The following is a 72,089-nucleotide window of genomic DNA, read 5'->3' on the forward strand; positions in this document are numbered from 1 at the left end:
TCCTGTGAACACGACATCAACGTCTCGGTATTTGCGCTAATGGCCTTCCATAAAAAAGTGAGGAGACGACCCAGTGCAAGCCAATGAGAACACGCATCAGGCAGGCAGTGTGACGCAGGACGTAAGGCACCGCCCCCGGGTGAAATACCAAGGCTGCGTCCGAATAGTCAAAGAAATTACGTCCTATGTCTTTTCCTAACCACTTTTCCTTGACCTCGAGGTCAAGGAAAGATGTGAAGGAGAATCCATAAGGATTTAGGAAAAGACAACCGCGGTGCTAAGATAATCCGACTGCACTTACACTCGGCTACGTAATTATGCGATGGCGGATGTTATTGATGTGAGTCTGCCGTGGTGAAACTACAATGTTCCGAAGATGGACTACTAAAAGCGCATCTCATTAGTGAAAGAGAGGCGGTCATTATTATTTTGACATTTGACTTGTAACATTAGATCAGTGAGTCTTCAGCAGCATTTTACTTTATACTAAAGTACAATTAGCAGCAAAGCTTCAGTCAACCAATTCGTAACTTTAGAATTGGGCCATCGACGGGTTTGTGGTACAATTAGATTGATCCAGGGGTCCGCGTATCGATGGAGTCGCATCTCTGACGTTAAAACCAGTTTCTGATTTGTATCGGTGAATCGTTACACCCCTAGTAAAATCACATTAGCAGCAGCTGCAGGGATAGCGCATTAGCAGCGGCAGCAGGGATAGCACATTAGCCTCAGCAGCAGGGATAGCACAATAGCAGCATTAGCAGGGATAGCACATTAGCAACAGCAGTAGGGATAGCACATTAGCAGCAGCAGCAGAGATAGCACATTAGCAGCAGCAGCAGGGATAGCCCATTAGCAGCAGGAGCAGGGATAGCCCATTAGCAGGAGCAGCAGGGATAGCACATTAGCAGCAGCAGCAGGGATAGCACATTAGCAGCAGCAGCAGGGATAGCCCATTAGCAGCAGGAGCAGGGATAGCCCATTAGCCTCAGCAGCAGTGATAGCACATTAGGCTCAGCAGCAGGGATAGCACATTAGCAGCTGCAGCAGGGATAGCGCATCAGCAGCAGTAGCATGGATAGCACATTAGCAGCAGTAGCAGCAGGGATAGCACATTAGTCTCAGCAGCAGGGATAGCACATTAGCCTCAGCAGCAGGGATAGCACATTAGCCTCAGCAGCAGGGATAGCACATTAGCAACAGCAGTAGGGATAGCACATTAGCCTCAGCAGCAGGGGCAGCACATTAGCAGCAGCAGGGATAGCACATTAGCAGCAGCAGCAGAGATAGCACATTAGGTGCAGCAGGGATAGCACATTAACAGCAGCAGCAGGGATAGCACATTAGCCTCACCAGCAGGGATAGCACATTAGTCTAAGCAGCAGGGATAGCACATTAGGTGCAGCAGCAGGGATAGCACATTAGCAACAGCAGCAGAGATAGCACATTAGGTGCAGCAGCAGGGATAGCACATTAGCAACAGCAGCAGAGATAGCACATTAGGTGCAGCAGCAGGGATAGCACATTAGCAGCAGCAGCAGGGATAGCACATCAGCAGCAGCAGCAGCAGGGGTAGCCCATTAGCCTCAGCAGCCAGGATAGCACATTAGCAGCAGCAGCAGGGATAGCACATTAGCTGCAGCAGCAGCAGGATGGCAGAATGAGTCATTTGCATGGACAGGTAAGGTTGGTGATTTAAAGAGCTCTCCCATTAAGGCATACGTGTCATTGTGGTATAGCTCCAATTAGGATAAAAATATCTGCACACCAAAGTTAATAGCTCCCCTAGAATTTATTCAGTTAATGCAATATATTTTGTTTGTTTTGGCTTTGAAGGTGTCTCCAAAAGATTTATTTATTTTATTGTGTTTTTTTTTCTTTACTGATGCTGGCTTCTTTAAGTTTAATCTGTATCTTTAAGGAAAAGGAATATGATTATATGATATATATTTTTTATAGATTTTTTTTAGATAAAAGACAATCTACTTTTAGTTTTGATGCTTAAGTACACATAATACTCAGATGCTTTCAGACTTTCAGAATTGTACATACATTGTACGTACCTCTGCATGTAACCCAGCTGCATTTTCTTTAAATTCACCTCAAACGCACTGAATTATTTCAGTGACTGAAATGAAAGTAAAAGTATTTTTTATGGAATATAGTTAGCCCCCTTATGGCTCTTGTTCAGTAGACGTGAAAGAATGCCAGTGATATTAATTCATTCTTTAAACTTGTAGGCAGTTGGTTAACAAAACACATCAGCATGTGTGATTGGCCAATTAAAACACATTTCCTAACACCAGGGCGGAAAAACATCCCACCCTGCTTAGACTATAAAAGCTAAGAGGCACAGGAAGATACACCTTTTAGGACTGACAAACACAGGTGAAAACATTGGTTTTGTATGATTTATCTTCATTCTAGAGTTTTATGCTGTTGGATCCTCATTTGTAATTATACTTTATGTCTATCTATGTCACTGATTGGATGCTTCACAATGTCAGTGAAGTTAACTTCAAGGCAACCTCATTTATACTCAGTTGTGAATTTCTATTTTGCATACATTTGTAGCTGGGTGGTTTCTGCGATAGTTGAGCTTTTTAGAACTGAATCCACGTTTAGGACACAGGTTTCTGAGAGACTACATTTGTACATCAGAACACTTCATTGTTCTTTGCCTTCTTGCCTTGCTTCCTTTCGCCAGAGAAGAAGATGGTGACTGGATATCCTGTCTGAGAGACTTGCACATAAGCAGACAAAGTTACCTTGTGCTTTGAACTTGTATTAGTGTGGCTTTACCACTGTCTTTTCAAACTAAATAAATATTTCTTGATCTCTTTTTCAGGTACAGAGAAGGTTCGTCTCGTGTACATGCATGTGTGTCTCCTGGTTGGGAAACATTCTGTGTTTGTTTTGTTCCTGTGCTTACAAGTGGACTGCTACCTGAGAACTCAACAATGGCACAATCTAGCTCAAGGTAAAGATATCTAAATCTAGGCGACACATACAGTTTGTATGCAGACGTTGGTTACTGTAATATTGGTATTTTTTGAAGTATTACAGGTGGTCTCTGGTCTGAATAATTTGTTTGAGGGTATGTGATGATGGCACAAATCTATGGCAAACTAGCATCTAAATTATGTGCCCTCAATTATTTATTTATTGTATTCTGTATTTTTTTCTTTAGTTTCAAGATAATTTATCAATTTATCAGTGAGTGTGTGTGTGTGTGTTGTGACACCATGAGAGGTTGGTTGTCAGGGTGTCAGGCATGGGTAGTGTAAATGATGTCAAGAAGTACACAAAACCAGGGTTTCAATCATTTCATCAAAGGGATTGGAAAAAGTTTAACTCAAAAAGCTTCTTCATAAAAAATGCACTAATGGTTAAATGGTCTCTTCAGCAATCAAGATGCAAAGTCCATAAACTCATAATAGGTTTTACCAGCTATTACCAGGGTGCACCAGGAGAGACCACACTTCCACCACTTCCCTCACTTTGTTTGTTCACAATGGTGAAGACATAGGCCTCCCTTGAGGCAATCACTGGAATTGATATCCCGCAGGTGTGCTGAACTGTACACATACTCCAGGGGGTTGTAGTTTTTTGAGGGTGGCCATTTATGTAGTCCTAACCGTTTCCACCAGATGGGGACATAGCAGTCATCAGCCAGTTAGTTTTGATATTGGCTGCAGCCACTTTGGGGGAATATATCTTCCCTCAAAAACTCTTGTGGTGTCATAGTATGTTTGTGTGAGTGTGTGTGTGTGGTAATAACTATGAATAACAAAATGTAAACACATACGTTGTTTTATTTCTCATAATCTTTTAGTTGCTCTACGACAAGAGAAGAAGGTACGTCTAAGTGGTCAGATGTAATTAAGAACAGTGAACAGATTACAACAGAACCCAAACAAACATACCTGGTGAACACAATCCAGGAACATCTGAATGAAGATGGAATAGTCAGGAGATACACATTTGGAACAAAGGACCCCCAAAAAAGGAACAGGACAATCCTGATGGTGGGAGAAACAGGAACAGGGAAGTCTTCACTCATCAATAGAATGGTCAACTACATGCTGGGTGTAGAGTGGGAAGACAAGATCAGGTTTAAAATCATTCCAGATGAAGGCACAGAAAAATCCCAATCTGGTACCGTTACGATTACTGTCTATAAGATTTTTGGACTGGAGGAACTGTCTCTTCCTTTTTCCCTCACAGTCATTGATACAGTAGGATATGACGACACTAAAGGGGTTGAGAGAGATGAAAGAATTGCTGAAGATCTGTACAGATTACTGGGATCTTTCGACATTGTTCTACAACTAGATGCAGTTTGCCTTATGGTGAAGGCAGCTACAAATCGCCTCACTCCTTTCCAGAAGAAAATCTTTGATTCCATCCTGTCCCTCTTTGGAAAGAACATGGAGAAAAACATCCTGACTCTCATCACCTTCTCTGACTGGATGCCACCTTCAGATGCTCTTAAAGCAGTTATCGAGTCTGGCGTACCTTTCCCCAAAGATAAAATTGATGAGCCTGTTCACTTCCTGTTCAACAACTATTCTCTTAATGATTATCAGAATAAATATGAAAAAACATTCAAACAACACTGGGATAACGGAACTCAGAGCATGAGGGAGTTCTTCCAGACTTTGGATCAAATGGAAAGTCGAAGCCTGAGGATGACTGAAGAAGTCTTGAGTGAACGTAAGAAACTGGAAGCTTGTGTCCAGAGCTGTGAGAGTCAGTTCAAGGTGGTGGAGATGAAGCACCAGGCACTTAAGGAAGTTAAGAAAACTCTGAAAAAGCACAAAGAGGACATGAGGAGGAATAACAACTTTCAGTATAAATCCCAAACTGTTGTCATGGAGAAGATCCCAGTTGGTGAAGCTGCAACTTCCTGTTCAAAGTGTGAGGTAACCTGCCACACTCCATGTACACGGGCGCCTAACCTGTGGTGGTGTCATGTAATGGACTGGAGTGGGAAATGTACGGCCTGTCCAGGAAAATGCAGCTACACGTTCCATAAAAGAGAATGCAAAATATATGCAAGAAAACATGTAGAGAAAACTGAAACTCGTGAGGACCTGAAAAAAACTTGTGAAACTATGATAGCCACACAAGAGAAAATGATGTCCACTCGTGAGCAAGAGTTGAGGGATGCAGAAGCTGAGAAAACCAGCCTCATTGAAAAGTGTTTCCGGAGCATTCTCCAGCTTAGAAAGCTTGCTCTGAAGTTCGATTCTAATTCTACTCGTCAGAGTATTCTCAGGCTGATAAAAGTGCTGAAGAAGAACAACGAGGCAGAGATGGTGGAAAAGCTGCAGAAGATTCTGGAGAACACTGCATGTGAAGAAATGTTTAGTTGCACATTCTTCTGATGTTGCATAGTCAAAATGATTTGTTTTAGAAAACCTTAACAGTCGATTTTATTTGCAGAGGAATCCCCCTGTATACCCTTCTGTGGGACAGACACAGTCAACAGCTACCAAAACAGCTATCAACAGCCAAAGGTGTATTCAGTCAGGATTGAAACTTTATTTATCTTTAACTCTAGATGTGGAACTTGTCATCTCCACAGAAACTAATGAAGAGATACTTCCAGGCTCAACAGAACAACAGACGAGGTGTTCTGAGAAGTAATCTCAGTTTAAGCCAGAAAGCAAGTCTTTGAGAAAGGGTAAAATATGACAACATGCTTGACTGGTTATTATATTGGATTTGTCTTGAGGTGGATTTTTATTTACTAACGGGTATGTTTTATCATTTAATTAAATATCCATGAATAGAAGTTTGTATTTTGTGTGTGGTGTAGCTTTGGATTTGTGAAATAGGGGAGAGTGCGGAAATAACTAATGGTTTTTGTATTTGGCTCAATTCTGAAAACATCACTAGAGATAGATTTATAATTTTTTAAAACAAACAACCTACATCCCTTGGCTATGATTATACACCACAATGAAATTTCTGGGACATACCATTCACTAGCAACCTGACCGAAAGTACTGAGAGTGGAATGTTACATTGATTACATTTATATGTTTTTCATGGCCTACCTAGATCTGTGAAAATCTATCACAAGACTGTACTTTATTCTCTGGTTCCCGTCTAAAAACCTGTTTGCTTAAAGGGAGGGGGGGGGGGGGGGTGGTGTATGCACCTTTGCCTGCCTAGCGATGCCAGCAAGCTAGCACTCTACATCAAATCTAAAGAAATCTATTTGTCACTAAAAGACATATGATGACATACATTTGGATTCCATACGCACACAATATAGTAGCCAAAAAACACTTCCGGTAAATAAAATTAACTTGCATACAGCCAAAACAAGACTTTTGGCGATAACTCCTGAAATAGTTATTAAACTCTCCTGCCATTCGTTGGAGACAGAGAGATGGTAATTCTGCATATTTAACCTGAAATATGTTGTTCAAGCTCGATGCATCTACCTAAAAAGTCTGTGTTACATTTTATCCTGTCTTAGATTTTGCCCCACTCTCCCCTACATGTAATGTCAAGCATGAATTTTGCTTGAAAAAAGTTGTTCTTGGGAGGAATGACTGCTGAGGTAGTACTTTACTGTTTCAAAATCTTGAGTACTGTCAGATTTCATTGTAGGTAGATAAACTGTTTTTATTTTGTTTGAAATGCTGCGCTCCTCCATTTACTGCTTTTAAGGCCAGTTCAGATCAAAGCAGACGAGACTAGATGAATTTTGTCTGCAGTTAAATTACATTACTGTTTCCATTACATTACATTTGTCATCATTAACTTGGGACTGAGGATCTGACATACTGAATTCATGGAAACCTCAGTGGCTGAGCACATATTCTAAAAAACTTGGTAGCATAAGACCAATAGCATCTATTCTGCAAACATTCTAAAACAGTCTCTCTGATGATTTTTTGATCTGAACTGGTTTCTGTAATGGTTTTTTTGCCTTCTAATGTACTATGAGGTGCTTAGTAGATTAGCGTTTCCCCAGGGCCTATAATCCTGATGGGTAGATTTTTAAAAAACCTTTTGACTTTAACTGCTCTGGTGGGAGAAGGAAAATATATATCCTCTTACTTAAAATTTTTCCTGCTATTTACTGTTGAATTTGTTTTCTGTGGACTGTCTAATTACAGGTTATATGTACATGTATATATATATGAAGTTGTATGTATTACATAACTTGTTTAACCTGTGCATACCTTTCTATTTATCTGCACCACAAATAACAACAAGACCAATGGACCATGCTTGCATTCATGGGATTACATCTGCAATTGAAAGATGTAATGTTCTTCTCATTCTGACTGATGTTCCAGTTAGTTCAGGGCTCCTACAAGAAGTATTGAACTTCACCATCTACTGTAACTGCCAAATGCACTGTGGTGAAATGTCTTGCATTTTGTGAAACCCATACGTTTGTGAAGATCTATGCATGAAATAAAAGGTTCAGACTGGATTTGTGTGAGTTTACTTTGAGTGCTGATGTGGTCTTAATCCTGAAGCCATTACTTCATTGTCTCCCACATTGATGGTTATTTATTGACTTCATGTCTTAAATATTTAACCTGCTTCCTCAAATATAATAAATTCAAGTTTCAAGTTTTATTTGTCATATGTGCAATAACCTCAGCAGAGCAGTGTTATGACAATTACAAGCAACAATCACAGTTTAAGGTGAGAGTAGACTATTTCTGTGTTAATATTTTGGGACCTAAAACCAACATTTCAGTCTTATCTGAATTTAGGAGCAGAAAATTTGAAAGCATCCAAACCTTGATAGCTACAATACAGGCCTCTAACCGTGAAAGCGGCAGTGCTTCGCCATGTTTAATTAAAATATAAATCTGGGTATCGTCCGCATAACAGTGGATCTCTACGCCATGTGCCCGGATAATATTGCAAAGTGGTAGCATATATAGCGAGAAGAGTACTGGTCCTAGTACTGATCCTTGTGGAATACCGTATTTCATTATTGAGGAGCTGGACTCTTCTTCTTTTAATTCGACAAACTGTTTCCTGTCACATAGGTATGATCCAAACCATGCGAGTGCCTGTCCATGAACTCCAACACAGGCCTGGAGTCTGTCCAGTAGAATTCCATGATCAATTGTGTCAAAAGCTGCACTCAGGTCGAGGAGCACAAGAACAGACAGAGTTACGGTCGGCTGACAGTAGTAAATCATTTGTAACCTTGATAAGTGCAGTTTCTGTGCTGTGGTGGGTTCTAAACCCTGATTGGAATACTTCAAGGATACCATTAGAGCTAAGGTATGCACTTAGTTGCTTAGCAACAGTTTTTTCCAATAATTTTGATAGAAATGGAAGGTTTGAAATAGGTCTATAATTTTGATAATTTATCAGGTTCTATGTTTGGTTTCTTCAATAATGGCTTAATAACTGCCAGTTTTAGTGACTCAGGTACGTATCCTGTGACTAGGGATGTGTTAACGAGTTTTAGTATATGCTGGCCTAGTACCGGGAATAGTTCTTTAATCCAATTTGAAGGAATAGAATCGAGTAGACAGGTCGTCGGTTTTGAGGACATAACTAATTTGGATAACTCAACCATGCTAATGGGCGTAAAACAGTTTAGTACTGCTGTCTTTAAATCTTCCTGTTGTAAGCAGGTGCGGGGCTGTTTATTAATATGAACAGGAATAGTGCATGATGGAGACAGTCTGGAAATCTGGGGCCGTATGTATCAAACATCTTAATAATTACACTTAAGAATCAGCTTACTTTGGAGTGAAATCATTCTTTGCTTAAAGTGGTCGGTAAAACATAGTTATCAAGCAGCTCACACTTTCTCATAGGTAAGTCTTGAGACATTCTCAAGAGTAACGCTTAAGTGTGTTTTTGTGACAATCACAGATGCTGCAAATAAAAGGATTAAGATGATGTCATCAATTGCCGAAATTGCTAAGAAAGAAGAACCAATCAGCTTTTGGGAAATATGTGTTCTATTGATGGGTCAACAGAAGTTTTCAATAAAGTTAAACACACCCTCATTATGAAAGCTCCCTTGTTGTCTAATGTTAGTCTAAGCAAAATGGATGTGAAAAGAAAGCCGAATTGGACTGTGGAAGAAATGGTGATGTTGGTAGAGGAGGTGGAGGCAAAGAAGGAAATAATTAAGGGAAAATTTAGCCCCACACTTACAAGTCGACACAAAAAAGAAGTTTGGATCGCAGACAGCATTAATGCAAGCTTCACCTCCACCATTCGGAGTCCACAGGAATGTGAAAAGAAATGGCACAATGTTTTATCCAAAGCGCATCAGGAAATCTCTGCTTTCAAGAAGGCACCATCTGGCACTGGTTCATAGTCTACGTTATTTATGTATCTGTCTATTTATTTATTTACTTACTTATTTATGAGACACATTAGTTACATATTGCTGATGAACATTAATGTAGTTATATTTTTTTATTCAGGTGGAGGTCCTGCGCCTAAACCTTTAAGCGCAGTGGCAGAAGTAGTTCTCCGCATCCTCGGAGAAAATAATGCCACAACCAGTGGAGTGGCTGACTGTCAGGATGCTGCACTACTCAAACTGCAGACTGTAGTAAGGCTGGCGTGCTATTATAAAAGAACTGTAGCTCAATACTCAATACTCAATACTTATTGGCCACTGCCACTCCACGGCTCAACCCGGACGAGGTGGAGGACATGGATGCACTGCGGAAAGAAGAGTTGCGGATGAGCATAAAAGTTTTAAGGATGAAGGAGCATTATTATGAATTAAAAATTAAAAAGATGAAACCTTGCCCATTGCTGTCTTTTAAAAAAAATCCACTCAGCACTTATAATCAATAGACTGGGGGCAGGAGTGCAACGGGAGCAAAATAAAAATGTATTTCTTACCCAAAATGAAAGTTGGCAAAGTGCTGCCTAAACACAGTGGCATCAGAGGCAAGTGGGATGCTAGGCGGGTGGTCGTCATCATCATCATCATTATTATGATCTCCCTCATCAGGGGGGAGAGGAATGTTGCACATTTTGCATATGTTATGCGAGACTGCACATGCCATTATAATATTGCTGGCCTTCTGTGGTGTTTGGCGGATTTCCCCATGAAGGACATGGAACCAGCATTTCCATTGGCCGATGCTCCTCTCCACAACGCTTCGGGTGCATTGGTGATCCCTGAAAAGTCCAATTATATTTAGATGACCGTCAAAAATAACTATAATGGTGAGATGATTCCCTATTATAATTCATAGGCTTGCGGGCCCCTGGTTGTGGTGCCAAGGAGATGGCACCCGGGTGGAACAATGTTCCTGTCAAACAGCTGTTGCAATCCACTTTCATTCAGGATGCGTGGGTCATGTGTAGATCCTGGCCACTTGGACACAACATCTAAAATGCTACCCTGCTGATGGTGGATTGTGATGGTCCCAAATCATCAGCACTGCATAACTGCATTTTTCCCGTGGCTAGGAGGCGCAGCGTTAAAATGACTTGCATCTCTGCCGTAATTGTGAAATCTGAAAGTTGATGGTGATATTACATCCCGCACAAGATCGGTGACAAGGATGATTCCCTGATGATCTAAGCCAGTGGTGTCAAACTCGTGCCATGGAGGGCCGTGTGTATGCAGGTTTTCATTCCAACCAATTAATGCTGCCTTAATTTAGTCCAATTACTCATTCAGCCATATGTGTTTAACTGCATTGAAGCACAGAATATAAGAAAATTTTTATTTAGACAATGCGGGTCACCATAGACGTCGGGTCACCATTGTGCACAAACCTGCATCCCTAATTCAGCAAATAATTTAACTAATTATATAATCAAGATCTGAGGCTGGAATGAAAACCTGCATACACACGGCCCTCCATGGCACGAATTTGACACCACTGATCTAAGCGATAACGTTTGATTAACTGTGCATCATCAAACATTTGTGAAACATTCTTCCTGTCTCGGAAGGTGCGTGCGCGTCTCCGTCTTCGCAGCTCTGCCATCTTACCTACTCCTAGCCAAATTAAGAGAGCCCCAGAGGTCTTTTAAATACCTGAGAGGTTAAGAGCATTCTTAAGTCTTAAAAGAAATGTGATAAATCACTTATATTCTTAAATGTGAGTGTAGGAGTGGAAGTCACCAATTCTTACACTTAAGTTCCACTTGAGACTTCCGGTTGCACCATGTGCTAGTAAGACGCATACTCGATAGCTCCTACAATTTATAACAGAATCTCGAAACAGAACAGAATAACTCTTACATTTTGAAACTCAAATCTGTGATTCAACAAAAGGTAAACCCGTATTAATCTCCGCGAATCATTAGCGACAACAAAAATGCCAACAACAAGGAATACTACGACCACTGGACAGGGCTCTGGAGAGTCTGTCGCTGGCGGCCATGACGAACACAGCCAAGATTGCACTAGCAAGGATATACTGGATGCGATAGCAACTCTTAGCGGCGAGGTACGCGCATCTAAGACTGAGATTGGTGAAATGATTGACAGAAGATTTGAACAGTTTGCGATCTCTCTGAGAAGAGAACTGTCTGCTGTAAAAAATGAGACTAATTCCACATTCGCTACCATGAAAGCCACAGTGGACAAGTTGACTGACAACATGGTCGTAGTAGAGCGCGGGGCGTCACACATCTCAGACACAGTTACCGAGCTACAACAAGAAGTACAACGGCTCAACAAAACGGTATCACAGCTCACAGAAAAATGCACAGATTTAGAGGGTCGGAGTAGAAGACAGAACCTACAGATACTGAATATCAAAGAGGGCGAGGAAAAGGATCGTAAGCCTAGGGACTTTATTGCACAACTGTTAAAAGACGCTCTGTCATTGATCTTCAGAAATGAGATTAAAAGCCAGTTTGTCAGCGACCGGTCGGTACCAGTTCATGAGGTCACGTCAGCCAATAAAGACACACAGATTTCAGAAAATTCCATTCACCCTCATGGCCTTTTACTAAGAAACACAGCTAATCTGATATTAAAATTGCTGCCAAAATAAAAAACAACAACAGGCTGATACAGTGTCTTGCAGGACTTACGTGGGCACCTCTGTTTGAAATATATGGTCTGCATCAGTGGTGTCCAATCTTATCAGAAAAGTGCCAGTCTCGGTGTAGGTTTCTGTTTTAGCCCAACCCTACAACACTTGATTCAACTGATTTATTTATCACGCTCTTCAATCTAGACTTTGATGAGTAGAACCATGCTGTCTTAATGCTCAGGTGAAACAAAAAAAAAGAAAAAACTGAAGTGAGAGGCCTCGCACGCAAGGGGAGAGACATCATGTGATCTACTCCACTGTGGCCTGAGGGCCAGGTTAGGCTCCAGTCTCAGGAGGACAACAAAACACCCTCAACACACTGGAGTAAACTATTCCTGAGACTGCACTGGTCATGTAGCTGAATGTTTAAAATCATTTAACTTCTTAGACAGCACAACGCCCTCACAAAACAAGACAAACTTACTGGAGTATGCTATTCCTCAGACTGCACTGGTCATGTGACTGACTGTTCAAAATGATTTAGCTTTAGATGATGGTAGAATTGTGTAACACTCCTGTAGGTTCTTGATATTTCTCAGTGAAGCACTTTCCCACCAGTGTTTCATAATAAGCATCTGACTGGAATGGAGAAGAAAGAACAGGTGATGGATCAATTGAATACATAGTTGAGGCCAAAGGTTTACATGCACCTAGACTAAAGATATTCAAACTCAGTTTTTCAACACTGCGCATTTCATGTTATCATACATTTATTTTGGATAGTCAACTTTGTTCACATCAGAGGTCATTTTAAAACAATCGATTAGAGACATTTATTTCAGCTTTAATTCACTATATCAGAATTCCAGTGGATCAAAAGTTTACATACACCAAGTTGTCTGTTTCTTTAAACAGTCTGGAAGATTCCAGAAATTGATGTAATGACTTTTTAGAAGCTTCTGGTTGACCAATTGTCATAATTAGGAGTTAATTGGGAGTTAATTGGCACCTGTGGCCATATTTAAGGACCTACCTTTAGGGCCACTTCCTTCTTGCCCTTGATACCATGAGAAAATTCAAGCAACTCACATGTCCAGTTCCTCCTTATAAGCAATTTCCAAACTGCTGAAGGTAACGCGAGCATCTGTACAAATTAACTCCCAGGGCTGGACGAACTTTGGTCCGAAAGGTTCAACTGAAACACAAGACAACAACAAAGAAATTGGTGAAGGAGTTAAAGGCATCAGGAACATCCACCATTACGAGAATCCTACATCGCCATGGCCTGAAAGGCTGTCATGCAAGGAAGAAGCCCCTACTCCAAGACCGGCATAAAAAAGCCAGGATAAAGTTTGCAGGTGATCACCAGGACAAAGATCTAGCCTTTTGGAGGAGTGTTCTCTGGTCAGATGAAACAAGACCTGGTCAAAATCTAGTATGATCCGTGATCCTGCCGAACAATGGTGTAACTTCATAACATGGCTGACCAATGGTGCAACTTCATCACTCACTCAGTCACTCAGTCAGTCACAGACATTCGCGTTTGTAGGGCTGGCCCCACTCTTGCGGTCCAGCCAAAAAAAACAGTTTCATCTGACCAGAACTGTTCAGCCATAATGATCAGCACTATGTATGGAGAAAAATGGGTGAGGCTTTCAATCTGAAGAACACCATCTGAACTCTGAAGCATGGGGGTGGCAGCATCATGTTGTGGGGGTGTTTTTTTAGAAAAAAAGATTTGTGCACTTCAGAAAATAGATGGCATCATGAGGAAGGAGGATTATCTAGAAATACTGAAGCAACGCCTCAAGACATCAGCTAGAAAGTTAAAACTTGGTTGCAACTGGGCCTTCCAGCAGGACAATGCTGTGAAAGTGAAAGCATTGGAGTGGGCATCACAAAGCCCTGACTTGAATCCCATAGAAAATTTGTGGATTGAACTGAAAAAGTGTGTCCAAGCAAGGAGGCCCACAAACCTGACTGAATTACACCAGTTCTGCCAGGAGGAATGGGCAAAAATTCCGGCAAAGTATTGTGAGAAGCTTGTGGAAGGCTACCTCGAGCGTTTGATTCAAGTTATGCAATTAAAAGGCAATTCCACAAAATACTAACAAAGTGCATGTAACTTTTGACCAACTGAAAGTGTGATGTAGTACATAAAAGCTGAAATAAATTTGTCTCTTAGCTATTATTTTGAAATTACCTCTTACAGAAATAAAGTAGATACCCTAATTGACTTAACACAGGAAATATATAGTAACATGAAATTTGTGGAGTTGTGAAAAATTGAGTCTGAATGTCTTTAGCCTAGGTGTATGTAAAAATTTGGCCTCAACTGTACTTGGCAGCCAGGCTCCAACTAATGCTTCACTGCAGTTTGTGTACTTGACATGCCATTGTGAACAGGAAAAGGAATGTGATTTATCTGTAATACACACGGTCATATGAAGAGTGGCTGCAGATTTACCAATCCCTCTCTCCTCCAGAATTCACCAGAAAAAATCAAGCGTTTCCTCCTCCCATGTTGCTGTTGACCAGAGTTTCATATTATGATCAAGGTGTTTTCGTCGGTGGGAAGAATGGCTGTTTCATGTACAAAGCAGTACTTCAGAGAATTGAGATTTGAGGTTTAAGTCTATTTGGCCATTTTGTACAGGAAAACTAGAAAGTCAAGTCAGTGTCAAGTAACGCTAAAATAATTTTTAAAAAGTCAGCAAACCAACTTGCATGAGACAGAGCACAAAACTAGAAAGCACTCCTATTAAAATAAACTAATGTTTACAATGGAATGTCTTGACATTACTAGAGAGGTAAATAAAAATATGTAACAGTGGGTTCTGGGGCATGTGTCATGGTTCTGTGTTTTCCTGTCTGTGTTTCCCTTGTTGGGCCGCCGGATGGCGGAACTTCTGTTTTGTGTCCTGCTCCCCCCTGTTAATTGTATTATTGTTGTCTCGTTATTCTATCATTGTTCCCACCTGTGTCTTGTTATCCCCTCCTTTTCTGGGTTGATTGTTTTTTGAGTTCACCTGTGTCTTGTTACCCCCTGTCTATTTAAGTTCTTTGTTCCCTTGACTCGGGTGCTGGTTCCTTGTGTTTGTTTCCGACTTGTGTTTCAGACCGTACGTACCTGCCTGTGTTTTTGACCTGTTTGTGTTTCTGACTTTGTTTCCGCCTGTGTGTTTCTGTGCGTTTCTGCCGTTTGTTTTCTGTACTGGTGTAGTTCTGTTTTCTTTTTCTTTTTTTTTTAGTTTTCGTTTTATGCCCCTCGTGGCTCTTTGTTTGTTCTGCTTTTTTTTAATAAAGTCTTGTTTGTATCAACTTTTTTGAGTTCCGGGTTTTTTTCCCATTCTGCGCCTGGGTCCCACCCCCCGTACCGTAACAGCATGGGGATGACAGTGACTCTCAATGAAACTGAGAGCAACATCGAAAACACAGATACAGATCTTCAGATATGAGATTAAAAGCCAGTTTGTCAGCGACCGGTTGGTACCAGTTCCTGAGGTCACGTCAGCCAATAAAGACACACAGATTTCAGAAAATTCCATTCACCCTCATGGCCTTTTACTAAGAAACACAGCTAATCTGATATTAAAATTGCTGCCAAAATAAAAAACAACAACAGGCTGATACAGTATCTTGCAGGACTTACGTGGGCACCTACACCAGTTTTCTTGTATTTTTTTTAGTTTTCGTTTTATGCCCCTCGTGGCTCTTTGTTTGTTCTGCTTTTTTTTAATAAAGTCTTGTTTGTATCAACTTTTTTGAGTTCCGGGTTTTTTCCCATTCTGCGCCTGGGTCCCACCCCCCGTACCATAACAGCATGGGGATGACAGTGACTCTCAATGAAACTGAGAGCAACATCGAAAACACAGATACAGATCTTCAGATATGAGATTAAAAGCCAGTTTGTCAGCGACCGGTTGGTACCAGTTCCTGAGGTCACGTCAGCCAATAAAGACACACAGATTTCAGAAAATTCCATTCACCCTCATGGCCTTTTACTAAGAAACACAGCTAATCTGATATTAAAATTGCTGCCAAAATAAAAAACAACAACAGGCTGATACAGTATCTTGCAGGACTTACGTGGGCACCTCTGTTTGAAATATATGGTCTGCATCAGCGGTGTCCAATCTTATCAGAAAAGTGCCAGTCTCGGTGTTGGTTTCTGTTTTAGCCCAACCCTACAACACTTGATTCAACTGATTTATTTATCACGCTCTTCAATCTAGACCTTGATGAGTAGAACCATGCTGTCTTAATGCTCAGGTGAAACAAAAAAAAAGAAAAACTGAAGTGAGAGGCCTCGCACGCAAGGGGAGAGACATCATGTGATCTACTCCACTGTGGCCTGAGGGCCAGGTTAGGCTCCAGTCTCAGGAGGACAACAAAACACCCTCAACACACTGGAGTAAACTATTCCTGAGACTGCACTGGTCATGTAGTTGAATGTTTAAAATCATTTAACTTCTTAGACAGCACAACGCCCTCACAAAACAAGACAAACTTACTGGAGTATGCTATTCCTCAGACTGCACTGGTCATGTGACTGACTGTTCAAAATGATTTAGCTTTAGATGATGGTAGAATTGTGTAACACACCTGTAGGTTCTTGATATTTCTCAGTGAAGCACTTTCCCACCAGTGTTTCATAATAAGCATCTGACTGGAATGGAGAAGAAAGAACAGGTGATGGATCAATTGAATACATAGTTGAGGCCAAAGGTTTACATTCACCTAGACTAAAGATATTCAAACTCAGTTTTTCAATACTCTGCACATTTCATGTTATCATACATTTATTTTGGATAGTCAACTTTGTTCACATCAGAGGTCATTTTAAAACAATCGATTAGAGACATTTATTTCAGCTTTAATTCACTATATCAGAATTCCAGTGGATCAAAAGTTTACATACACCAAGTTGTCTGTTTCTTTAAACAGTCTGGAGGATTCCAGAAATTGATGTAATGACTTTTTAGAAGCTTCTGGTTGACCAATTGTCATAATTATGAGTTAATTGGGAGTTAATTGGCACCTGTGGCCATATTTAAGGACCTACCTTTAGGGCCACTTCCTTCTTGCCCTTGATACCATGAGAAAATTCAAGCAACTCAGCCAAGACCTCAGGAAAAAAAATAGTGGACCTTCACATGTCCAGTTCCTCCTTATAAGCAATTTCCAAACTGCTGAAGGTAACGCGAGCATCTGTACAAATTAACTCCCACGGCTGGACGAACTTTGGTCTGAAAGGTTCAACTGAAACACAAGACAACAACAAAGGAATTGGTGAAGGAGTTAAAGGCATCAGGAACATCCACCATTACGAGAATCCTACATCGCCATAGCCTGAAAGGCTGTCATGCAAGGAAGAAGCCCCTACTCCAAGACCGGCATAAAAAAGCCAGGATAAAGTTTGCAGGTGATCACCAGGACAAAGATCTAGCCTTTTGGAGGAGTGTTCTCTGGTCAGATGAAACAAGACCTGGTCAAAATCTAGTATGATCCGTGATCCTGCCGAACAATGGTGTAACTTGGCTGACCAATGGTGCAACTTCATCACTCACTCAGTCACTCAGTCAGTCGCAGACATTCGCGTTTGTAGGGCTGGCCCCGCTCTTGCGGTCCAGCCAAAAAAAACAGTTTCATCTGACCAGAACTGTTCGGCCATAATGATCAGCACTATGTATGGAGAAAAAGGGTGATGCTTTTAATCTGAAGAACACCATCTGAACTCTGAAGCATGGGGGTGGCAGCATCATGTTGTGGGGGTGTTTTTTTTGGAAAAAAAGATTGGTGCACTTCAGAAAATAGATGGCATCATGAGGAAGGAGGATTATCTAGAAATACTGAAGCAACACCTCAAGACATCAGCTAGAAAGTTATAACTTGGTTGCAACTGGGCCTCCCAGCAGGACAATGCTGTGAAAGTGAAAACATTGGAGTGGGCATCACAAAGCCCTGACTTGAATCCTATAGAAAATTTGTGGATAGAACTGAAAAAGTGTGTCCAAGCAAGGAGGCCCACAAACCTGACTGAATTACACCAGTTCTGCCAGGAGGAATGGGCATAAATTCCGGAAAAGTATTGTGAGAAGCTTGTGGAAGGCTACCCCGAGCGTTTGATTCAAGTTATGCAAATAAAAGGCAATTCCACAAAATACTAACAAAGTGCATGTAAACTTTTGACCCACTGAAAATGTGATATAGTACACAAAAGCTGAAATAAATTTGTCTCTTAGCTATTATTTTGAAATTACCTCTTACGGAAATAAAGTAGATACCCTAATTGACTTAACACAGGACATGTATAGTAACATGAAATGTGTGGAGTTGTGAAAAATTGAGTCTGAATGTCTTTAGCCTAGGTGTATGTAAAAATTTGGCCTCAACTGTACTTGGCAGCCAGACTCCAACTGATGCTTCACTGTAGTTTGTGTACTTGACATGCCATTGTAAACAGGAAAAGGAATGTGATTTATCCGTAATATACACGGTCATATGAAGAGTGGCTGCAGATTTACCAATCCCTCTCTCCTCCAGAATTCACCAGAAAAAATCAAGCGTTTCCTCCTCCCATGTTGCTATTGACCAGAGCTTCATATTATGATCAAGGTGTTTTCGTCGCTGGGAAGATTGGCTGGTTCATGCACAAAGCAGTACTTCAGAGAATTGGGATTCACAGTTTCGGTCTATTTGGCCATTTTGTACCGGAAAACTAAAAAGTCAAAGTCAAGTAACACTAAGAACTTTATAATAGTCAGAAAATCAACTCACATGAGACAGAGCACAAAATAACTTCTATTTGTGGATATTTGTTCAAATGATAAAACATACCAGCGAGTAAATAAAGATCCACTTCAAGACAATTCAAAAATAATAATTCCAGTCACATTGTTCTGTTGAGCTTAAGAGTCTCTCTCTTCAGTAGTTTCTATGGCGATATGGACAGGTTCTGCCACTACAGGAAGAGATAGGTAAAGTTACAATCCTGACTGAATACACCTTTGACAGTCTATTTTGGTAGCTGTCGTCTACTGTTGCTATTGCCTGTTTCACATTAGGGACAACGGGAAGTCCTTGGTAAATAAGCGCAACTGTTTGCTCTATAATAATTTTGACCCTACAACATTTACATGGAAAGCAGAAGAGCGCGCAACTGAACACACATCTTCTCCACTTCTGTTAATCTCTTTGCACAGTGATATCCAGAATATCCTGCAGTGTTTCCGCTTTCTCTGCCTCGTTGTTCCTCTCCAGCACTTCTATCAGCCTGAGAATACTCTGACGAGTAGAATCAGAATCAAACTTCAGAGCAAGCTCTCCAAGCTGGAGAATACACTGGAAACACCTTTCAATGAGGCTGGTTTTCTCAGCTTCTGCATTCCTCAACTCTTGCTCACGTGTGGACATCACTTCCTCTTGTGCGGCTATCATCCCTTCAGAAGTTTTTTTCAGGTCCTCTTAAGTTCCTGTTTTTTCTTCGTTTTCTGGCTTATATATTCTGTATCCTTTTTCATGGACCTTGTAGCTGCATCTTCCGGGACAGACCGTACAGTTCCAATTCCAGTCCATTACATGACACCACCACAAGTTAGGCACCCGCGTACATGGAGTGTGGCAGGTTACCTCACACTTTGGACAGAGGAGTGCAGCTTCAAGAACAGTGAGCTTCTTCATGACAACAGTTGGAAGAACTCCCTCATGCTCTCAATTCCGTTATCCCAGTGCGATTTTAATAATTTTTCATATTTCTTCTGATAATTCTTAAGAGAAAGGTTGTTGAACAGGAAGTGAACAGGCTCATCATTTTCATCTTTGGGGAAAGGTACGCCAGACTTGGTAACTGCCTCAAGAGCTTCTGAAGGTGGCCCCTCATGCAATGGCGTAGGGGATGGGCACGCAAGCCACGCACTGCGGGTAGGCCCCCAGTGTCTCGGGGCCCCTAATGTTGCATACAAACAAGTACATGTTGGCTAGATTTTGGTATTTCGTTAAAAAAAAAAAATAAAGTTAGGAAGCGACCCTTCATTGTGCTATCAACCTTACAATTTGTTAAAATAAATGTAAGTTAAAAAGACGGTAGCCTGTATTATCCAATCCTCACATGATTTTGAACTTTTACCTGACGCTAGCAGTCACGTAAATATTGCTGAAGCAATTCAAAATTAGCAAGTGAAAATACCCAGTGGTGCGCAAAAACTGCAAGAACAGCAACAAAAAAAACAAAATATAGCAAAACTACCGAAAATTTCATTGATATTTCTCCAAAATCGACCAGATGCAGCTGCGATTACCAACGTGGGGGTGCAGTTAGCACTGGGACGAACGTCGTGGATGCTCCTGTTAGCGCTGGGACAAACATAGAGGCTAACGTTAGGCCTACTGCAGCAGGCATGGTGCAGGTTGACCCTGCAAGACAACTCAGAGGACCCACCTGACCAGTCTACAAGCTGTACTCCCCCTGAACAACAGGTAGACGAGGAGACTGAACCTGATTAATCAAGAGGCAACACATACAGAAAAGTATGAACCCTACGTGTTTGCCTGCTCATTTCTTTATACCTGTGTCCCAGACATATGGCCCTACGCCTCTGTCTGCAAGGTGCGTTTCACAGCTAGCCAACAGAAATAGTATTTCAAAAGCCCCTTTAACTAATAGTTTTAAACTAGAATCTAATATCTGTTATATTGAGACTGTGTCTGTTCCACGCATCTATGCCAAATGTAAAGCTAACCGTGGTATTGATGTGGATAACATAATTGTCATAAAAACACGGCACGTTGCTACTAATCATAGTGAACCATCCTTAAAAATTGAACTATTAAATGTTAGAACACTCGCTCCAAAAGCAGATCTTGTCAACAAATTGATAATAGACCATAATCTCAATGTATTATGTCTGACTGAAACTTGGCTAAGACCTGATGAATATGTTGTGATTAATGAAGCGTCTCCTGTGGGTTTCATAGGTACTTAGGTGTCACGTCCATCAGGCAGAGGGGGAGGCGTTGCAGCTATTTATCAGTCCTTACTGAGTCTAGCGCCTAAGCACGGATATATGTTCTCCTCTTTTGAAGTTCTTATTACTAACTGTGTACAGCCCGATCTAGCTAATAAAAGTGCTAGCGGGCAGTTCTTTTTTCTTGTGTCTGTTTACAGGCCACCTGGGGCCTTATTCTGATTTCTTAAGGGAATTTGCTGAGTTTTTATCATACCTTGCAATTTCAGCAGATAAGGTCATAATTGTTGGTGATTTCAACATACATGTGGATAAAAACGGTGACCCCCTAGGAACAGCTTTTGCCTCTATTATTGATTCCATTGGTTGAATGTTTGTGAGCCTACTCACTACCATGACCATACGTTAGACTTAGTTCTGTCCCATGGTATTAGTGTGGTAAATCTTACCATCGCACCTCATAACCCTATACTATCAGATCATTTCCTCATTACGTTTAATATTAAGGCATCCAGTCCTCCTGTATCAGAGCCTAGACATTACTACAGCCGATCAGTAAACCCTGAAGTTATTCCAAAGTTTATAAATATGCTTCCGGAGTCATTCCTCTCCACAGAAGAAAAGGCTGATGAAAATGCTGATGAAGCTGCACTGGACCAATTGACTAACCAGCTAACCCTTACCCTCAGGAACACTCTTGATGTTGTTGCCCCCCTTAAAAGAAGAAACCCTAGTCGGAAAAAGCACACTCCATGGTACAACGATACCACCCGGGCCCTGAAGCAGTCTACTAGAAAATTAGAGCGAAAATGGCAGTCAACAAAGCTAGAAGTATTTCATCTTGCATGGAAAAACAGCTTTCTTCAGTATAAGCAAGCTCTTGCTTCTGCTAGATCTGCCTTTTTCTCAAAACTAATTGAACAGACATAACCCAAAATTTCAAAATTAACTAAAAAGCAATCATCAGAGTTTTCAACTTATCCCTCCAATCTTAGCAGCATTGACTTCATGAACTTTCTCGATCAGAAAATTGAGGCTATTAGAGACCAGGGGCCATGTGTATCAAGCCGCTCAAAGTAAAAAATGAGTCTCAAGTGTAACTTAAGTGTAAGAATTGGTGACTTCTACTCCTACACTCACATTCAAGAATATAAGTGATTTATCAAATTTCTCTTGACTTAAGAATACTCTTAACCTCTCAGGTATTTAAGAGACCTCTGGGGCTCTCTTAATTTGGCTAGGAGTAGGCAAGATGGCTGAGCTGCGATGATGGAGACGCGCACGCACCTTCCGAAGAACAGGAAGAATGTTTTACAAATGTTTGATGACGCACAGTTAATCAAACATTATCGCTTAGATCATCAGGGAATCATCTTTGTCACCGATCTTGTGCGGGATGTAATATCACCATCAACTTTGAGAAGTAGCGCAATTACGGCAGAGATGCAAGTCATTTTAACGCTGCGCTTCCTAGCCACGGGGAAAATACAGTTATGCAATGCTGATGATTTGGGACCATCACAATCCACCATCAGCAGGGTAGTGGTATTTTAGATGTTGTGTCCAAGTGGCCAGGATCTACCCATGACGCACGCATCCTGAATGAAAGTGGATTGCAACAGCTGTTTGACAGGAACATTGTTCCACCCGGGTGCCATCTCCTTGGCACCACAACCAGGGGCCCAACAAAATTACAACAGGTACAAATTAACTAAGCCTATGAATTATAATAGGGAATCATCTCACCATTATAGTTATTTTTGACAGTCATCTAAATGTAATTGGACTTTTCAGGGCTCACCGATGCACCCGAAGCGTTGTGGAGAGGGGCATCGGCCAATGGAAACGCCGATTCCATGTCCTTCACGGGGAAATCCGCCAAACACCACAAAAGGCTAGCAATATTATAATGGCATGTGCAGTCTTGCATAACATATGCAAAATGCGCAACATTCCTCTCCTCCCTGATGAGGGAGATCATAATAATGATGATGATGATGATGATGATGACAACCACCCTCCTAACATCCCATTTGCCTCTGATGCCATTGTGTTTAGGCAGCACTTTGCCAACCTTCATTTTGGGTAAGAAATACATTTTTATTTTGCTCCTGTCACACTCCCGCCCCCAATCTATTGATTATAAGTGCTGAGTGGATTTTTTTTAAAAGACAGCAATAGGCAAGGTTTCATCTTTTTTATTTTTAGTTCATAATAATGCTCCTTCATCCTTAAAACTTTAATGCTTATCCGCAACTCTTCTCTCCGCAGTGCATCCATGTCCTCCACCTCGTCCGGGTTGAGCCGTGGAGTGGCAGTGGCCAGTGGGGGCTCAGGGAGCTGGGGCTCTGGGCCTGCTGCTGGAGAGGGAATGCCAGATGGGCCTGGAAGCTCTACAGGCAGCTCATGAGGGGACAAGATGGTGTTTTCATCTACATTACTGAAAACAGAATTCATTTTGTTAAGTTAGTTTATTCTTATGAATATGCATTTGTATCAATAAAATAAGTATTGAGTATTGAGTATTGAGCTACAGTTCTTTTATAATAGCATGCCAACCTTACTACGGTCTGCAGTTTGAGTAGTGCAGCATCCTGACAGTCACCCACTCCACTGATTGTGGCATTATTTTCTCTGAGGATGCGGAGAACTACTTCTGCCACTGCGTTTAAAGGTTTAGGCGCAGGACCTCCACCTGAATAAAAAAATACAACTACATTAATGTTCATCAGCAATATGTAGCAAACGTGTCTCATAAATAAGTAAATAAATAAATAGATGCATAAATAACGTAGACTACGAACCAGTGCCAGATGTTGCCTTCTTGAAAGCGGAGATTTCCTGATGCGCTTTGGATAAAACATTGTACCATTTCCTTTCACATTCCTGTGGACTCCGAATGGTTGAGGAGAAGCTTGCATTAATGCTGTCTGCGATCTGCTTCCAAACTTCTTTTTTGTGTTGACTTGTAAGTGTGGGGCTAAATTTTCCCTTAATTATTTCCTTCTTTGCCTCCACCTCCTCTACCAACATCACCGTTTCTTCCACAGTCCAATCCGGCTTTCTTTTCACATCCATTTTGCTTAGACTAACATTAGACAACAAGGGAGCTTTCATAATGAGGGTGTGTTTAACTTTATTGAAAACTTCTGTTGACCCATCAATAGAACACATATTTCCCAAAAGCTGATTGGTTCTTCTTTCTTAGCAATTTCGGCAATTGATGACATCATCTTAATCCTTTTATTTGCAGCATCTGTGATTGTCACAAAAACACACTTAAGCGTTACTCTTGAGAATGTCTCAAGACTTACCTATGAGAAAGTGTGAGCTGCTTGATAACTATGTTTTACCGACCACTTTAAGCAAAGAATGATTTCACTCCAAAGTAAGCTGTTATGAGATTCTTAAGTGTAATTATTAAGATGTTTGATACATACGGCCCCAGATTTCCAGACTGTCTCCATCGTGCACTATTCCTGTTCATATTAATAAACAGCCCCGCACCTGCTTATAACAGGAAGATTTAAAGACAGCAGTACTAAACTGTTTTACGCCCATTAGCATGGTTGAGTTATCCAAATTAGTTATGTCCTCAAAACCGACGACCTGTCTACTCGATCCTATTCCTTCAAATTGGATTAAAGAACTATTCCCGGTACTAGGCCAGCATATACTAAAAATCGTTAACACATCCCTAGTCACAGGATACGTACCTGAGTCACTAAAACTGGCAGTTATTAAGCCATTATTGAAGAAACCAAACATAGAATCTGATAAATTATCAAAATTATAGACGTATTTCAAACCTTCCATTTCTATCAAAATTATTGGAGAAAACTGTTGCTAAGCAACTAAGTGCATACCTTAGCTCTAACAGTATCCTTGAAGTATTCCAATCAGGGTTTAGACCCCACCACAGCACAGAAACTGCACTTATCAAGGTTACAAATGATTTACTACTGTCAGCCGACCGTAACTCTGTCGGTTCTTGTGCTCCTCGACCTGAGTGCAGCTTTCGTCACAATTGATCATGGAATTCTACTGGACAGACTCCAGATCTGTGTTGGACTTCATGGACAGGCACTCGCATGGTTTGGATCATACCTATGTGACAGGAAACAGTTTGTCAAATTAAAAGAAGAAGAGTCCAGCTCCTCAATAATGAAATACGGTATTCCACAAGGATCAGTACTAGGACCAGTACTCTTCTCGCTATATATGCTACCACTTGGCAATATTATCCGGGCACATGGCGTGGAGTTCCACTGTTATGCGGACAATACTCAGATTTATATTTCAATGAAACCTGGCGAAGCACTGCCGCTTTCACGGTTAGAGGCCTGTATTGTAGATATCAAGGTTTGGATGCTTTCAAATTTTCTGCTCCTAAATTCAGATAAGACTGAAATGTTGGTTTTAGGTCCCATAATATTAAGAGAGAAATTGTCTACTCTCACCTTAAACTGTGATGTTTGTTTGGCTGAACCTAATATGGTCGTTAAAGACCTTGGTGTCACCATTGATCCTGATCTATCTTTTGACACCCATATAAAAAACATATCCAGAATTGCCTTCTTTCAGCTACGCAACATAGCTAAAATTAGACATTTCCTCTCAGTTGGGGATGCTGAAAAATTGATCCATGCGTTTGTTACGTCTAGGATAGATTACTGTAACGCCCTGCTTTCTGGCTGCCCTAGTAACTCATTAAAGAGTCTAACCAGAATACGAATGCAGCTGCTCGTATCTTGACCAGAACTAAGAAGTATGAGCACATAACACCAGTACTAGCGTCACTTCACTGGCTACCCATTAAGCATAGGATAGATTTCAAGGTTTTGCTCTTGACTTTTAAAGCTCTGCATGGACGTGCACCTGTGTACATATCTAACCTGCTCCTACCTTATAAGCCCACGAGGTCACTCCGATCCCAAGACGCAGGCTACTTGGTAGTCCCAAGAATTTCCAAAAACCTAAAAGGTGGTAGGGCTTTCTCCTACAGGGCCCCACTACTGTGGAACCAGCGTTCAAAATTTATAAAGGAGTCAGACTCAGACTCAATATTTAAATCTAGATTAAAAACGCACCTCTATGCTCAGGCTTATAATCAGTTGTAGTCTGGAGACAGGGTGCGAGAAGCCTGTAGTCATAGAGCTTTGTAGGTGGCAATCCTTTCCTTACTGTCACTTGTCAATCAGCTGTGACCCGACTTTACATGGGCTGGCTCTTGATAGGCTAGGCGGGTATGGTTGTCTACCTCTCATGACTGCATGGGCTCTCCATCCCTGTCCTAGTAGCTATGCAGCCATATACTACTCCTGGCAGGGTCCCCCCAATACATACTCCTGCTACTTTACCCACTGTCTGCTATATTGCAAATTCCCTAATTGCCTTTCTACCCTCTTCCTCACGCTGCCGGCGGGGCTCTTGCCCCAACCCTCGAGAGTGCTTCGAGAGTCGTCTGGTCTCCCCCACCTCTGCGGTCCAGCCCCTCTTTTGTCATTGCCAGTCATTAATGCCTACAGTCCAGGAGAGTTGGTGGGATGGACATCTCCTATCCGAAAAGAGCCAACAAGGCTCGCAATACACACGGTCCATCTTCGGAGAATAACATAGCCATTTACGAGGGACCTTACAACCCAGTATAGATCGCTTGCAATAATATTCTGTTGAGAAATACCTGCCTTTTTTGTCCCTGGGAAAGGGTCCCTCTGGTTTACATGAACCCAAGTCAAGTATGGTCCTCTTCACGGTGGGATCCGTTAAATCAACGGGGAAATTAGCTCTGTCTGATGGATACTGTTCAAATCAAATCAAATCAAATTTTATTTGTATAGCGTATTTTACAGCAGTTGTCACAATACGCTTTACAGACAACCCTGGCCTAAACCCCCACAGGAGCAAGCCTAAGGCAACAGTGGCTAGGAAAAACTCCCTGTGGCAGATGGGAAGAAACCTTGGAAGGGACCAGGCTCAAGGGGGAAACCCATCCTCCTCTGGTCGGCTCAGGGTGCAGACTGGTGACCAACATGTCAGTCAGTTTTATAAGGTTTATGATGTGGCTCAGATGATGGGTGGGGCCGGGAGGCGGTGATGGGGAACAGCAGGTGGCGACAGATGTGGGCAGGGCGGAGGCAATGATGAAAGAGGGGCTGGACCGCAGAGGTGGGGGAGACCAGACGACTCTCGAAGCCTTGACTACCGATATGGTCCAAAAATGCACATATCGGCCCGATATATCGGCCATCCGATATATCGGTCAGGCTCTACTTATTATACAAGTAGACAGGCAGGAGTAGTGGAGACGAATGGAGCAGAAGAGCAGAGTGGAGCAGGAGAGAGGGCAGAAAGAGATCAGAGTGGAGAGGAGAGTGGAGGAGGACAGGAGAGAGGAGAGAAAACGAAGACTAAGCACAGGCTATCAGGCTGGGACCCTAAATGGGTAGTCAAGACAAGGTTCCACCCATGGCTCTCAGCCAGGCTGCAAACTTTGTCACTGAGGCTAATATACAGTGCCCCCTGTAAGTAGTGGGTCAAAGAGCCATTATGTATGAATAAATAGATATCAATAAATATGTTCTACAGTTTGTTTTTCAGTCAAGTGTCATTTTATTTCATATTTTTAAATGACCTGTTGATATTCACTGCGATGCCGGCGGCACGTGCGCACCGCCCAGGTACAGCAAAACTCTTTCCCCCGCTACTGAAAAACATTCTAACAGGAAACACTGTTAGGTCCAGCCATATACTAGGTTTTAACCTAGGTCTTGTTAACTCATACTTTGGTTACAATAGCACTGAATGTCTGAGTTCAGTAATCTCGGCAAATGCCTGTGTGCCGACCACTAGGGGCTTTGCGTTATGAGGTTAAGACAGTTTGTAGTTTGTTTTTTTTTTGGGTTTTTTTTTGACAACAGAGGCTTCTTCCCACCAACATGAACTGAAATGAAATGAATTCCATTTAAATTCAGTGTTCTTATTGTTGAAGCACACAGATTTACACTGAAATGCAGCAAGGAGAGGTCTGAAAATCTCCAGATGTTATGTTTGGATTGACTTTTACCTGGTTTATTATTTTTCTTGTGGCTCCTGGGGCTATTTTGGAAGGGCGTCCACTTCTAGTCTGAGTTGCTGTCATGGAAAATGTTCTACATTTGTAAATTATTTGCCTTACAGTGGACTGATGGAGCTCAAATTTTTTAAAGATGATTTTATAGCCTTCCCTAGACTGATGTGTTCTCACTACCCTCTTTCTGATCTCTGAAATGTTCTTTCCTCTCAGCATGGTTTGTTTTGCATTCAGCTGTATGGGTAACACCAAACTGACCCAGTTTGTTATCTTTATTAATCCGAGTTCCACCCAAACTTTTTCCTAAAGATTTCTCCTTTTATTGGATAATTTGGCACACAATTATTTACCCACATGATTCTACTTACCTACTTGATTTAACCAATGCATTGTGGGGTTTACTTATTTTTGCACCTGCAATAATTCCTTTTTAGTTTAGTTTTTCTTCTACATGCATGATATCCTCTAAAATAACATATGGAATTGGTAAATATAAACCTGTTGTGTCAGATAAAAAAAGATTGTACTGACTAAATAAAGATTTCATGATAAAAAAATAAATACATTTTGCACAAAGGGTTCACATACTTTCTAGCAGCACTGTATGTGTACATATGTACTTTCCACAGGAACATTAAAGATATTTTTTAAATACCAGTTATGAGTCGTCATCTAACATTTAACATCTGGGTTTTGTGGTTGGTGATGTTTCAGATTTGATAGATGTCTTAATTTTTTCCTTATTGATTTGCTTTCGTCATCAAACCATTTTTCTTTTGAAGTTGATTTTTGATTATTTTTCTGTTTAATTATTTTGAGCTTAGCTTTAATTGATTGATGGAAAATATCATTTTAACTGCCAGATTTACGCCAGTTTGGTCGGGTTTAAATTGTGTTAAAATGAAACTGTTAATATGGTTAGTAATTTCAGTGGAACTGTTGGTTTGGTGAATTCGTCCATGCTGTCTGCAGCCCATCTGTATGTCGGATTGAGATTGTACAGCTTAGAGGGCTGTGTTTCAGTATTCCTGGGTTGTCCATTTCTTTTCAGGTACACATTGATTTGACAGTGGTCTGAAAATGGGGTTTGTGGTCTGACAGTGAATGCACTGATGAAAGAGGGGTCCATGTCAGTGATAGCATAATCGACTACACGACCCAAGAACTGAGCAGTAAGTGAACCTCCCTAAAGAGTCCCCTCTGATCCTGCCATTAAAAATGTACAGGCCTAGGGCTCGACAGAGATGCACTAACTCCCTACCATTTTTATTCACAGCACGGTCAGGGTTGTTTCTCTGTGTTGGGGTTGGTATTAAATTTAGAGGGGTTTGTCCGAATATATGTCTATTTCCGTTGTTATTTATGCAATCTGGCTCTGTTCCAGTCCTAGCGTTAAAATCTCCACACAGTAGCACATGTCCCTGGGCCTGGAAATGGCTGATTTCTGTGCGGAGGTTACGGAAAAATTCCTCATCATAATAAGGGGATTCAGTAGGGGGGGTGTAGGCCGCACACAGGTACACATCATTATCGCACATGACTATTCCTGTTTTAAACTTTAGCCATATGTGTGCTGGGCCTCGTTTTACTGGGGTGATGTGTGCTGCCAGGTCTTCCTTAAACCATATTATGAGTCCCCCAGAGTCTCTGCCGTGCTTGACATGGTTTAATTTCAATGATGGCAGTATGATTTCCCTGTAACCTGAGGGACAGTGAGTCAGTGCATCCAAACGACACCATGTTTCTAACAAAACAATTACATCATAACTATTTACATTATTAATAAAGTCAGAGTTTGTGCTCTTGAGAATAAATTATTTATTATTATTTCTTCTTCCTCTTCTTCTTCTTCTTCTTCTTCTTCTTCTTCTTCCTATTATTACTATTATTATTATTATTATTTTGGGACAGTAAGCGTCCTTCCTACCTGCTTTGGTGACCCATCAGTTTACTGCAGAGGAGGCTGAGAAGGCTCATAATCTCTCCCAGCTCGGTGGTGGTGGGGGCGAGGCCGGGGGCAGGGGGCGGAGGGTGTCGGCAGGTTGGCTGGCTCAGGACTGCAGCATAGCTGAGCTGCTGCTCCTGGTGGGCTCTGGGCCTGTGGATGGGGAGCCTGGGGTGGTTGGGCTGGGCGGGGCGCTGATGGGCAGCAGGTACCCACATGTTGCTGCGCTGGTGAGGTGGGGCTGGGAGAAGGGGGGGCCTCCTGCTGTACTGGGCTCTGCTGGGGGGGAGGTGGGGGGGTGGGGAGTGCTGGTGGGGCTGCGGCCTCCTGCTGTATGGGGCTCTGCTGGGCAGGAGGTGGGGGGTGCTGGCGGGGCTGCGGCCCAGAGCGATGTCCTTAAGGGACTTGGCGAAGATCCTGACTCCTGGTCTGTTCAGGTGCACAGCGTCATGCAGGTGCCAAGGGCCCAGGGCAGGGTGGTGTACCAGGTGTACACTGGGTAGGGTGGCACATCCTCTGGTGATCTCGGCATTGATTGCTGCAATGATGTGTGGGGGTGTGTCTGCTCGGGGCAGCAGTGTGGAGACCACCACTCTGGAGTCGGGGAACTCCTGTGTGGCCTTCACTGCCACCTTCCTCACAGCGCGAGCGGTGTGCTGCTGCAGAGCTCGCAGGTCGTTGGTGCCGGTGTGTATAACGATGCAGGCCGGGCTCCCCAGTGTGTCCCTCTTCAGCTGCTGCAGGGCCTGTCCTGTGTTCGCACAGCGCAGTGCGCTGACCCGCCGGCCTGGGAACATCCTCTGTGTGTCTAGGTACTTCCCGTTGGAGTCCATTAATAGGACCACCTCGGCATTGGGGTGCTTTGTCTGTGTGTCTGTAAGGGGCTGTGTGTTAGTAGTAGGTTGTGTGTTAGGGGGTGTGTGTGTCTCAGTATGTGTGTGTGCGTCAGTGAGGGGCTGTGTGTCAGTAGGAGGTTGTGTGTTAGGGGGTGTGCATCAGTAAGGGGCTGTGTGTCAGTAGGAGGTTGTGTATTAGGGGGTGTGTTTGTCTCAGTATGTGTGTGTGCACCAGTAAGGGGCTGTGTGTCAGTAGGAGGTTGTGCATTAGGGGGTATGTGTGTCTCAGTATGTGTGTGTGCGTCAGTGAGGGGCTGTAATGTAAGGTTTGTGGTTGTGTTACCGTGTGTGTGTGCGTCAGTAAGGGGCTGTGTGTCAGTGAGGGGCTGTAATGTAAGGTTTGTGGTTGTGTTAGGGTGTGTGTGTGTGTCAGCAGGGGATTGTGTTCTGGGGAGGGCCTGTGTGTCCGGGAGCGTGTGTGTGTCGGGGAGGGCTGTGCTGTGTGTGTACCTGTGGAGCTGCAGGTACACACACAGTCCTGCAGCTCCGTGTTGTGCACATTGTCCCTGGCCAGCTGCATTCTAAGAGCTTCATTGTCCTGCTGCAGCTCTTTTAATTCGGCCGTTGCCTCACTCACTGCCATTCTGCACTCTCTCTTTCTCTCTCTCTCCCTCCTTCTCCCACAGACACTCAGTCACTTTACTGGAACTGCACTGGCCACCTTTTACATGTTAGTTTTTATTGTATATTTTTATTACTTATAGTGATATGTCATATTATTGTTTATAGTCTATTCTTAATTTCTTACATTTTTAAAAACTAATTTTTACTTATATTTATCTGGGGATGCCTGGAACCAATGCTTTTAATTGTCATAACACTGCTCTGCTGAGGTTATTGCACATATGACAAATAAAACTTGAAACTTGAATTTATTATATTTGAGGAAGCAGGTTAAATATTCATGACATGAAGTCAATAAATAACCATCAATGTGGGAGACAATGAACTAATGGCTTCAGGATTAAGACCACATCAGCACTCAAAGTAAACTCACACAAATCCAGTCTGAACCTTTTATTTCGTGCATAGATCTTCACAAACGTATGGGTTTCACAAAATGCAAGACATTTCACCACAGTGCATTTGGCAGTTACAGTAGATGGTGAAGTTCAATACTTCTTGTAGGAGCCCTGAACTAACTGGAACATCAGTCAGAATGAGAAGAACATTACATCTTTCAATTGCAGATGTAATCCCATGAATGCAAGCATGGTCCATTGGTCTTGTTGTTATTTGTGGTGCAGATAAATAGAAAGGTATGCACAGGTTAAACAAGTTATGTAATACATACAACTTCATATATATACATGTACATATAACCTGTAATTAGACAGTCCACAGAAAACAAATTCAACAGTAAATAGCAGGAAAAAATTTAAGTAAGAGGATATATATTTTCCTTCTCCCACCAGAGCAGTTAAAGTCAAAAGGTTTTTTTAAAAATCTACCCATCAGGATTATAGGCCCTGGGGAAACACTAATCTACTAAGCACCTCATAGTACATTAGAAGGCAAAAAAACCATTACAGAAACCAGTTCAGATCAAAAAATCATCCGAGACTGTTTTAGAATGTTTGCAGAATAGATGCTATTGGTCTTATACTACCAAGTTTTTTAGAATATGTGCTCAGCCACTGAGGTTTCCATGAATTCAGTATGTCAGATCCTCAGTCCCAAGTTAATGATGAGAAATGTAATGTAATGGAAACAGTAATGTAATTTAACTGCAGACAAAATTCATCTAGTCTCGTCTGCCCTCAGTTTTCATCTGAACTGGCCTTAAAAGCAGTAAATGGAGGAGCGCAGCATTTCAAACAAAATAAAAACAGTTTATCTACCTACAATGAAAGCTGACAGTACTCAAGATTTTGAAACAGTAAAGTACTACCTCAGCAGTCATTCCTCCCAAGAACAACTTGTGCAAGATTCATGCTTGACATTACATGTAGGGGAGAGTGGGACAAAATCTAAGACAGGATAAAATGTAACAGACTTTTTAGGTAGATGCATCGAGCTTGAACAACATATTTCAGGTTAAATATGCAGAATTACCATCTCTCTGTCTCCAACGAATGGCAGGAGAGTTTAATAACTATTTCAGGAGTTATCGCCAAAAGTCTTGTTTTGGCTGTATGCAAGTGAATTTTATTTACCGGAAGTGTTTTTTGGCTACTATATTATGTGCGTATGGAATCCAAATGTATGTCATCATAAACAGTCTTTTAGTGACAAATAGATTTCTTTAGATTTGATGTAGCGTGCTAGCTTGCTGGCATTGCTAGGCAGGCAAAGGTGCAGACACCCCCCCCCCTTCAGGGTTTAAGCAAACAGGGTTTTTAATGAACAAATTGATTGGATTTGTTCAACTCAAACTGGATCTTTGTAAATATATTTAACACAACTTCAACTTTAGGCGATGTGGTGATGTGACATCGACAGATACAGCCGTTTGAATTGAACAGACATTAGACAGGAACCAGAGAATAAAGTACAGTCTTGTGATAGATTTTCACAGATTACATTACATTACAGATCTAGGTGGGCCATGAAAAACATATAATGTAATCAATGTAACATTCCACTCTCAGTACTTTCGGTCAGGTTGCTAGTGAATGGTACGTCCCAGAAATTTCATTGTGGTGTGTAATCATAGCCAAGGGACGTAGGTTGTTTGTTTTAAAAATGATAAATCTATCTCTAGTGATGTTTTCAGAATTGAGCCAAATACAAAAACCATTAGTTATTTCCGCACTCTCCCCTATTTCATAAATCCAAAGCTACACCACACACAAAATACAAACTTCTATTCATGGATATTTAATTAAATGATAAAACATACCGGTTAGTAAATAAAAATCCACCTCAAGACAAATCCAATATAAAACAATAAAACCAGTTGAGCATTTTACCAGTCAAGCATGTTGTCATATTTTACCCTTTCTCGAAGACTTGCTTTCTGGCTTAAACTGAGATTACTTCTCAGAACACCTCGTCTGTTGTTCTGTTGAGCCTGGAAGTATCTCTTCATTAGTTTCTATGGAGATGACAGGTTCCACCACTAGAGTTAGAGATAAATAAAGTTGCAATCCTGACTGAATACACCTTTAGCTGTTGGTAGCTGTTGACTGTGTCTGTCCCACAGAAGGGTAAACAGGGGGATTCCTCTGTAAATAAACTGTTAAGGTTTTCTAAAACAAATCATTTTGATCATGCAACATCAGAAGAATGTGCAACTAAACATTTCTTCATCTCTTCATGCAGTGTTCTCCAGAATCTTCTGCAGCATTTCTGCCTTCTCTGCCTCGTTGTTCTTCTTCAGCATTTCAATCTGCCTGAGAATACTCTGACGAGTTGAATCAGAATCAAACTTCAGAGCAAGCTTTCTAAGCTGGAGAATGCACTGGAAACACCTTTCAATGAGGCTGGTTTTCTCAGCTTCTGCATTCCTCAACTCTTGCTCACGAGTGGACATCATTTTCTCTTGTGTGGCTATCATAGTTTCACAAGTTTTTTTCAGGTCCTCACGAGTTTCAGTTTTCTCTACATGTTTTCTTGCATATATTTTGCATTCTCTTTTATGGAACGTGTAGCTGCATTTTCCTGGACAGGCCGTACATTTCCCACTCCAGTCCATTACATGACACCACCACAGGTTAGGCGCCCGTGTACATGGAGTGTGGCAGGTTACCTCACACTTTGAACAGGAAGTTGCAGCTTCACCAACTGGGATCTTCTCCATGACAACAGTTTGGGATGTATACTGAAAGTTGTTATTCCTCCTCATGTCCTCTTTGTGCTTTTTCAGAGTTTTCTTAACTTCCTCAAGTGCCTTGCGCTTCATCTCCACAACCTTGATCTGACTCTCGAAGGTCTGGATACAAGCTTCCAGTCTCCGGCGTTCTCTCAAGACTTCTTCAGTCATCCTCAGGCTTCGACTTTCCATTCGATCCAAAGTCTGAAAGAACTTCCTCATGCTCTCAGTTCCGTTATCCCAGTGTTGTTTGAATGATTTTTCATATTTATTCTGATAATAATTAAGAGGACAGTTGTTGAACAGGAAGTGAACAGGCTCATCAATTTCATCTTTGGGGAAAGGTACGCCAGATTCGATAACTGCCTCAAGAGCATTTGAAGGTGATTTCCAGTCAGAGAAGGTGATGAGAGTCATTATGTTTTTCTCCATGTTCTTTCCAAAGAGGGACAGGATGGAATCAAAGATTTTCTTCTGGAAAGGAGTGAAGCGATTTGCAGATGCCTTCACCATAAGGCAAACTGCATCTAGTTGTTGAACAATGTCGAAATATTCCAGTAATCTGTACAGATTTTCAGCAATTATATCATCTTTCACTGTAGTGTTTCCATATCCTGGTGTATCAATGACTGTGAGTGAAAAAGGAACAGACAGCTCCTCCAGTCCAAAAATCTCATATGCAGTAATCGCACTGGTTTGAGATTCAATGTTTGGTCTTTTGCCTTCATCTGAAATGATTTCAAACCTGATCTTATCTTCCCACTTTACACCCAGCATGTAGTTGACCATCATATTGATGAGCACAGACTTCCCTGTTCCTGTTTCTCCCACCATCAGGATTGTCCTGTTCCTTTTGTTGGGGTCCTTTCTTCCAAAAGTGTATCTCCTGATGAGTCCATCTTTATTCAATGCTATCTTGGCTGTGTTCAGCAGGTATGTTTGTTTGGGTTCTGTTGCAATCTGTTTGCTGTTCTCAATTACATCTGACCACTTAGATGTAGTTTTGACCTTCTTTTTGACAACTTCATTGTATTTATACTCAAAGTTATTTTTCTCAGAGTCCTGTCTGTACTCTTTCAGAGTTTTTTGAACGTCCTCAAGTCCCTTGTGCTTCTCCCCCACATCCCTGATCTGACTCTCCAATTTCGAGAAAAAATCTTCCAAGCAGTGATGTTGCTTCAAGACATTTTTAATCTCCCCCAAGCTTTGCGGTTCCATTTTATCCAAAGTTTCAAAAAACTCTCCAAAGCTCTCTGTTCCATTATCCCAAGATGTTTTATATGTTTCTTCGTATTTCTTAGCAAACTTCTGAAGAGGATGGCTGTTGAAGAGGAAGTGAACAGGTTCATTGTTTTCATCTTTGAGGAAAGGTACATCAGACTCAAGAAGTGCCTCAAGAGCTAAAGGTGGCATCCAGTCAGAGAAAGTGATGAGAGTCAAGATGTTTTTCTCCGTGTTCTTCCCAAAGATGGACGGGATGGCATCGAAGAAGTATTTCTGGCTGTAAGTAAGGCGATTCTGAGATGCCTTTACCACAAGGCAAACTGCATCTAATTGTTGAATGCTGCTTAAATAATTCAATAACTTGTACAGATTCTCAGCAATTCCCTTCTCTTTTTCAAGCCCACCTGTGTCTCCAAATCCTGGTGTATCAATGACTGTGAGGGAAAAAGGAACAGACAGCTCCTCCAGTCCAAAAATCTCATATGTAGTAATCAGACTGGTTTTTGGTCTTTTGCCTTCATCTGGAATGATTTCAAACCTGATCTTATCTTCCCACTCTACCCCCAGCATGTAGTTGACTATCATATTGATGAGCGCAGACTTCCCTGTTCCTGTTTCTCCCACCATCATGATTGTCCTGTTCCTTTTGTTGGGGTCCTTTCTTCCAAAAGTGTATCTCCTGATGAGTCCATCTTTGTTCAGTGCTCTCTTGACTGTGTTCAGCAGGTGTGTTCTTATGGGTTCTGTTGCAATCTGTTTGCTGTTCTTAATTACACCTGACCACTTAGATGTAGCTTCTTCTCTTGTTGTAGAGCAACTAAAAGATAGAGAATTTTTTTTCTAAAGAACCATTTTGTTATTTATAGTAATTACCACACACACACACACACACACACACACAAACAGTCACACACACATACACACACGCGCACATGCACACACATACACACACACAGACACACACACGCATGCACGTATGCACATGCACACAGGTAAACACACATACACAGGCACACACAGACACACTTGCACACACACATACACACACACTTATCATGTACAGTATCATATATTATAATTGAAGAAAAAATCATTTAAAAAATGTCAACCTTAGTGAATATTCTTTATGAATCCAGTTTACAAAGTGAAGACAGCTATTCAGTGTACACCGAGTACAATAATAAATAATTCAGTGCACATAATTAATACACTCCTTTGGCAGAGATTTGTGAGAACTGTATACACACCCTCAAACAAATGATTCAAACCAGAGACAAAAAGGAAGTCTGCGTGGCAGATCTGTCATCTGCAATACACCGAAATGCCAATATTACAGTAACCAGCTGTTGCAAACAAACAGTATGTGTACCGTAGAAACTGCATTGTTACCTTCCATGAGATTGTGCCATTCTCAGGTTCTCAGGTACCAGTCCTCTTGTAAACACAGAAAGAAAACAAATACAGTGTCTTTGGCAACCAGGAAACACACATGCACGAGAAGGACCGTCTCTGCACCTGAGAAAGGTAAAGATATACATTTATTTTGACAAGATAAACCCCACTGATGCACATTCACAGCAGAAAGTAGTTTCCTTTGCTTATGCGGCAAATCTTTCGGACACTCACCTTCTTCTTGTCCTACAAAAGGAAGCAGAGCAAGCAATTCTTCAAATACCACCCGGCTACAAATGTATGCAAAGTACAAACTCACAACTGCAGGTAAATAAGCTTATTTTGAAGTTAACTTCACTGACATTGTGAAGCAAACGATCGGTACTACAGATCCAAGGATCCAACAGCCTAAAACTCCAGAATGCATCAAGAATGCAGAGAAACCACACAAAGCCGCTCTCTCACCTGTGCTTGCCGGATCGTCTGCAGACCCAGGAGGTGTGTCTTCTGGAGCCTCAACTTTTTTAGTCTAAGCAGGGAGGAATGTCTTTCTGCCCTGATGTTGTGTTCTAATTGGCCATAATCACACATGGTGATGTTTTTTTTTTAATCAATTACCTTCAGTTTTAAAGAATAAATTAATAAACCCCTGCGTCCCCTCTTTCCCATTGGAAAAGAGGCAGAATGGGCATGATCATATTTATTATGTCAAAAACACTTTCACTTTTATTTTGTGTCACAGCTAGAATAAAAACAACATGAACCCGCAAAAATGAGCAAAAGAAAATTAAGATAATGACAGGAGCTATCAGACTTATTCAATTGTGCAGAGTGAATATGGGACATACCAGCAGTACCTGATGTTTAAAAAACTACATTTCCAGCTTTTTTTTTCAAACAAAAAATTTCGGCCATATGGTCCTCTGAGAACAGACCATTGTTACAGTTATGTATGTTTAATATATATTTTTTAATATGCATCACTTTTGAAAACTATGATTTTATCTGTTATAGAATGAGTATAGTCACTTTAGGATTTAAGGATTCACCAAGAGGGGTGGCGAGGGGGTGGTGGGGGGTGGGGGGCGGGGGGGTTGGAGGGTGGGGCGAAGGGGGACTGTTGATTCAAAAACACAACTTGTCCAGTTATATAGGCATGGTAGGAGAAAACTAAACAAATACCTCTGCTCTCAAATTAGAAAAGGAAAACTGAACACTCTCTTTTCATTTCTGTTTAACTGAAATCTCTTTTCGGTGAGCGTTTGGTGTGAACATCCCTTTGTGCACATCGCTGGTGACGACCATAAGGCCAAGAGATCGGAAGCAAGTATTTCCCCAGTGACACGTTTCCCTAGCGTTAGCTCTTTGGGGACAGCTCCACCTGCTGCAGGTAGGTGGTATGGCACCAAGGAGAGGCCCCTCACGTGCATCACCCCAGAAAATTCCAGCTGTGCCCAATACGGCCACACTGCAGCCTGCAGCAGGAACGTTCCCGAAATGTTTGTTTTGTACTGGTGTAAATTTGTACTATTTACACCAGCACTGTAAACCAGGTCCTCGGTGTGAGACCAAACCAAACTAAACCAAACCAAAACCAAACCAAAACTTTGACTGCTGCTATACCAGATCTTGAAATATCAAATATCATAGTGAACTTGCTTGTTGTCTTCACAAGGACAATGACACTATCAAATCATGCAATTACTTTTCACTACAAGTTAATTTAGTGTTCTTGTGTATTCGAATCTTGCCCAGATGTTCTCACCAATGAAGAGATTAATTCAAATGCTCATGCTCTAATTTAATGCTCATCCATCGTAGTATCCTGTGTTCCCATGTTCTACTTTAGACCACCTGTCACAATAAACACCGCCATTATAAAACGAAAGACAGGTCAGCATAGTTTCATGGCAGTAGAAAACCGGTGTCTATTGAGACTCTGGGAACCTAAGTGGCTTCTTGTAGTGTATTCTCATAGTTTCCAGCGTAAACTTCCCAGCAGGTGAGCTGTACTCACCTGTGTTTTGTTCTGTGGTTCTTCAGTAGCCATGGTAACAGGATGTCTGGCTACTTGAGGGAAGAACACTGACTTTTAGTTTTTTTTTTTTTAAACTCTTTTTAAATGCTTGTACTTAATTTGTTTTATCATCCATGTATTAAATAGCTCAGATGAAACTCTGATGCACAACCAGTTAATTAAATATACATTCAAACATTTTAATATATTTTTTAATACAAGCAATTTGGCTTTAAAGGCTTGTATGTGTTTGGGTATAATCTCAGTGCCTGTCCTGCAATTAACAAGATTCTGTGTTTTTTTACTACTCTGATCTTTTATATGAATCTCCTTAAAAGGTGCTGTGTGTGAGCCAAACCTGTGTTATATTAGCATAGCCAGACCTGTGCTACATTAGCATAGCCAGGCCTGAGTTACATTAAGATAGCCAAATCTGTGTTATATTAGCATAGCCAGACCTGTGCTACATTAGCATAGCCAGGCCTGAGTTACATTAAGATAGCCAAATCTGTGTTATATTAGCATAGCCTGACCTGTGCTACATTAGCATAGCCAGGCCTGAGTTACATTAAGATAGCCAAATCTGTGTTATATTAGCATAGCCAGACCTGTGTTACATTAGCATAGCCAGGCCTGAGTTACATAAAGATTAACAAATCTGTGTTATATTAGCATAGCCAAATCTGTGTTACATTAGCACAGCCAGGCCTGAGTTACATTAGCATAGCCAGACCTGTGTTTCATTAGCATAGCCAGGCCTGAGTTACATTAGCATAGCCAGACCTGTGTTTCATTAGCATAGCCAGACCTGTGTTTCATTAGCATAGCCCGACCTGTGTTATATTAGCATAGCCAGGCCAGCTTGTTAGTAAATACCATGTTTAATACAGAAAATAGTGCCTTTTTCTAAAATAGTTTTAAAGTCACAATGATGCAGTTATACTACCATGAAACATGACGGAGGCAGTGTACGAATGCCCTGAAATGTCTTAAAAGGGCAAACATGTTTTTCTTCTGATATTCACATATTCCTGAGTGCCAGAGAAGTTCAGTCTGACATGTACCATTTTCTCACGTTGCCAGAAAAGATAGGGGGCATAAGGCGTATATGTGAAAAAGGCAAATACATTTGGATTCAATTGCCTTATGAATTAATGTAGCACTCCCTGTCGGTCGATTTGCACCATCTTTTGCATGCTAGTACAGGGCTACCTGTTGACCGAGTGGAGCCAAATCATGCCTAAGATATGCATCCAGTTTCGTGACGATCTGATTTTGAATTCAAATAATATTTTAGTACTTTTTAGTGAGAAGCCACACCCACAAGGTATGTTTTGAGACAGGAACTCTGGTTCTGCTGCCCATTAAAATTTTAGATATACTTGGAATTTTCATATCGCCATCACCCTGTGAACAAATTAATCTTGGAGGAGAGTAAAGAATAAGTAACTCCTTAAGATATTCTGCAGCCAACCATATAAAGCTTTATACATTAAAATAAAAATCTTGTAAAATGTTTTTGTATCATCTGAAGTTCCTTCCATGTTCACTTTCCTGACTCAGTGTATCAGGTCAACATTTTTCTCTTTTCTATTAGAAATAAGGCTCAGCATTTATAACTATTGTGTATCTTAAATACACAAACTATGAGAATACACTGCAAGAAGTCACTTAGGTTCATAGAGTCTCAATAGACACCGGTTTTCTACTGCAATGAAACTATGCTGACCTGTTTTTCATTTTATAATGGCGGTGTTTATTGTGACAGGTGGTCTAAAACAGAACATGGGAACACAGGATACTTTGATGGATTAGCATTAAATTAGAGCAAGAGCATTTGAATTAATCTCTTCATTGGTGAGAACATCTGGGCAAGATTCTAATACACAAGAACACTAAATTAACTTGTAGTGAAAAGTAATAGCGTGATTTGATAATGTCATTGTCCTTGTGAAGACAACAAGCAAGTTCACTATGATATTTGATATTTCAAGATCTGGTATAGCAGCAGTCAAAGTTTTGGTTTGGTTTGGTTTGGACTCACACCGAGGACCTGGTTTACAGTGCTGGTGTAAAAAGTGCAAAACAAAACAAACATTTCGGGAACGTTCCTGCTGCAGGCTGCAGTGTGGTCGTATTGGGTGCGAGTGTAATTTTCCGTAGTGCTGCTCGCGAGGGCCTCTCCTGGGTGCCATACCACTGACCTCCAGCAGGTGGAGCCCTCCCCAAGGAGCTGAAGCTGGGGAAACGTGTCACTGGAGAAACACCTGCCTCCGATCTCTCGGCCTAATGCTCGTCCAGCGACGTGCCCAAAGGGGAGTTCACACCAAACAAACACCGAAAAGAGATTTCACTTAAACAGAAATGAAAAGGGGGTGCTCTCTCTTCATTATTTAATTTGACAGTGGATGTGTTTGTTTAGTTTTCTCCTAATCTCCCTGTATAACTGGACAACATGTATTTTAAAATCAACAGCCACCCCCAACCACCCAGTGAATTCTTAATTGGCTCTGCTCATTTTATAACAGATAAAATCATAGTTTTGAAAAGTGATGCATATTACAACATATTGAACCTACAAACCTACACTTGCTGTAATGCTATTGGTTTGTATCAAGAGGACCATATGGCATGAGGTTTTTTGTTTGTGCAGTAGACATAAATATTTAAGTATTATCTGTCTATTTCCATGAACTTACTGAATCCCATTAAATTTAATCTGAAGGCAAAGCTAAAATAGAACTACAAGAACCATGAACTAAAGGAAACTGTCCTGTTGCACCATGTAAATCAGTTACAAAAAGCAGAAAATTGAGTTTTTTAAACATCAGGCACAGCTGATGCTCTGCCACGATGCAGTTCTTTTGATGGCTCCTGCTTTTCTTTTGCTTTCTTTTTTGTGGGTTCATGTTTTTCCTCTAGCTAGCTGTGACTCAAAATGAAAGTGAAAGTGTTTGACAGAATAAATATGATCATTCCCCTTCTGCCTCTTCTCCAAAGAAAGAAAGAATGCAGGGGGTTATTAATGTATTCTTTAAAATGGTAAGCAATTGGTTAAAAAATCATCAGCATATGCGATTATGGCCAATTAGAACACATTTCTTTACCCCGAGGCAGAAGGACATCCCACCCTGCTTAGACTATATGAGTTAAGAGTCACAGCAAGACACTCCTCCTGGGTCTGCAGACGATCCGGCAAACACAGGTGAGAGAGCGGCTTTGTGTGGTTTCTCTTCATTCTTGATGCATTCTGGAGTTTTAGGCTGTTTGGATCTTTGGATCTGTAGTACCGATCGTTTGCTTCAAGATGTCAGTGAAGTTAACTTCAAAACAAGCTTATTTATACTTAGTTGTGAGTTTGTCATTTGCGTACATTCGTAGTCGGGTGGTATTTGAAGAAGTTTATCTCCTGAGGACTGAACCCGCGATTACACGGGTTTCCAAGAGACTACATTTGTACTGTACATCAGAACACTTCAGTGTTCTTTGTTTCCTCTTCTCACTTCCTTACGCAGGAGAGGCAGAGGGTGTGTGTGGGGGACCTGCAATATGAACAAAGGTTACTCTTTTTTTTTTGAGAGTTGAGGTATTTTTTGTTGTTTGTTTTCTTCTCATATACCTATAAGTGCATGTCCTGCTGTCTTTTAGAATCCCCCCCTTCCCCCCCACTCCATTTTAATGATTGCCTGTGTGGCTCTGCTCATAAATCATTGTTTTGAAATGTGAAGGAAAATAAAAAGCAGTATTGTACCTATATAGCTGTAATGATATTGGTTTGTATACGTAAATGAGGGCTTGAAATGTTTTGTTTGTGGATTAAACAAATGTTATCTGTCCATGTCCATCATGTTATTGAAATCCATTGAAATTAAGCTTTAGGCAAAGTTAAAATAGAACCACAAGTACCCTGGACTCATTACTTACAAGAAGATAAAAAGTGCAAGTTTTGTAAGCCAGTTGCAGTTTCTTTAAATTCACGTAAAGCTGGCTTTGTTGTTTGTGTTTCATTTTACCATCATGAGACAATGTCTGCCTCCCTTCCCTGGTCTTGTCGCACTGTCTTTAGGCTGCATTTGCACTGCTGGGTATTTTCCAGGTCCTCCTCTGGGTCCTGCTTTTATTTTCCTCTCTTGTTTGTGTCCATGTTGTTTTTCTCCTTGCTGTGACTCGAAATAAAAGTGAAAGTGTTTTTGACAAAATATGATCATGCCCCTAAAGCTTCTTATCCAAAGAACATGTGAGGATGTGTGTTACTAATTTATTCTTTAAAATGATAGTAAATTGGTTAAAAAACATAGGAGATTATGGCCAATTAGAACACGTTTCTTAAAGTTACAATCTCGAAGATTTCAGTTTCGTTCTCTTTGGCGGTACCAATGGCGAGAAGCGGTAATTGCAGGTGTGTTTTTGGACCTCACTTCCCATAGATTCAGCTGGATCCAACCAGTGTCGCCTGTGTGACGTCAGTCAGTTGGCACCTGGGCCACGCCAACTATTACACTTATTATTTACTGAATAAAAAATGGTTGTTATACAAGTAACGTTATGTACATACTCATTCATTGTTAAGGCCAGTTAAGATCAATGATTCGCAACGAGACTAAACGGTTTCAGAATGTTGCAGAGAAAATTGCAGCGGTGTGAACTGGTTAGTTGCAGAGCCTCTGAAGCCGTTGCCTAAGGTCTCAAAAGACCCACCTTGTCAAATCGCCAAGTGCAGTTTTAGAACGTTTACAATCAGATGTCTTGGAATTTTGCTAGTTGCACCCAGTCTCGTTGCGAATCATTTATCTGAACTGGATTTTAGTTAGCTACATTGCAACGCTGCAACAAGGTAGCATTGCATTCGAGAGACGGTTTGCGAGGTCAGTACAGGTCGGTAGCGTGAGCTAGCGTTTTTTCTAATTGTTAGCTGACATTAGATCGTGTTAATTACATTAGCTAGCTAGGGTTCCATAACCCCCCCACCACCTTTAACGCTAGCAGACACCGGAAAAAACAGTATGCTGCTCACACACAAGTGAGTTGAAGAGCAAGCCTGTTGCGTTAGCTCAGCCTACCCTCTCTGGCGGACCAACCACTGATGGGTGATGGAAAACGCATCACCATCTATGCGTCGCTTGTTATTTTTCCCGAGAACGTCGCCACAGACACCCAGTTCTTTAATCATAAATTATAATAATAATAATATTCATTAATAGGCTCAATCACCATTATGTTACCTAATTCAGCGATAGATAGTGACTTAACAGACATTCATTTTAATGAAAATCTTTGAGATTATTACTTGAAGACCAGTATAAAAATACATCCAATCGTGCTTAGTCTATAAAAGTTAAGAGACTCAGGAAGATGCCCTTTTTGGGGCTGTAGATGATCTGAGAAACACAGGTGAGAACATGGCTTTGTCCGATTTCTCTTCATTTATTTGCAATTCTTCTTCACCAGATTGTCTGCTTCACAATGTCAGTGAAGATAACATCAAAACAAGCAAATTTACCTTCAGTTTGTAATTTGCATACATTTGTAGCTGGGTGGTTTTTGAAGAAGTTTATCTCCCTAGGACTGAATCCACTTTTGGTACACAGGTTTCTGAGAGACTACATTTGTACATCAGAACACTTCAGTGTTCCTTGTTTCCTCACCTTGCTTCCTTACGCAGGAGAGGCAGAGGGTGTGTGTGTGAGGGACCTGCAACATGAGCAATGGAAGCTAACTTCTGATTTCAATGTACATTAGTGGGGTTTAGCTTGTCAAATTAAATTACTTCTTTTTTTTTTACTCTCTTTCAGGCGCAGGGACGGTTCCTCTCATGCACATTCATGCCAGTTCCCGATTGAGTTTTCACGAGTTTCCAAAAATTCTGTCATTGTTTTCTTTCTTAAAAGAGGACTGGTAACTCAAAACTCAGCGATGGCCCAATCTCACACAAGGTAATATCTGACTGCAGTTTCTACAGTTCACATACTGTAGAGGTGGTAAATGTAATATTGTTGTACAGTAGCTTTTAGATATTCAAAAGTTGATAGGTTCCTTTTAGGTGATGTTTATTGACTGGTAGCAAACTCTACAGAACAGAGTATACACAATAGAATAATACAAAACCTCCGAACAGGAGGTTTATTATGATGTTCACACCAACATCAATTATATGCACCATTCGAATGGACTTTATTCTTTAATTCAGTCTTCTCTAGAGCTTAAGCCTACATTGTATTGTTGAGTTTGTTGGTGTGTGTGTGTGTGTGTGTTTGTGTGAGTGGTTCTTCAAAACGGGGGGAAAAAAAACACACAAAAATATATTTCTATTAAATACGTAGTCAGGCTAAAATGAGGGCGCTAAATTAATCAAGTGCCTGAAGTAATTACCATTAATAAACTGCAATACCTCAAGTAACCACTGAAGTTTATGAGCTTCACTGAGGCTGGTAAATCCTGGTCGCATGGTATTGATCTACAACATAATCAATTTTGCAGATTTGAGAAAGGTGAATCCGCCTGATCACAGCCTCGAACGAAAAAATAGGCAATTTTTTTTACATAATACAAAAAAAAAAGAATTATGGGGCAGCTGCTGCCATAGTTGTTTCTTCAGAAAGACTTCCTTAAATCACAGCATATGATTGGTTGCCCAGATGATGGACTTTCAGCCATGATGTATTATGGGTCTCTTGAACATTGAGTAAGAGGGATTGCATACTCCAAAATGCTTGCTAATCCAATATCTGGCACTTTTCGCCTACTCAAATGGAACATGCTATGCAGTGAGAACACGCTATATACTTATTTTACTAACCAGTAAGTATGCTAAGTACAGGTAGCTTGGAGTTTGTAACGCAGCCGTAGTACACATCCAGGAATGTTTTAAGTACACAAAACGTATGTACTATCCAGTGTGAGTTAGTCAGTATGCAGTGCACTAAATTCTAATTTTACGTCACAGTTAGGATGATAAGTACGGATAGTATGCGGTTTCGAATACAGCCTAAGGTGTGCTTTGGGGTCTTTACAAGGTTCTAAATTCACCCGTATCCTTTCATAGGTGCCTAGATATGTACTCAACATAAAGCCCACTGGACATTTTTGTACAGTTGATATTTTGGAGTATTGCAGATTTGTTGCACAGATTGCATTTTTGTCTCTGGTCTGAATTATTTGTTTGTGGGAATGTTGGCGCAAATCTATGGCAAAGGAGTGTTTTAATTATGTGCATCAAATGATATACTAATTGTACTCTGTGTAAACTGAATAACTATCTGCCCATCTATTCATGAATCATGAGGACTATTGACTAAGGCTGACAAATTTTAAAAATAATTTTCTCTTCAACTATAATATTATACTGTATCTGTCTCAATGTCCTGGAGGTGTGTGTGTGTGCGTGTGCGTGTGTGTGTGTGTGTGGTAATTGTTATAAAGAACAAAATAAAAATAAGTCGTTTTATTTCTCTTAATCTTTTAGTTACTCTACAACAAGAGAAGAAGTTACATCTAAGTGGTCAGATGTAATTAAGAACAGTGTACAGATTGCAACAGAACCCAAACAAACATACCTGCTGAACACAGCCAAGATACCAGATGGAGCAGCCAGGAGATACACGTTTGGAAGAAAGGACCCCAACAAAAGGAAGAGGACAATCATGATGGTGGGAGAAATAGGAACAGGGAAGTCTGCGCTCATCAATATGATGGTCAACTACATGCTGGGTGTAAAGTGGGAAGACAAGATCAGGTTTGAAATCATTCCAGATGAAAGCAAAACACCTCAAACTGAATCTCAAACCACTGTGATTACTGCCTATGAGATTTTTGGGCTGGAGGAACTGTCTGTTCCTTTTTCCCTCACAGTCATTGATACGCCAGGTCTGGATAAAGATAAAAACATTGCTCAGAATCTGTACACATTCTTGGAATCTTTAAGTGATGTTCAACAAATAGATGCAGTTTGCCTTCTGGTGAAGGCATCTCAATGTCGCCTAAGTCCCAGCCAGAAATACATCTTTGATGCCATTCTGTCTATCTTCGGGAAGAACATGGAGAAAAACTTCATGATTCTCATCACCTTCTCAGACTGGATGCCACCTCTTGCTCTTCAGCTAGTTTCTGAGTCTGGTGTACCTTTCCTCAAAGATGAAAAAAATGACCCTGTTCACTTCCTGTTCAACAACTTTCCTCCTCAGATGTTTGCTAAGAAATACGAAGAAACATATAAAAAAGCCTGGGATAATGGAGCAGAGCACTTCAGAGAGTTTTTTCAGGCTTTAGATAAATTGGAACCGCAAAGCTTGAAGATGACCGAAAACGTCTTGAGGAAACGTTGTCGCCTGGAAGAGGATATCCGGAACTTGGAGAGTCAGATTAAAGAGGAGGAGGAGAAGCACAAGGCACTTGAGGAGCTGCAGAAAAAACTGGAAGAGCACAAAGAGGACATGAGGACAAGTAACACCTATCAGAATACATGCGCAGCTGAGCAACATGCAACTTCCAGCACTGTGTCTGAGGCAAACCGCTTCATTTCATGGCTTTCCTGGATATTCTCACTCTGCAGTTTTACAGATAGAACCGATAGATTAATGGTCAATCAAGATGTAGATGAAACCAGCAGCTCCAAGGGCCACCAAGAAAAAGAAGACGAGCCACAATCCGAAGAAAGAATAAAACATGCCGAACTATGCAAACTAGCCACAGACATATCCAGACTTGAAGAAGAGCTGAAGGACATGAAGGCTGAGAAGACCAAACTGATGGAGAGGTGTTACCTGTCCGTTCTTGAGCTTGAACAGCTTGCTCTGAAGTTTGATTCAGGTTCTACTCATCAAAGTATTCTTAGGCTGATTGAAATAATGAGGGAGAACGAAGACACGGAGAAGGCGGAAACGCTGCAGATGATGCTGAAGAAGTGTGAGGAGATTAACACACACGGAGAGCACACATGTTTAGTGAAGCCTCTGTAGTTCTATGCGTTAAGTTTTCTGCAGACAGTAGTACCTGACACATCCACGCCTGCCTCCTGGGCGTTTCTGATCTGTCAGAAAAGTGTTTCTTTATTAGGGTGAGAATTTAACAGTGTAACAGTGTTCCTTGAAATAGGGGGCAGGGTTGGGGGGGGGGGGGTGGTCATATATAAAAAGTAATGTTATTTCTGCATGGTGATACCAACATGAAAATACCCTTTAATAAAAGCTGAGAACTATGCTTTAACCACTTTTGCATTGTTTGAGTGTAAATATAAAATTGTGGAGTACAAAGCCAAATCAAGAAAAATTGTCTTTGTCCCAAACATTATGGAGCTCACTGTATATATGCTTTAGCTATTGACAAAGACTTATTTGCTCAATGAAAATAGTTAAGAATACAAGCAACCATTTACTTAAATGCCTTTGTTTCTCAGCTATTTACGGTTTGATTTTCTAAGTGTTGTGTATTGCTGAACTTCTTCGGTATGTGAATACCTTTCTATCTGGATAACATTTGACAACCCAACTAATGGACAATGTTTAAATAACTTGCATGTCCACGTGAAATAAGTTAGCCAATGAGGAGTATCAAAGTGAATCTAATTGTAAAATATAGAAATGGAAACAAGGGTTTTGGGTTCCATCTTGGTCACCCTCCTTTGGTAAAATCTTGCTGATTTCATTCTTTACAAAGCTCTTCCCATCTTCACTGTAGATGTAACATCCCTCTCGTTCTGACTGATGTACCAGTTAGATCAGGGCTCCTACAGGAAGCACTGAACTTCACTATCTGCTGAGACTGTTATGTTCTGTGTAAGTACCCAAACGCAGACCAGGGAAATCCAAAAACCGTTGTCTTTATTCAGTCCAAGTTCAAAGCCAAGTAATCAGAGAGAGGACGGTACAAAATCGAGTTTCCAAAAGAATAGTGGTAAACAGGCAAAAAATTAAAAACCAGGAGATCAGATAGGCGAAGGTACAAAGGCAAACAGGCAAAAGATAAGTCAAAACAAAGCGAAGGTCAAACCAGAAAGCAATCAAACAAAAGGGGCAGACAAACTCGAAGTCGTATGGAAAGGGCATCTCAATAAATGAAGGCTTACAAATCATCGGCACAGTGAATATGATCAACGTTCTGACAGGGAGCTGGTGGAAAAGACTGACATTTATACACTGGGGAAGGTAACAATCAAGGAGAGGTTACGTGAGTGAGGGCAGAGTAACAAACAACATCCAGGTGAAGAACATTAGGATAACTAATTAAATGACAGGGGACTGACAAAACGCAGACTGGAATCACATAGACAACAATGATAACAGATAGCCTGGGTTTAGCAGGTAAAACATGTGCAGAGACTGAGAGGTGCAGTTAGAGCAAGAGACAGGTGCAGGCAATTGCAGAACTCAGCGTTAGGGCAGACTAGAAAGAAAAGGGGCGGAGCTACAGCGCAGCATGGAAAAGGGGAGAATGTTTAGTGTATTAGTATAGTGATCTAAACTATCAAAAACCCAAAACTAGTGTTTGTTAGTCCATTAGTAATATTCACATGTTAGTATATTAATGAGGTTAGTACTTTACAATCTATATGTTAGTAAGGATTAGTAGAAATTAGTAAAAGATATAAGCAGGAAGTAAAACGAGACTGGAAAGAAGGGGGGAAACCACCGGAACCACCCGAATAGTGAAATCACACAAATACAGGGGAGTGAAGCAGCTCAGGGAACACAGACACAGAGACGGCACTGGGGAGACAAGTGACCGGGAGAACGAAAACACTGGGACGGAGGATGTGAAAAACAATAACCCCACAGAAACACAAAACAAACACTAACAGCAAACAGATACCAATACAGACTACAACAGAAACGGCAAAATTCACTGTGGTGTGATGTTTTGCGTCCTGTGAAACCTGCATGTTTGTGGAGGCTGATGTATTAAAAGTTTAATGTTTTATGAGTGCTTTAATGAATTAGGGCAAGGCTTGAATTAAAATAATGTTTATTAAATAAAATCTGTTGTCGTGTAGCCAACTTTACAGCCACTAGCTATATACTGGCATCTAAAAGCTTGTGTTTTTACCACTAGCAAATTATAGAACTATGATATAAATGTAATAAATTATTGTTTTTTTGTGCTAATCAGCACAGCATGGATTTTTGTTCTTTTTCCATTTATATTTGCAAGGGGTGAACTTTACATCAACAAAAACTCACGCATCCTGAAAGCACACTCCTCCTGCACAGTCCTTATAAAATGAATAAAATGAATGTTCACAATTGCATGTCTTGACATTATTAGAGATGTAAATAAAAATATGTGATTCTGGGGTGCTGATTAGTTCAAATAACAACTATTTATTATATTTGAGGAAGCAGGAATACTTAAGGCGCTGGTCAGTATGGCATGACCATCAATGTGGGAGGATATTACACAATGGCTTCAGGATAAAGAACACATGAGCACTCAGTCAAATAAAGCAAATGCACACAAATCTTATCTGAACCCTTTATTTCATGCATAGATCTTCACAAACTTATGGGTTTCACAAAACGCAAAACATTACACCACAGTGCATTTGACATTTTCAGTACAAGGTGAAGTTCAGTGCTTCTTGTAGGAGCCCTGATCTAACTGGAACATCAGTCAGAATGAGAGGGATGTTACATCTACAGTGAAGATGGGAAGAGCTTCAGAAAGGATGGAATCAGTGAGATTATACCAAAGGAGGGTGACCAAGATAGCACCCAAACCCTTTGTTTCCACTTCTACATTTTACAATTAGATTCACTTTGATACTCCTCATTGGCTGTTGTTTATAGTTTGATTCTTCTGGTTCCAGAACATCAGCTGTATGAACCTCCCCGTGGTCCATTGGTCCTGTTATTCATTGTCCAGATATGAAGAAAGGTATTCTCATGTTGCACAATTTCAGCAATATACATCACGTACAGTCCTATGTAAGCAAATTAAACAGTAAATGGCTAAAAAAAGGGATTAAGTAAAGGATTGGTTATATTCATAACTATATTCATTGATAAAACAATGTTTTTTATCACTAGCTAAAGCAGAGCATATATATTTTCCCCCTCCCACCAAAGCAGTTCATGTCAAAAGGCTTTTTGTAATCTATACACAGCTCCACCTAGGGATCTGGGCCTACGCAATTCTTGATTACCCATGCAACATCAGGATTATGGGATCTGGGGAAACATTAAGCACTCCATAGTACATTAAAAAACAAAAGACCATTACACAGACCAGTTCAGATCAGAAAATCAATAGGGTTTCAGGATGTTTTCAGAATAAATGTAATTTGCCTTGGACAAGATTAGAATTAGAATGTGTGCTGATGGCCACTTGAGGTCTCTGAAGGTTACAAGTTTACAAGTCAGATCTTGAGTCCTGAATTGGAAGATGAGATGGAATCGGTCAACCAATTAACTGGTTGCTATGGAAACAGTAAATTGATTTAACTTCACACCCTTTCTATGATGTTAAAAAATTAATCTTGTCTGATCTGCCCTCATAGTTTTGATCTGAACTGGCCTTAAAAGCAATAAACAGACGAGAACTGGATTTCAAACAAAGTAAACAAAATTATATTTACCTGCAATGAAGGCTGACAGTATAAGAGATTGGAAACAGCAAAGTACTACCCCAGCAGTTCTTCCTCTCAAGTACAGTTTTTGCAAGATTCTTGAAATTATTTGTCCAGTTTTATTTAATAGAGTACAGGGCTTCATGTATTTCACAAATCCAAAACTACATTACACACTAAATCAACTTCTAAAAAAGCTATTCATGGATGCAATTTTTTAAATAATAAAACACACCAGTTAGTAAATAAAAATCAACTCAAAACCAATCCAATATAAAAAACTAAAACAAGTTGTAGTATTTTACCACTCAAGCATACTGTCATATTTTCCTTTTTGTCAAACACTTGCTTTCTGGATTTAATTGTGATTACTTCTCCGAACACCTCATATATTGTTCTGCTGAGCCTGGGAGTGTCCCTTCAGCAGTTTCTATGGAGACAATAGGTTCCACCACTAGAGGTAGACATAAGTAAAGTTATAATCCTGACTGAATATACCTTCGTTTACTTTGTTTGCTCAACCATATAATTCTGACCATACAACTCTGAAAGGCAGAAGCGCATGCAACTTAGCACACGTCTTCCCCGTGTCTGTTAATCTCCTCACATCTCCAGCATCTTCTGCAGTTTTTCCGCCTTCTCCATGTCTTTGTTCTCCTTCAGAATTTCAATCAGGCTGAGAATACTCTTAAGAGTAGAATCTGAATTAAACTTCAGAGCAAGCTGTCTAAGCTGGATAATGGACTTATAAGACCTCTCAATCAGTTTGCTCATTTCAGCCTCACTGTCCTTCACTTCTTGCTGAATTTTGATCATCACTTCCATTGCTGAGAGTATTTTGCCTTCAGTATCTTTTTTCAGGTCCTCATAAGTTCCAGTTTTTTCTTCTTTTACTGCCTCATATATTTCATTGCCTTTTTTGTGGTCCGTGTAGCTGCATTTTCCGGGACAGATGGTACATTTGTTGTTCTCCATCACAGAACACCATCGTAGGTTAGTTGCCCACCAGCATCCTGGATAGTGGCAGTTTACCTCACACACGGTGCAGCAAGTTGCTTTGCTCTTAACTTTGACCTTCTTCATGATGACTACATTGTATTTATATGTAAAGTTGTTGTTTTTCCTCATGTCCTCTTTGTGCTCTTCCAGAGTTTTCTGTTGGTCCTCAAGTGCCTCCTGCTTCATGTGCCCCAACTTGATCTGCTTATCCAAGCTCTGGATACAAGCTTCCAGTCTTCTACGTTCCCCCAAGACCTTTTCAGTCATCCTCAAGCTTTGAGTTTCCATTCGATCCAAAGTCTGAAAGAACTTACTAAAGCTCTCTGCTCCATTATTCCAGGCTGTTTTATAATATTCTTCATATTTCTTAGGTTTCTGAAAAGGAATGTTGTTGAACAGGAAGTGAACAGGTTCACCATCTTCGTCTTTGCGGAAAGGTATGCCAGACTTCATAACTGCATTAAGAGCTAGAGGTGGAATCCAGTCTGAGAAGGTGATGAAAATCAGGAGGTTTTTCTCCATGTTCTTCCCAAAGATGGACAGGATGGCATCAAAGATGTACTTCTGGGTGTTACTGAGGCTATTTTCAGATGCCTTTACCACAAGGCAAGCTGCATCTACTTGTTGAACACCACTTACAGAATCCAATAATGTGTACAGATTCAGAGCAATGTTTTTATCTTCATCCAGACTTCTTGTGTCTTCATATCCTGGTGTATCAATGACTGTGAGGGAAAAAGGAACAGACAGTTCCTCCAGCCCATAAATCTCATAGACAGTAATCGCAGTGGTCTGAGATTTAGTTTGTTCACTCCGAACTGGAATGATTTCAAATCTGATGTCGTCTTCCCACTCTACCCCCAGCATGTAGTTGACCATCATATTGATGAGTGAAGACTTTCCTGTTCCTGTTTCTCCCACCAACAGGATTGTCCTGTTCCTTTTTTGAGAGTCCTTTTGTCCAAATGTGTATCTCTTGACCATATTTCCACCTTCATCCAGATCTTCCTGGACTGTGTTCAGCAGGTTTATTTGTATGGGGTTTGTTACAATCAGTTTGCTGTTCTTAATTACATTTGAAAACTTTGACGTAGCTTCTTGTCTTGTCCTAGAGTAACTAAAATAATAAGAGAAAAGAACATGTGCTTTCATTTTGGTATTTATTGTAATTTATATACACACATGCACGCACACACAAACACTTTTTCCAGGATGTTGAGATAGACACTGTAGCATCTTAGAATTGAAGAAATTATTATTATAAAAACATTTTCAGCCTTAGTGAATATTCTTCATGAATCCAGTTTAAAAAGTACAGACAGCAATTCAGAGTACAATAAATAATTTATGACACATAATTAAAATACTACTTCCCCATAGATCTGTGCCATCACACACCCTCAAACAAATTATTTAGACCAGAGACAAAAATATAATCAGCAACAAATCTGCCATCTGCAATACTCCATCTAGCCATTATCTATACCTACTTATCCTGGGCAGGGTCAGTGAGAGTGATAGCTCCAGGTGTGAGGGAGTGGGGAATTTCAGAGACCAAACGCGACTGAGCAGGGATTCTTTAAGATATCCACCTGGGCGGAATAACCACTAAATCTTGTGAGAGACAAAGGGACAGGGGAAAAATAAACAAAAAGAAAAACAATATTCCTAGGGGAGACTATCCCAAAGAAAAAGCTTTAGTGACCCGAGTACAGGGTGAAGAAACTAAGGCTTATGGATTATTGTGAAATAACAACCAAAACAAGTCTGAAAAAAAACGTGAGAACTTTAAGTAAACAGCCCTCACACAGCGGGCTGCCAAAAGAACCACTAGAGAGTTGTAGAAAAGAAAAAGGATAGTAGTGCTTTGTAGCCTATTGGAGCCTACAATCCAATAACCTCTAAGTTCAGTTCCGCAGTAACTCTTCGGGTAAAACAAAGGACGCAGAAGAAGAACTGATCTAGTACTGAACAATACACTATACCTCTTACCAAACAGACAAAGTTACCAGCTTTTGTGTAACGCAAGTGACACTAAAGCAAAGCTATTCGGTTTGCTAGGAGTTTAAATAGACGTCACCAGGTGCAAATCGTAAAAAGATATTTGCAGGGGTATAATACAATCAAGGAAATGAAGACACCTAAAAGGCCGTAATAACTGAAGAAAAGGCGCAGAGAAAACCCAATGGCCATAGTAAACGAAAGAATGACACAGGGTGGAAAAGAAATGGTGTAAACACCCCAAAACCATGACACCAGGACCCTCTTACATTGGGCAAGAGGCAGGCCTGGACAGGCCGCCAATCTATCGCAGGGCTCACACACTCACCCTTCACTTACACACTCATGCCTTTGGCCAATTTAGAGTCTCCAATTAGCCTACCCGCATGTCTTTGGCCTGTGGGAGGAAACCGGAGTACCTGGAGGAAAGCCACGCGGACACGGGGAGAACATGCAAACTCCACACAGAAGGCCCAGTCCGGATTCGAACCCAGGACCTTTTTGCCATGAGGCGACAGTGCAAAATACCAATATTACAGTGACCAACTGCTGCATGCAAACCATTTGTTCCCAGTGTAAGCTGCAGTTAGCTCTTCTTACCTTGTGTCATATTGTTCCATTGTTGAGTTCTCAGGTACCAGTTCTCTTGTAAGCAAAGAAAAAAAAAACAATCATCGAATCTTTGCCAACCAGGAAACACGCTTGCATGTGCACAAGAGGGACTGTCTCTGCACCTGAAAAAGAGAAATATTCATTTATTTTGACATAGAAAATTGAAGTGTTCTTGTAAAAATGTAGTCTCTTGGAAACCTGTGTACTGCATGTGGGTTCAGTCCTAAAGAGATAAACTTCTTCAAAAACCACCCAGCTACAAATGTATGCAAATTACAAACTGAAGGTAAATTTGCTTGTCTTGATGTTATCTTCACTGACATTGTGAAGCAGACAATCTGGTGAAGAATTGCAAATAAATGAAGAGAAATCGGACAAAGCCATGTTCTCACCTGTGTTTCTCAGATCATCTACAGCCCCAAAAAGTGCATCTTCCTGAGCCTCTTAACCTTCATAGACTAAGCACGATTGGATGTATTTTTATACTGGTCTTAAGAAACGTGTTCTAATTGGTCATAATCTCCTGTTTGTTAACCAATTGACTATCTTTTTAAAGAATAAATTAATAACACTCACATCCTCACATATTCTTTGAGGCTCTAGGGGGATGATCATATTTTGTCAAAAACACTTCGTTATATTTTGAGTCACAGCAAGGAGAAAAACAACATGGACACAAACAGGAGAGCAGAATTAAAGCGAGACCCAGAGGAGGATCTGGAAAAGCAGCAGTGCAAATGCAGCCTAGAGACAGTGCGACAGGACCAGGGAAGGGAGGAAGACATTGTCTCATGATGGTATGATGAAACAAAACCCACAATGCCAGGCGAGGTGAATTTAAACAAAACTTGCACTTTTTATCTTCTTGTAAGTAATGAGTCCAGGGTACTTGTAGTTCTATTTTAACTTTGCCTGAAGCTTAATTGCAATGGATTTCAATAACATTATGGACATGGACAGATAACACATTTGTTATGTTTAATCCACAAACAAAACATTTCAAGCCCTCATTTAAGTACTCGGGGTACAAACCAATATCATTACAGCTATATAGGTACAATACTGCTTTTTATTTTCCTTCACATTTTAAAACAACAATTTAATCAGTTACAGACTGAGCAGAGCCACACAGGCAATCATTAAAATTGAGTGGGGGGGAAGGGGGGATTCTAAAAGACAGCAGGACGTGCACTTATATAGGTATATGAGAAGAAAACAAAAACAAAAAATACCTCAACTCTCAAAAAAAAAAAGAGTAACCTTTGTTCATATTGCAGGTCCCCCACACACACCCTCTGCCTCTCCTGCGTAAGGAAGTGAGGAGAAGAAACAAAGAACACTGAAGTGTTGTGATGTACAGTACAAATGTAGTCTCTTGGAAACCCGTGTAATCGCGGGTTCAGTCCTCAGGAGATAAACTTCTTCAAAATACCATCCGGCTACGAATGTACGCAAATGACAAACTCCCAACTAAGTATAAATAAGCTTGTTTTGAAGTTAACTTCACTGACATTGTGAAGGAAACGATCGGTACTACAGATCCAAAGATCCAAACAGCCTAAAACTCCAGAATGCATCAAGAATGAAGAGAAACCACACAAAGCCGCTCTCTCACCTGTGTTTGCCGGATCGTCTGCAGACCCAGGAGGTGTGTCCTGCTGTGACTCTTAACTCATATAGTCTGAGCAGGGTGGGATGTCCTTCTGCCTCGGGGTAAAGAAATGTGTTCTAATTGGCCATAATCGCATATGCTGATGATTTTTTAACCAATTGCTTACCATTTTAATGTATAAATTAATAACCCCCTGCATTCTTTCTTTCTTTGGAGAAGAGGCAGAAGGGGCATGGTCATATTTATTCTGTCAGAAACACTTTCACTTTCATTTTGAGTCACAGCTAGCTAGAGGAAAAACATGAACCCACAAAAAAGAAAGCAAAAGAAAAGCAGGAGCCATCAAAAGAATTGCATCGTGGCAGAGCATCAGCTGTGCCTGATGTTTTAAAAACTCAATTTTCTGCTTTTTGTAACTGATTTACATGGTACAACAGGCCAGTGTCCTTTAGTCCAGGGTTCTTGTAGTTCTATTTTAGCTTTGCCTTCAGATTAAATTCAATGGGATTCAGTACATTGATGGAAATAGACAGATAGTACTTATTTATGTTTACTGCACAAACAAAAAACCTTAGGCCATATGGTCCTCTTGATACAAACCAATATCATTACAGCTATGTAGGTTCAATACTTTTTTGTAATATGCATCTATCTACATCAGCCGATAAACCAACAATTTTCTCAATCAGCCGTCGGCCAATCGTTTTAAAAACAACCGATGGTCAACTCCAATGTCCTGTCAATCAAAAGGGAAAAGTCTATTGCTTATTTGTGATCCAAGAACTGGTTCTCATTCGCCTGTCAGATATAAAATAATTGTGCTTTGCTTTTCACATTCAGTATTTCCCCTATAATTGCTGCCAGGCCAACAAGCTCATTTTTTTAAATGCCAAAAAATTACATTTAGAAATAGTGAATCATTTGTGCTTTGGAGTGTCTGCAGGGCGCGGTTCTGAAACATAAGCCAGCCTCTATGCTGTTATTCTCTAGAGCATCTCAAAGTGAAAGTAAGTTTATGATATTTAACCAAACATTTTCTTGTGGAACCGCAATGCCACCGTATGTCTCTGATTTGCGCTGTCAATCCAAGATAATATTATTGCATCAACTCTATTTAAAACGCAACGCAAGCGGCGTTGGGAGGGGTCCAAGCATTGGCACAAGTACGCCCCCTATGTAGTGATTTTTCAATGGTTTTGTCCTCATGATCATATACCTTCACCCAACATACCTACTGCATCGCCATGGATGTCTCCTAGCCGCTAGGCGTAAAAGGCCTTTACTATTTCGTAACACTAAAGGCTGTTTTATACTTCTGCATAGTACATGTAAAAAGTGGTCTGTGTAGGGGTTGTGTGCAATGTGCAGCATGTGCGGTTGCAGACCACGGCCGCGTTGAAGACGCATACCTCCTCAAGAAATTAAAAGCGTGTAGTTAGTAACCAGTGCCCGCATACGCCGTAAAGAAGATGATTGGTTGACTGCTGACATGAGGTCACTGGCATACGGCTCTGGCTAACAGGTTATAACAGTTGATTCATAAAACCGATAGGCAATGTTAAATATGCGACTAAAAGCGCTTTTGTCAGGTGAATGTCTTCGTTGCAACAAGTTACATCTAACTGAACATTGTGGTCATTGGTGCAGTATTTAGTAGGTCTGGAAATATGAATGAAGATGTTGTCTTTTGAACTATAACGGTCAGTAACAAAATCTAATCACGTGGCCTACGCAACCTGTGCTATATGCCGCACATGTATAAATGATCTGGCCCCCCGCGAGTGACGCAAACAACGGAAACTATGCAGACTACGCAAAAGTATAAAACAGCATTTAGATGGTCCGGCGTGTATGTAGAGCTGCAGCGCTTCCGCGCCACAGCTAAAATAGGCGTCAGACACATATTCCAATCCATTGCTCATCTTAGCAGAGAATGCACATTTCAGAGCGCCTCAGACAGATAGAATAATAACACATAAATACACATTTCAAAAAATAAATACGACATTGAGAAAAAAAGAAACAAAAGGCGAAATATCAACTCGCGACCTGCGTGCTGCGCGCAGAGTAACCTACCGTATTATTTATTTAGACATTGGCAGATAAGAAAGATTTTCGGTTACGCTGACCTATGAAATGCTATTCCAAAAGCAAAATCAGACATGTTATACATCGTTAGAAAACTTATGCTCTCACCTACTGAATAAATTAATTGTCAAGCAAGCCAAATTGGTCTAAAAAGGGCGACAACGCCATAAACAACAGGTGTGGAATTACGCAGCTATTTTTGAAGGTAGCCTACCCATAGGCATCACAAATGCGCGTATATTTCACAAACGGATTGTCCAAGACAATATATGACCACTCAGTCGCAAAAGGGACATCTCTACGCGTAAAACCAATGGTAAGATTGTATATTTATTCAATGTTTAGTCCCAGATATTGACTGTAGAATGACATGGTATTATTTTTTAAAAACCTTGTCTCGTTTATTTCGTTATTCAGTGAGCAGCGTTTTCAATTTGCTGTATAGGCATATTTTAGGGCTAATGTCGGGTTTATCTTGTTGCTACGGAATATGATCTCTCTCAGCATAATGACAGATTCAAAGACTAAACGAACTCACTCGATATTGTCTTCAAATGGATCCATGCCAAAGAAAAGTAATGATTAATCCTCTCAAAAAGCTTTTACTAACAAACTTTTAGTAGCAAAAAACGAAATATCAACTCGCCACCCCTGCTACCTGCGCTCAGAGTACCGTATTATTTATTTAGACATTGGCAGAGTACAGCATAAATTGCGCCTTTTGTTTATATTCAATATTAGTAATTGCAGCGAGAAACTGCAGCTGTAGACACAAGATGGTAGCAACGGAACGAAGCGGACTATATATGTATTACCGTCATTGTTTTATTATACCAGCGTGTTCTCACGCGTTTGCACAGAAACTCAAATGCTATCAATAAAATGGTTTAGCTATTTCTCAGCTTAATGACAGATTCAAAGACTAAACGAACTCACCCGATACTGTCTTCAAATGGATCCATGCTCAAGAAAAGTAATTATTCATCCTCTCAAAAAGCTTTTACTAACAAACTTTTGGTAGCCTAGCATGCACTCTGGCTGGCACTGTCTTCCATTGCTTCCCCGACGTTCAGACCCTCCCCTCACTGATAAAAACTAGACCCTACGGTGTCGGATTATTTGCGTCGCCATGGATGTCTTCTAGCCGCTTGCTGTAAAGAAGTTTACTAGATGTCGTAAGACTTTAGATGTGGAGCTACAGCTCTTCCGCACCTCCCCTAATAAAAAAGTCCAAATGGCAGGCAAACAATATGGCGGACATAGGTTTTGTGTTGATCTGACTTACGGTGTGGGAGTTATGACCTTTTAAACATGACCCTTTGTTATAGCGCCACCATCTGGCGGACATGGGTTATTTGTAGTGCCTGAGTAGTGGGGGGCCATAGGAACCCACCTACCAAATTTGGTTGGTCTACAACTTATGGTTGCTGAGCCTCAGACATTTTAGTGGAGAAAGCTTCCACGCCCCAACTAAAAAGTCAAAATGGTGGGCAAACAATATGGCGGACATAGGTGGTCCCAGTAGCAAAGTTGTAGAGCATGTTCAAATGCATAGGTCGATGAAGTTTTGTGTTGATCTGACTTATGATGTGGGGGTTATGGCCTTTTACGCATGACCCTTTGTTATAGCGCCACCATCTGGCCGACATCTGGCGATTTGTAGTGTCTGAGTAGTGGGGGGCCATAGGAACCCACCTACCAAATTTGGTTGGTCTACAGCTTATGGTTGCTGAGCCTCAGACACTTTTACCGGAGAAAAATAATAATAATAATAATTAGCACAGAGTTAGCACAGCAGAACCAGCAGCAGGGTTAGCACAGCAGCAGCAGCAGGGTTAGCGCAGCAGCAGAGTTAGCACAGCAGTAGCAGCAGCAGAGTTAGTACAGCAGCAGCAGCAGCAGCAGAGTTAGCAGGATGAGTTGAACGGGTAAGGTTGGAGATTTAAATAGCTCTCCCATTAAGGTGTAAGCATCATTGTGGTATATCTCCAATTAGGAAAAAAATATCTTTCTTTACTGATGCTGGCTTCTTTAAGTTTAATCTGTATCTTTAAGGAAAAGTAATATAAATATTTAAACAAAAATTTCTTGCAGCTGTTTTTTTAGATAAAGCACAATTTACTTTTACATATACATACACAATACCCAGGTGCTTTCAGATTTTCAGAATTTTACATTTTGTAAGCTGTAGGTGCAGCCGCATTTTTTCACCTCAAACGTACTGAATTATTTCATTATATTGTTATTATATTGTTACACTCGCTCTATGCTGCCTTTGCTCTACCTCCAGTGACTTCTGTGTTTATTTTACTCTTTTTGTGTGTTCATGCTGTTTTTCTACTGGCTGTGACTCAAAATGAAAGTGAAAGTGTTTTTGGCTGAATGTAGTCAGCCCCCTATGGCTTTTGTTCAATAGGCGTGAGAGAATGCCAGTGCTATTAATTTATTATTTAAAATAATTTGCAGTTAGTTAAAAAAAACACATCAGCATGTGTGATTATGGCCAATTAGAAGACATTTCTTTACAACAGGGTGGAAACAAATCCCACCCTGCTTAGACTATAAAAGTTAAAAAGTTCCGGAAGACACACCTCTTAGGACTGACAAACACAGGTGAGAACATGGCTTTGTATGATTTCTCTTCATTCTGGAGTTTTATGCTGTTGGAGCATCATTTATTATTATACTTCATGTCTATCTATGTCACTGATTGGATGCTTCACAATGTCTCTGAAGCTAACTTCAAGACAACCTCATTTATACTCAGTTGTGAATTTCTATTCTGCATACATTTGTAGCCGGGTGGTTTTTGAGATAGCTGATATCTTTAGGACTGAACCCACATTTAAGAGACTCCATTTGTACATCAGAACACTTCAATGTTCTTTGCCGTCTTGCCTTGCTTCCTTTTGTCAGAGAAGAAGATGGTGACTGTACTTCCTGTCTGGGAGACTTGCACATAAGCAGACAGTTACTTTGTGCTTTAAACTTTTATTGGTGGGGTTTTACCACTGTCTTTTCAAAATAAATGAAAACATTCTTGATTTCTTTTTCGGGTACAGAGAAGATTTCTCTGCACATGCATGCGTGTTTCCTGGTGGGGGAAACATGCTGTGATTGATTTTTTTTGGGGGGCTTACAAGAGGACTGGTACCTGAGAACTTAACTTTGTGTTCTAAACGTGGGTTCAGTCCTTAGTAGATGGACCACCTCAAAAACCAGTTAGCTAGAATGTGTTAAAAATAGAAATCCACAACTGAATGTTAATGAGTTTGTTTTCAAGTTAACCTCACTGACATTGTAATGCACCCAATCAGTAACATCAATCTGATGAAGTATAATTACGAATGAGGATCCAACAGCTTAAATCTACAGAATGAATATCAATCATACAAAGCTGCTCTCTCACCTGTGTTTGTCAGATCACCTGCAGTCCAGAAAGGTGTGTCTTCCTGAGCCTCTTAACTCATATAGTGTGAGCAGGGTGGGATTTCTTTCTGCCCTGGGGTTAAGAAATGTGTTCTATTTGGCCATAATCACATATGCTGATGTGTTTTGTTCACCAATTGTCTTCAGTTTTGAAATACCCTCAAATTAAAGCTGACAGTCTGCACTTCAACCTCATTGTCATTGTGTCCTTTCAAACTCAAAGTTCTAGAGTACAGAACCAAAATAACAAAAAATATGTTACTGTCCAATGAATTATGGTGCTCACTGGATATACACACACACACACATATATATATATATATATATATATTATAATTACAAACCTGTCTTTGTTTTCATGAACAATTTCAAAACAAGAATAATTTTCAAGATTTTGCCAGGTGGTTGCTATGCAACTTTAGGAAATTCTCTTTTGTTCTGCCAAACTAGCTAACCAACAAGCTAGCATCAGTGAGCTAACAAGAGTTTATGCCTTATTGATGTTAATTTGTGTGTTTCCATTGATTGCAACCGGTAGAAAACTGTCCAACATCAGTGGGATCACGTTGCGTAGATCTAATCATTTTGTTAAGTGGAGGAGGCAATTAATGCTGCTCTAGCAGGATGCTGCTCTACCTTCTCTGGTCCCAGCTGGTCCCAACTGATCTCAACTGCCGGTCCCAACTGATATCCTAAAGGCTGAACCCATGTTTAGTACACAGGTTTCCGCGAGACTACATTTGTACATCGGGATTTTTAAAATTGATTCCTTGTCCTGCTTCCTTTCATCAGAGAAGAAGACCATGACTAGATTTCCTGTCTGAGTGACTGGCGAATGAGAGGCATCAATTGTAAAGCGCTTTGGATAAAAGCGCTATATAAATGCAGTCCATTTACCATTTACTTGCACACCAGCAGAATAAGCTACCGTCTGTTTTCAATGTGCATCAGTTGGCTTTTTACCCAGATCTTCTCAAAATAAATTAATATTTCTTGATCTTTTTTTTTCAGGCGCTGAGACAATTCCTTTTGTGCACATTTATTTGTGTTTCCTGGTTGGCAAAGATTCTGTGTTTGTTTTCTTTCTGTGCTTACAAGAGGCCTGGTACCTGACAACCTGAGAATGGCACAATATCTGTCCAGGTAACAATATCTGATGGCAGTTTCTACGGTACACATACATTTTTTTATGCAACAGTTGGTTACTATAATATTTGAATTTTGGAATATTGCAGATGGCAGATTTGTTGCACAGATTGCACATTTGTCTCTGGTCTGAATTATTTGTTTGAGGGTGTGTGATGGCACAAATCTATGGCAAAGGTATGTATTGATTATGTGGCCTTATTAATTTATTTATTAATGGTACTCTGTATACTGAATAGCTGGAATAATTTCAGTGAATTAAGAATTAAAAAACTGTTTTGTGTTTAAGATATTTATTGTAGGTAGTTAGCATTGTAACTGAAGCATGGTGGAAGATGCATGTTGTTATAGTTAATTATTTCCTTTTGGGGGGGGGGGGCGGGGGGTGGGGGGTGTAGTAGGTCTCTAGGGCATCAAAATGATCAGAAATGGCCCTGTGTGTGTGTGTGTGTGTGTGTGTGTGTGTGTGTGTGTGTGTGTGTGTGTGTGTGTGTGTGTGTGTGTGCGTGCGTGCGTGCGGGCGGGCGGGCGTGCGTGTGTGTGTGTGTGTGTGTTTGTGTGTGGCAATCACTGAATTAAAAACTGAAAACACATAACTTGTTTTATTTCTCTTATTTTAGTTGCACTATGACTACACAAGAAGCTACATCTAAGTGGTCAAATGTAATTAAGAACAGTGTACAGATTGCAACTGAACCCATAAGAAAATACCTGCTGAACACAGTCCAGGAACATCTGAATGAAGATGGAACCGTCAGGAGATACACATTTGGAAAAAAGGACTCCCAAAAAAGGAAATGGGCAATCATAATCATGGGAGAAACAGGAACAGGACAGTCTTCACTCATCAATATGATGGTCAACTACATGCTGGGGGTAAAGTGGGAAGACAAAATCAGGTTTGAAATCATTCCAGATGAAGGCACAAGACCCCAAACTGTATCTCAAACCAGTCTGATTTTCTCATGGTATCAAGGGCAAAAAGGCAGTGGCTCTAAATGTAGGCCCTTAAATACAGCCACATGTGCCAATTAAATCCCAATTAACTCCTAATTATGACAATTGGTCAACCAGAAGCTTCTAAAAAGTCATTACATCAATTTCTGGAATCTTCCAGACTGTTTAAAGAGACAGACAACTTGGTGTATGTAAACTTTTGATCCACTGGAATTCTGATATAGTGAATTAAAGCTGAAATAAATTTGTCTCTAATCGATTGTTTTAAAATGACCTCTGATATGAACAAAGTAAATGCTTATCTGATTATCTGTGTTTCTTAGTGAAGGGCCATGAGGGTGCATGGATTTGTGCAACTGAAATCTGTGGGTCTTTATTGGCAGATGTGACCTCAGGAACTGGTACCAACCGGTCGCTGAAAAAACTGGTTTTAATCTGAAGATCTGTATCTGTGTTGTCGATGTTGCTTTCAGTTTCATTGTGTGTCACTGCCATCCCCAATAGTGGTGGGGATTCCAGTTTCTTTCAGGAACACGAGTCTCCTTTAGTTCCTTATAAGGGAAGGGGAGGCTATTTTATTTTATTAAAAGAACACATTAATTAGCAGTGTGGGACAATTGCTTATGAATTTGTTGCAAATGTTATATAGTGGATCAAAAAGGTTGTAAAATAGCTAAACAAAATCGTGATTTTACATTTCAGTTTAACGCTCCATAGTCGGTGGCTGTCCTAATTTTATGGCTCATAATTCACAGATTCTACTGAATGACGTACTGTGCGTAACTGCAGCGAGATTTTCGGATATGCCTCAGCTATATTTGTATTTGTGTTGGGTAACTGCGTTGTATTGGTTTTCTGAATCATACACTGACCACCTCTTTCATTCACGGTTTATTTACATCAGGTAGGGGAACAAAGAGGGCGGTCTTGAAGAACTCAGTCCATGATCAAAGAAATGGTGGTGAATCCATTCGACTGAGGGAGACCAGTGATATAATCGAGAGACAAGTGAGACCTTGGGATGGGTGAGTGCGGGCAAGGGATGTGATAAACCCGCAGGGGACTGGTGAGAAATCTTACTCTGTGTGCAGATGGAACAGGCGGCTGAAAAGGCTGGACATCAGACATCATCAATAGCCACCAGAACCTCCTCCTCAAAAATGTTGGCTTTGGCCAAGTTGTAACATTGATCTTCATACCCCAGTGTTTACATCTAACAACACAAACTGTTCAGAAACTTTGGCTCCAGTTGATCCGCTGGTCAGTGTATCATTACGAAATCATCAGATGATGGGGTCCAAACTGCTTCATCTGAATCCAGCGATAATTAAACAATGTTGCTTCAAACTGCTTGAAACTGTAAGTCATGCAAGGGTTCTGTGGGACCGTCGCACTAAACCAAGGGGGCTGTTGGGTGGCCACCTAAATATACGTAGCGTCTTGGCAAAATGCGATGAACTGAAACATCTTGTAACTGATTCAAACCTGGATTTTTTATGTCTATCTGAAACGTGGTTGAATAAACACTCCACAGCGGCAATGGTAGATATACCAGGTTATAGCCAGATAGACAGAACTTTGACTTGGAATGTATTGGTTTGGATGTTCCTCTCTCACCACAAATGTCTTTCATAATAATTGGAGTGTACTGTCCACCAACATCTAGTAATGTTTTTTATGATAAGCTGTACAGTTTGTTAAAGGCGTGTGATTTTACCAAAGAGGTTATTTTATTTGGAGATTTCAACATTAACTGGCTTAATAAATCAAATAGGAAAAAACTTAAAAGCATAACTAGCAGTCTTGGTCTATCACAACTTAATAAAGGCCCCACATGGATAATTAGGTCCTCTGAAACACAAATTGATCTGATTTTTAGTAATAAACCTGAACGTATATTGAAGTCGTTTAACGTGATTACAGGATTGTCTGATCACAATCTAACACTCATAACCAGAAAACTTACAAAAAAGAGGTTTAATTATTCTTCTAACAGGGCATTTCATCAACTTAGAATATGCAAGTGTGAGCTTGGCAACTTAAAAAATGTATTAAATGGTATTAATTGGGAAGAACATCTCTCTCACAACTGAGTAGAGAAAGATGTAAATGTTTTATGAATGTGATTCAGAATATGGTAAACAGTTTTATGAGGAAGGTGAAAAACAAATCTGGACAACGTAACTCTCTTCCTTGGATAAGTGGGGATGTTTGGTGTCTTATGAAACAAAGGGACCATGCATTGAAACAGTTTTTTAAGTCTAGATTAGAATATGACAGGCATATATTTACCAGTTTAAGAAACAAAGTAACAAGTAAGAGCCAAAGCAAATTTCTACATCAACATAATAAACAGAGCAAAAGGTAATGTGAAATTGATTTGGCAGAATCTTAAAAAATTAACAGGAAAGAGTAATAAATTTATACAAAATATCAAACTTTACGTGAATGGAAATTACACTCAAAATCACAGTATGATAGCAGAAGCTTTTAACAATTATTTTGTGGATTTAATTAATATTCTTACAAAGACCCTTAGCTCAGAGATGCAGTATTCTGTACCAGAAACAATTGATAGCATCATACCCATGCTTACTCTTAAAGAGGTATCTGCATCAAAAGTTGATACGATTATCAGCTCACTGAAGAGTTCTAGGGCCAAAGATATATATGGAATAGACTCATTGTTTCTAAAAACTCATAAAGACTTGCTTATAGGCCCCTTAACCAAGGTTATCAATTTATCTATTTCACAGGGAGTTTTTCCCACCATGTGGAAGTATGCAGTCATTACACCTATTTACAAATCAGGGGAATACACAGATGTTAACAACTATAGACCCATAAGCATCCTCTCTGTCATGTCTAAAGTTGCTGAGAAATGGGTAGCAAAACAACTAATGTCACATCTTAATAACAGTCCTGTCTCTCTTCATCCATTACAATTTGGTTTTAGGAAGCATTATTCCACTGAAACTGCCAATTGTTTCTTTTTGGAAAATGTGAAAGCCAGGATGGACAGTGGAGGTGTGGTCGGTGCTATATTCCTTGATTTGAGAAAAGCATTTGATACAGTAAATCACAATGATTTACTCACCAAGTTATCACAATTCAACTTTTCACCAGGTACAATCATATGGATAATGTCTTATCTACAGAATCTGACAGAGTTTGTGAAAAAACTACAAGTAGGTCCACTAGGGCATCCACAAGAGGAGATTGCATAATACCATTAAGGAAAAGCGCTTTTAGCCAATCAGCCTTTTCTTTTAAAGCATCACATATTTGGAACACCCTGCCTGCAGACTTGAGAGACCTGACAAATATTGGCACATTCACCCAAAATTAAAAAATTTGGTTATTGGGTAATCAACAATGTCAACATGATATCTAAATATGCTGTCAGTATTTTAAATTTTGTTTATATGTGTATATTGTGTATATGTATGTGTGGATATGTGTGTATATGTGTATGTATGTGTATGTATATGTGTGTATATATGAGGGGCCATATATCTTGATATATATACATCAAAACCGATATATATATACATTGTTTGTGATATTTATAAATTGAAAACGATAAATATACATCATATTTGATATTTATACATCAAAACCGATATATATATACATCATTTCTGATATATATACATTGAAAACAATATATATACATCATTTCTGATATACATACATTGAAACCGATATATGTATATCATTCGGAACAGGCATATACTTGTATATTTGTATGTATGTGTATTGTCCCTGTCAAATAAATAAATAAATAAATAGAATAAAATAAAAAAGTCCAAGGTCTGTGGAGCTCTCGGGTGGCCTGTCAGGTGAGACGAGTGAGACCACTGAAGAACCTTGCAGTGCACGGCACCGGGGGGCAAACAGGTGGTTAGTTGGACTCCCCCCTGGGTCAGACTCTCTGTGCTGAGCCTCCCAACAACCCATAAGCAAAAAAAAAAAAAACTTTTTATCTATAGTTCGCCTTTTATTAAAACAGCCTTGGGGACCGCACTCCCCACTCTGCAGGACCTGTACCCCAGGAGGTGCTTAAGCAGAGCAAAGAGGATTAGAAAGGACTCTTTCCATCCCAACAACGGACTGTTTGAGTTGCTGCGGTCAGGCAAACGCCTACGCAGCCACAGGACCAGCACTGAGAGACTTAGGAGGAGCCTCCTCCCTCAGGCCATCAGTGCTTTTAACTGCACTGCCAGGACAACTGTCCTGAAATAGTGCGACCAACTACCCGTTTACATCTTTTCACACATCTTTTTTGCACACATTTTTCATTTTTTTTTTAATACCTCAAGCACACGCACCTTTTTACCTTGATGTACACTGCAGCACCTTACCGTCTTACGGTTTACTTTGTATTTTTCTTTTTTGTTTGTACTTACCGTATTATGTATCGGTTGAGCTAATTCCTATGACTTATTTTAGGACTTACGTTTTTACTTATTATTTTAAAATTATTATTATTTAATTATTTTTTTGCTCTTAATATTCTTCTCTTATTCTTATTCATATGTTTTCTTTTTTTGTATACCATTATTATTATTGAAGCGTTATGTTGCACAGTCTACAAGGAGTTGTCGCACCAGCATTTCACTGTATGTACATGTATATGCACATGAAAAATGAAGCCTTTGAACTTTGAATGACAGGTCACTTTCCTTTCCTGTTTCCTTCCCTATCATTTTGTTTACTGTAATATGAAACTAATAGCAATAGAGGAGGAGGAAACACTTGGTTTTTTCTGGTGAATTCCAGATGTGAGAGGTGTCAGTAAGTCTCCTTGTTATCATTTTGGCTGGTTTATGGCAACAGGAAGTGATAAGAGGCAGAGCCTTGATGCCAAGGTTGCACCAACATGAAATCTCAAAAAAAGTTTTTAAATTCAAATTGGGAGTTGTCTGACTGATATGTGTTATCACTGTGTAAATGATGCAACATTGGATTGTACTGAACGATTGTAAAATAAATTTACATTGACTTCATTTATTTCCAAAATTTGATCGACAGCTTATACATTAATATTCATGATTAATACACAATTCTGGATTTATGAAGGATTTCTGTTGTTTCCCGTTTCAGTTGTAAATAAAAATATTATTTATAAGGATGCCCCAAAAAAATCCCCCCCTCCCCAACCTTGATCAGGCTATTCTATTTTGATATCTTTTCCCAGCACCCACTACAGGCTGCAATGGCTGTTTAATACACCAGTCCCTCTCTGTTTCTGATGATGAACTTTTCAGAAGGAATGATAAAATTACATGCAGCTTAATCAGACAGATGCCACTGCATGTCACGAAAGAGGATTACTGAATTAGCTGGATTACTGAGCTGAGTAAAACCCGGAACAGCTCTTTTTTCTTCAGTCCATGTTCCAGATTTGGGAGTGTCCTGATTTTACTCTCTGTTATCCAGATAACTCAGTATTCCTGCTTCATTATACAGGGCCCAGTACTGTGCTGATTAGTTCAAATAACAAAAATTTATTATATTTGAGGAAGCAGGAATATTTAAGGCACTGGTCAGTATCGCATGACCATCAAGGCAGGAGGTAATGAAACAATGGCTTCAGGATAAAGAGCCCATTGTCAAATAAAGCAAACGCACACAAATCTTATCTGAACCTTTTATTTCATGCATAGATCTTCACAAACTGATGGGTTTCACAGAATGCAAAACATTACACCACAGTGCATTTAGTAGTTACAGCAGGTGGTGAAGATCAGTGCTTCTGGTAGGAGCCCTGATCTAACTGGAACATCAGTCAGAATGAGAGGAATGTTACATCTGCAGTGAAGATGGGAAGAGCTTCGTAAAGAATGAAATCAGCACGATTTTTACCAAAGGAGGGTGACCAAGATGGAACACAAAACTTTTGCTTCGACTTCTACATTTCACATTCAGATTCACTGTAATACTCCTCTTCAGCTGGAGTCTTTCACATTGCCATGCAAGTTGTTTTCAGTTTGGATCTACCAGTTCCAGAACAGGAAATAGTTGGAAAAATAAAGTAAATGATTGGTTATATTCACTATATTCATTGAACAAATAATGGCATTTCTCACAAACAAAAGCCGAATATATATATTTTTTCCCTCCTCGCACCAAAGCAGTTTAAGTTTAAAGGCTTTTTAAATCTATACACAGATTCTCCAAGGGATCTGGGCCTACTCACTTCTTAATTACTCATCAGGATTATAGGACCTGTGGAAATAGTAATCTACAAAGCACCCCACAGTACATTAAAAGACAAAAGACCATTAAACAAACCATTTTAGATCATAAAATCAACAGGAAGACTGTTTTACAATTTTTTCTGAAAAAATGCCATTGGTCTTGGACTACCAAGATTTTTTAGAATGTGCTCAGTTACTGAGGTCTCCATGGAATTCTATATGATAAAACACTTAGGAAATGAAGATCTACATCAAAAGAAATCAAACACAAAACAATAAAACCATTTATCAAATACAAAACAATAAAACCATTTTACCAGTCAAGCATACGGTCATATTTCCCCCCCTGTCATAGAGTTGCTTTCTGGCTTAAATTGCATATACTTTTCTCAACACCTCATCTGTTGTTAGGTTGAGCCTGGGAGTGTCTCTTCAGTAGTTTCTATGGTGACACCAGCTTCCACCACTAGAGGTAGAGATAAAGAAAGTTACGATCCTGACTGAATACACCTTTGGTGGTTTATTTTGGTAGCTGTTACCCATGTGTCTGTTTCATAGTATGGGGCAACAGGAGAATTTCTTGGTTAATAAATATTCAGGCTGGCTCTAACATAATTCTGACCATACAATGTGTACACGAAATGCAGAAGAGCTTGTAACACGTCTTCCCCACAACTGTTTGCCTGTTCATGCAGTATTTTCTAGAATCTTCTGCAGCATTTCTGCCTTCTCTGCCTCGTTGCTCCTCATCAGCACTTCTATCAGCCTGAGAATACTCTGACGAGTAGAATCAGAATCGAACTTCAGAGCAAGGTCTCTAAGCTGGAGAATGCTCTGGAAACACCTTTCAATGAGGCTGGTTTTCTCAGCTTCTGCATTCCTCAACTCTTGCTCACGTGTGGACATCACTTCCTCTTTGTGGCTATCATCCCTTCATAAGCTTTTTTCAGGTCCTCATAAGTTCCTGTTTTTTCTTCGTATTCTGGCGCATATATTGTGTATCCTTTTTCATGGACCGTATAGCTGCATTTTCCGGGACAGACCGTACATTTCTCTTTCTTCATTACATGACCCCAGCTTAGGTCAGCTACCCATGTACACATATGATAGCAGTTTACCTTACAATTGGTGCAGCACAGTGTCGTTGCCTGAACTGGGACCTTCTTCATGACTACAGTTGTGTATTTGTACTGAAAGTTATTTTTCCTTATGTCCTCTTTGTGCTCTTCCAGAGTTTTCTTAACTTCC

General features: G+C 40.4%; 4 protein-coding genes and 1 long non-coding RNA gene across 8 annotated transcripts; 2 read left to right on the forward strand and 3 right to left on the reverse strand.

Annotated features, from left to right (window-relative positions):
- The first annotated feature begins 2,274 nt into the window (after nt 1-2,274).
- Nucleotides 2,275-48,306, forward strand: LOC135246849 (uncharacterized). 3 transcript variants are annotated; one of them, XM_064320127.1, is made up of 3 exons: nt 42,251-42,443; nt 45,031-45,171; nt 46,701-48,306. In XM_064320127.1, exons 2-3 carry the CDS (start codon nt 45,152-45,154, stop codon nt 48,190-48,192), a joined length of 1,512 nt encoding a protein of 503 aa, XP_064176197.1. In that variant the 5' UTR covers nt 42,251-42,443; nt 45,031-45,151; the 3' UTR covers nt 48,193-48,306. The 3 variants fall into 3 exon arrangements, with proteins under 3 accessions (XP_064176196.1, XP_064176198.1, XP_064176197.1); XM_064320126.1 differs by lacking the exons at nt 42,251-42,443; nt 45,031-45,171; nt 46,701-48,306 and adding exons at nt 2,275-2,980; nt 3,836-6,115; XM_064320128.1 differs by lacking the exons at nt 42,251-42,443; nt 45,031-45,171 and adding an exon at nt 2,280-2,980.
- On the forward strand, nt 22,253-23,348 carry LOC135246851 (putative nuclease HARBI1). Its single transcript, XM_064320132.1, has 3 exons — nt 22,253-22,638; nt 22,733-23,023; nt 23,210-23,348. The coding sequence occupies exons 1-3, from the start codon at nt 22,541-22,543 to the stop codon at nt 23,346-23,348; spliced, it is 528 nt and encodes a 175-aa protein (XP_064176202.1). The 5' UTR covers nt 22,253-22,540.
- LOC135246852 (uncharacterized) lies at nt 23,243-24,124 on the reverse strand. The gene is made up of 3 exons (XR_010327985.1): nt 23,743-24,124; nt 23,498-23,633; nt 23,243-23,378 (listed from the first exon to the last, which is right to left on the reverse strand). It is a non-coding gene; the product is annotated as an uncharacterized LOC135246852 (long non-coding RNA).
- LOC135246853 (uncharacterized) lies at nt 31,854-37,703 on the reverse strand. Its single transcript, XM_064320133.1, has 3 exons — nt 37,456-37,703; nt 37,219-37,344; nt 31,854-36,646 (listed from the first exon to the last, which is right to left on the reverse strand). Exons 2-3 carry the CDS (start codon nt 37,236-37,238, stop codon nt 34,108-34,110), a joined length of 2,559 nt encoding a protein of 852 aa, XP_064176203.1. The 5' UTR covers nt 37,239-37,344; nt 37,456-37,703; the 3' UTR covers nt 31,854-34,107.
- A 2,383-nt stretch (nt 48,307-50,689) lies between the features above and the next one.
- Nucleotides 50,690-57,386, reverse strand: LOC135246850 (uncharacterized). Of its 2 annotated transcripts, none has more exons than XM_064320129.1 (3): nt 57,022-57,386; nt 55,395-55,528; nt 50,690-53,910 (listed from the first exon to the last, which is right to left on the reverse strand). In XM_064320129.1, the coding sequence occupies exons 2-3, from the start codon at nt 55,412-55,414 to the stop codon at nt 52,398-52,400; spliced, it is 1,533 nt and encodes a 510-aa protein (XP_064176199.1). In that variant the 5' UTR covers nt 55,415-55,528; nt 57,022-57,386; the 3' UTR covers nt 50,690-52,397. The 2 variants fall into 2 exon arrangements, with proteins under 2 accessions (XP_064176199.1, XP_064176200.1); XM_064320130.1 differs by lacking the exon at nt 57,022-57,386 and adding an exon at nt 56,667-56,786.
- Nucleotides 57,387-72,089: the final 14,703 nt, after the last annotated feature.

The sequence above is a fragment of the Anguilla rostrata genome, unplaced genomic scaffold (genome assembly GCF_018555375.3).
Source record: "Anguilla rostrata isolate EN2019 unplaced genomic scaffold, ASM1855537v3 scaf0949, whole genome shotgun sequence".
Taxonomy (NCBI): domain Eukaryota; kingdom Metazoa; phylum Chordata; class Actinopteri; order Anguilliformes; family Anguillidae; genus Anguilla; species Anguilla rostrata.

Bases quoted from the DNA above. Each gene is read 5' to 3' on its own strand.
- LOC135246849 (XM_064320126.1), top strand. From the start codon at position 2,961: ATGGCACAATCTAGCTCAAG. The intron at 2,981-3,835 runs GTAAAGATATCT...ATAATCTTTTAG, and splicing joins ATGGCACAATCTAGCTCAAG to TTGCTCTACGACAAGAGAAG.
- LOC135246851 (XM_064320132.1), top strand. From the start codon at position 22,541: ATGAAAGTGGATTGCAACAGCTGTTTGACAGGAACATTGTTCCACCCG. The intron at 22,639-22,732 runs GTACAAATTAAC...TGGACTTTTCAG, and splicing joins GCCCAACAAAATTACAACAG to GGCTCACCGATGCACCCGAA. The intron at 23,024-23,209 runs GTAAGAAATACA...TTCTCTCCGCAG, and splicing joins TTTGCCAACCTTCATTTTGG to TGCATCCATGTCCTCCACCT.
- LOC135246853 (XM_064320133.1), bottom strand. From the start codon at position 37,238: ATGGCACAATCTCATGGAAG. The intron at 36,647-37,218 runs GTAACAATGCAG...TCTATCTTTTAG, and splicing joins ATGGCACAATCTCATGGAAG to TTGCTCTACAACAAGAGAAG.
- LOC135246850 (XM_064320129.1), bottom strand. From the start codon at position 55,414: ATGGAACAATATGACACAAG. The intron at 53,911-55,394 runs GTAAGAAGAGCT...TTATTATTTTAG, and splicing joins ATGGAACAATATGACACAAG to TTACTCTAGGACAAGACAAG.